The sequence below is a fragment of the Tachysurus fulvidraco genome, chromosome 17 (assembly GCF_022655615.1).
Source record: "Tachysurus fulvidraco isolate hzauxx_2018 chromosome 17, HZAU_PFXX_2.0, whole genome shotgun sequence".
In the NCBI taxonomy this organism is placed as follows: Eukaryota; Metazoa; Chordata; class Actinopteri; order Siluriformes; family Bagridae; genus Tachysurus; species Tachysurus fulvidraco.
In genome coordinates, this window is record NC_062534.1 from 6,480,348 (window position 1) to 6,552,436 (window position 72,089).

At 35.6% G+C, this 72,089-nt stretch overlaps 2 long non-coding RNA genes across 2 annotated transcripts; one reads left to right on the plus strand and one right to left on the minus strand.

Annotated features, from left to right (window-relative positions):
• Positions 1–32,404: 32,404 nt before the first annotated feature.
• Positions 32,405–34,949, minus strand: LOC113647680. The gene is made up of 3 exons (XR_003441723.2): positions 34,840–34,949; positions 34,696–34,739; positions 32,405–32,461 (listed from the first exon to the last, which is right to left on the minus strand). It is a non-coding gene; the product is annotated as an uncharacterized LOC113647680 (long non-coding RNA).
• A 23-nt stretch (positions 34,950–34,972) lies between these two features.
• Positions 34,973–47,767, plus strand: LOC113647679. The gene is made up of 3 exons (XR_003441721.2): positions 34,973–35,178; positions 47,045–47,213; positions 47,707–47,767. It is a non-coding gene; the product is annotated as an uncharacterized LOC113647679 (long non-coding RNA).
• Positions 47,768–72,089: the final 24,322 nt, after the last annotated feature.

Below are 72,089 nucleotides of genomic sequence, written 5' to 3' on the forward strand. Positions count from 1 at the left end.
GTAGTAGTAGTAGTAGTAGTAGTAGTAGTAGTAGTAGTAGTTATAATTGTAGTAGTAGTAGTAGTGGTAGTAATAGTAATAGTTGTAGTAATAGTAGTAGTAATAGCAGTAGTAGTAGTAGTAGTTATAATTGTAGTAGTAGTAGTAGTAGTAGTGGTAGTAATAGTAATAGTTGTAGTAATAGTAGTAGTAATAGCAGTAGTAGTAGTAGTAGTGGTAGTAATAGTAATAGTTGTAGTAATAGTAGTAGTAATAGCAGTAGTAGTAGTAGTAGTAGTAGTGGTAGTAGTAGTAGTAGTAGTAGTAGTAGTAGTAGTAGTAGTAGTAGTAGTAGTAGTTATAATTGTAGTAGTAGTAGTAGTGGTAGTAATAGTAATAGTTGTAGTAATAATAGTAGTAATAGCAGTAGTAGTAGTGGTAGTAGTAATAGTAGTAGTAGTTATAATTGTAGTAGTAGTAGTAGTAGTAGTGGTAGTAATAGTAATAGTAGTAGTAATAGCAGTAGTAGTAGTAGTAGTGGTAGTAGTAGTAGTAGTAGTAGTAGTAGTAGTAGTAATAGTAGTAGTAGTATGAGACAGATTAGTCCACACTATGTACTTGAGTTGCATAGACATTACTAAAGGGAACACAATAAAAGCACTATAAGGACAATATTAAATTGAAAATAGAAATATCAGAAGATCAAAGTCAAAATGCAGAGAGACTAAGATAGGGTATACAAAACTACTTCAAATATGACAAATCCAACTTGTTTTTAGCTAATTGGACAGCCAAACTATGCCAGCATCGCACATGCTAGAAGCTATGCAAAGCGACTACTCCAGTATAGCACTCCTTTCATTATAATCACAAGCCCATCAAACTCCACAATAAGTCCATGGTGACTCATTGAGCAATACAAATACCATACTCATTTTTAACAGAATTTCTTTTCTTTTTTAATGCGTCTTATCAGTGAAGTTTTGTCACTGCTGATAACTTCTTCCTTAACGGTCATGTCCTGTGAGTCACCGTGAGCAAGTACAATGGAGTGTGATGCATAATGCACACTTTTTTCTGTCTTCGCTTCAATCATTGTAAAAAATGCTGGTGCTCGCCTAGCACTAATTCTCGTGTAAAAATATCCAGAGGGGCAGTCATTAGAAAGTGTAGCGAGAAGCGTTAGTAGTGAGTAAGTTACTGTGAAAACCTTGATTAACTGTGAGTAACTTACTGTGAATGTTGTGCAAAACAAAAGACATAAGCAGAGTTAAAAATAACAGCTGAGGAAAAAGAAATCATCTCTTTTTATAGGAAATATGTGGGTCTTTCACCCACATATTATACAATCCAAGAAGAAAGAAATAAACAAAAAAAAATCTATTCTATTCTATAAAACTATTCTCAGTATTCTGTACATATTGTGAAATGTACAATATACATGAAATATATTGTATATAGATAATTAGTGCATGTACTAAACTTGTATAAATTCTGTACATAATATGCATCTTTTGTATTTTTGTTGATCTAAAAGCAGCAATTATACTATTTAAGTCTTGATACTTTGAGAGAAGGATGAGTGGAAGAATTACTCTGCTGTATTGTCTGATCAACGCTCCATTTTGCAAATAATTGTCATTCAAAGCATTTAGCAGATTGCATTACTCCTTCTACAGCAACTTATAGTGTATCTCATTTTATACACCTGAACAATGTAGAGCCTTGTTCAGGGGCCAAGTGGATGTAGCTTGATTGACCTGGGATTTGAACTCACGACTGTGCCATGTTCTTGCCAGTGCGACTGTCATGAACTTTGTATTCAGTTTGCTTGACAGTGTGGTATGTGTTGGGGTGTTTGTGGAGTTACATAAAATCACTTGTCAGATTGATCTTCCATGTGTTTACTTTCAGGAAAAATGTGTTCACAGTGTCAGCTCAGGTACTTTATTTATGAATACCTCAACTTGGTATGCACACTATGTAAAGTATTTGTGAGTGAATGTCTCTCTGAAATTTCAACTTTGAGTTTTATCTCTATATTTTTTCTGTGATGTGAAAGTGAAAAGAAAAAAAAAAAAACATTAACAGACCAGAGATTGCACCAGCACATCATTAAAACCAAAAACATTGCACCAAATTTAAAAAAAAAGGAAACAGAAAGGGTAGGTCTGTATTGTACATCATATGCTTGTTATTGCAAACAGCATGTAAAAGCAAAATGGAAAAAGAATTGCACTATTATAATTATTAGTTTAGTGTTAAATGTTACAATGCTCCTTGCATTTAATTAAATAGCATATCTAAAAATAAAACACTAACAAATAATAAACATTTTTTTTTTATGCTCGTTGATCTCTCAGACTGATGTGATCAGAAAACAATCAGCTTCCATAAGGACTTTCCCCTTCCATTTTAAGTTGAAGATGTTTTGTGATTTAGTAGTTAGATTTTCACATTTGTTGTATTTTTTTTTATACTTTTTATATTTTTTCCACAATAAAAATTATTATTAAAAAAAATTGCATATTACCTTTCAAAATATGTATGTACCGTAAAAGTAAAAGACATTTTACCCATACATGAAGTTTTCTTCACAACAACTTATGTGTATTTTTTCATAATGTAAAACTAGCACATTAAAAAGAAACTCTATAGCACTCTAAAAACAGCATTTATACCTCCCTCCGGGGCATTAAGCATTAGCATGCTTAAAAGCATCCTCACATTTTTTTTTTTTTTTTTTTGCATTAATGCATGAGCCCATTAAACAAGTCATGCTACCGACATACTTTACTATGACTCATCCATTATAGGTTATGAAAAATTTTCATTTTAGTCCCACAGCAAATATTTAAAACTGTTACTTGAACACTTTCACCCCTAAGGAATAAATGACATATTCAACAGCAAACTAATATCGGGATATAATTTCTCATTAATATTTATGTTTTGTTTATTGGTAAAGTAAACTAATAACATTATCATCAGTATTACATCACACATTGTCAGAGATCTAACATAATACAGACTGGAAGAGCTCTAAAGGCACTTTGTTGCACATCATGATTTAATTTGCGACATTTATGGAGCTCTGAGAGCTTGAAGTTGTCAATTAGATCTTGTAGCCAGCTGTTTCAGACAATCTCAAAACCTTTAAATGACATTAATAAAATAATCACATTGTTTAGAACAATGCTAATAAAGTTAAATTGTCACCAATCACCTGGGTTGTCTTGGTTTTAGATGTTTTTAAACAGACTAAAAGAACTCTGCATATTACTCCTCCTCCTCCTCCTCCTCCTACTACTACTACTACTACTACTACTACTACTACTACTACTACTACTACTACTAATAATAATAATAATAATAATAATAATACATTATATAGCATCTTTCATATAAATAAATAAATAAATAAATAAATAAATAAATAAATAAATAAATAATATTCAAATAGAATAAAAAAAGAAAATAAACAAATTACTTTGCTACAATAAATGATAGTAAGGAAGAAAGAAAATAATCTTATAACATTATTTTACATTCAAACAGAATACAAAATACATCTTTTGTAAAAGCTTGGAAAAACAGACTAAATGATAATACAAATAAATGAGTGTGGATTAAACTAAAATAATCATTCTAATGAAAGTAAGAGAAGTAATAAAATATAATTAAATGCCAAGTTAATAAAAATACGTTCATGTGTATGTGTATGTTTTCCCTATACGATTTTTAATATTAAATGAATGTAAAATCCATGTGGCAATAAAACTTTTGAAAATAATGAAAGCAAGTTTAAATGCTAAAATGTAAAGTGATATATATTTTAAGGAGCATAAAAGTGATATTTGTTTTGCTGCAAATGTTTGATTTATCATAATAATACAACGTTGAAATGGCATTTGAAGGCAATAGGTGGCATAACATGAATAATATGAATCATTCGGAGCCTTTCTAACCTTAAGTTTCTTCTGCGTGGTATTTAAATAACATCCAGATTGTGGTAAGCTATTAATTGATTGAAAAAATATATATTTCCAAATGCTGTATGTCACGGTGAAATCTTGCTTTCCAGCGCTTTGCGTTTAAGGAAAAAATAAAGTTTTCTTGCAGCGGCGTTTCAGCACCACGTCTGTTGTGGACAGCAGGAGAGCACATGGCAGAGGGGCGGGACGACAAAGGCGAGCCATGAAGTCGGCAGCCAATCAGAGTAGCGCTCCAATCCAAGCTCTTCACCCACCTGGAAATTCTGCCCCTTGCAGCCTGAGCTGCCATATGAACGAAGAAAAACCTTAAATAAATATAAATTATTTATTAATATCCATTGAAATAATATTAAATTATTTTAATGTGGAACATAAAGTTATTGACCAAAGCAGTATTGTTGTCTGGTAATGTTGGCTTTCCCAGGCTCCATCTCATGTATCATTTATTTTAAGAAAGATTTACTGACAGTTTTTTACAAACTACAGAATATAATCATTATTGTTAATATTATTTTTTTTAATGGTATTTTAATTGCTAATTTTAATTGACCTAATTTTTCTTCTGAAAAGGATAACGGAATTCTAAAATATAAACCATCACAAGCATAGTCATAGAAAATTAAGGAGCAGTAAAGACAGTCAACAGTTTTTAATGTACTGTATGCAGTTAATAGTATATTTACAGTCTAATAGCCATGAGTTAGTGAGAGTTTCGCCATGACTTAATGGACCCTCTAATTAATGCCTAAGCCCACTAGCATTTTATTACTCGTTTTATAACCCTCCTGAAATGTGTGCAAATCATTTATTTTATTTGTACTGCCTTCTCCACACAAATGCAGACCATCCTCCAGGATTATTCATGAATTATATGTTTAAACCATTTTTTTATAGGCAGGTGCAACAACAAGGGCAAGATGGTTTTTTGTTGTTGTTGTTGTTGTTTTGTTTATTTTTTTTTTTTTAAACAGAGGTTTTATCTATTGAGTAAATCAGCATGTACGACCCAATGGACTCAGGCAACTAATCCAAGTATTTGATTCCTCAGATCAGTGATCAGTGATCCCAAGTGACGTGACTGTATATCTGTGCAATCCTCTGGTGGCCTATTATGAGTGCAATATTTTCCTTGCTCTCCTTGACAAGACCACAGTGAGGAAGCATCCCTCATGCTGCTTTGGCTTGCCTCTTATTTACACTGGTATCGATTATGGTTATGGACACATGCCAGGAAGGCTTCCATACTCATTGGATCGAGCTCTATATGATAACAGAGAGGCTTGGACTAAAATATTCTAATTCAATTACACAAAGGCTCCATCACAACATGAGATCCTGTGTGGGGGTGTATTGTTTTTCCCCATGGATTTTCAGTGTTTTGCAAAGACCTGATGACTAAATTTGGTTACTTTTGTTAGTTAGTTGTTTATTTTACGTGGCTGCATTAAATAGGATTTTATACTAACAGTGCACATATCGATATTCATGCAGTACAGATGTAAACAGTGATATGCTGAGTTTTGTTATTCTGAGTCATTGCAGTCGCATTTTCTCACCTTTTTTTAATGAATAAAATGATGTACTAGACCTTTATGCTAGTCTTTGTGGTTACATCATATTACACTTACAGTAAAGATAAAAAGAAACAAATATGCCAATTTCTTCTCCAGTTTATCTCATATGGTTTCAATATTAAAGGCAAGTAGTTCTATATACAGTAAAGGTTGTGGTTTAGTAAAACTGTACAAATTGGCAACTCTGTTCGATACCGCGCAGAGAAAACGAATCTTATACTTAGACATTGCTGAATTTTTATGAAAGCAGCCTATTGTGAATTCTAAAATGCTTTTCTGATCCCTAATGGTGTAAAGTGTGGTTATTTGCCAGTTTCCTCTGACCACTCTTATTAACATTTTTACTCATGTTTTTTTTTTTTTTTTCACTTTTCTGTGTAAAGTGCTATGTCTGATATTCCAAGGAGATTAGCGGATTCTGACTTACTCAAACTAGCCTCTCCGGTGCTACCAACTATGCCATGATCAAAGTGACAGATCCTTGCCCTCTCGTTTTTACCTGACTATTACCTGAATTTCTTGACCTACAGTATCTTACAGAAGTAAGAATGCCCTCACATTTTTGTAAATATTTTATTAGACCATTCCATGTGATAACAGTGAAGAAATGACACTTTGTGAGGTTTTTTGTGCATCATCTTTACAAAAGTCTTCCTTCTGGGACGACAGCCATGCAGACTGATGCAGTGTGCAGCGTCTGGTCTGAGTACTGACAGGCTGACCCCCACCCCTTTAACCTCTGCAGCAATTCAACTTCTTTGGTCGACCATGGCGAGGCCTGTTCTAAATGGAACTTGTCCTGTTAAACCACTGTATGGTCTTGGCTACCGTGCTGCCGCTTAGTTAATATTCTTATAGCCTACGCCATATTTATTTAGAGCAACAATTCTTTTTTTCAGATCCTTGGATAGTTCTTTGCCATGAGGTACCATGTAGAACTTCCAGTGACCAATATGAGAGCGTGAGAGTGATAACACCAAATTTAACAAACCTGCTCCCCATTCACACCTGAGACCTTGTAATACTAACGAGTCACATGAAACCGGGGAGAGAAAATGGCTAACTGAGCCCGATTTGGACATTTTCACTTGGGGTGTACTTACTTTTGTGGCCAGAGGTTTACACATTAATGGCTGTGTGTTGAGTTATTTTTGAGGGGACAGAAAATTTACACTGTTATACAAGCTGTACACTCACTACTTTACACTGTAGCACAGTGTCATTTCTTCAGTTGTGTCACCTAAAAATATATAATAAAATATTTACAAAAATGTAAGTGTAAATGTGTACTTACTTCTGTGAGATACTGTATATGTGCAGGTCTGTATGCTTTATTCTGATGCCACATAATTTCCCAGTCAGATAATTTCATAAATGTTCAGACCTACAGGTGTTCTTATGATAGTGTTCGGTGAGTGCATGTAGGTGGTGTGATGTATGTATGGATGTGGATGAAGTCAGATTTCTGCATATTCTATACACTCCATAATAAAGAGCATTTTTTTTTTTTCTGAAAAAAAAATGACACCTCTGAAACTTCTCCATGCTAATTTTAAACAAAAGTTATATAAGAGGGCACTCTCCCACCTGTTTCGCACCAATGAGTCAAAACAGCCCACCTCAGCATGTCCATCAAGACACTGAGTCGTGTTCACACCTCTTATGATGTTGCCTTTTTGCACAGAATTCTAAAGGCCATGATCCAATGACCAGACGCTTTCTTCTGTCTCCATACAGCCTTTACTAAGTGTACTGTTTGTTATCAAATGCAATTATTACCAAAAAAAACTGACAAGCCAATATGTTTTTCCCACATAAGTGAAAAGAAAGTCTGCACTTGAGTCTAAACCTGAGCAATGTTGGATGATGATAGTGATGAGGAAGGGCAGGTGCATGTGGGGTAAATTGGCATTCATTAGACTGTGCTGCCCTTCAGCCAATATTCAGTACAGGACGCAATTGACCCAGACAATTCCCAAGCTAAATTCCCTTGATTGTACAGTGCTAGGGTTTGAATTGAGATAAGGATCTAAATTTGGGGGGCTGAAAGCTACCAGCTTGCTCTCCTGAGACCAAGACTTCAAACATGCCCTTTCGTGCCAGCCCATTGACTGACAACAGACCAGGCAGTGTTTAGGGAATGTGCTTGCTGTCTCAGCCATGAAATATTTTAGATGTTTTGATGCTGTCTGCATGTTATCAATATACTCCCATATGACTTCCCTCTAAAAGAAAAAAAAAAGTAAGAAATTACAGCAATCAATTCATGTCAGAGCTTTATAGATATATTCTTGTGTGTGTGTGTGTGTGTGTGTGTGTGTGTGTGTGTGTGTGTGTGTGTGTGTGTGTGTGTGTGTGTGTGTGTGACTTCATATACAGTATATTTGTGCCAATGGTTAGCAGTATTCTGCAAATTTCATTTCAAATACAAGCCTCGATACTGTGTGTGATTTAAGCACTTTATCATCAATTAGATTATCTCATTTTTATAATTAATTATTTTTTTTAACTGCACTGTACATTGTGATCTTTTAAATATGAATTTGTTTCAGAATGTATTACGCTATTTAAAACAAAGAAACAAACAATTATAACCATTTTTAAACTATCACAATTTAGATACGTACCATACTGTCGCTATAGTGTCTGTATTTGCTACTTTTACTATATTATTTATATATTTCATTACAGAATCAAGTCATTTCTAGAACAAGGCTTTTACAGACATATTCTAAACAATAGATTCATTTACTGTATTTGCTACCGCTTGTCCAAACTATTCTCGGGTCACGAGGAGCCTGTGCCTATCTCAGGCGTCATCAGGCATCAAGGCAGGATACACCCTGGACGGAATGGCAACCCATCGCAGGGCACACACACACTCTCATTCACTCACACACTACGGAGAAACCCCCATGGCATGGGGAGAACATGCAAACTCCACACACACAAGGCGGAGCCGGGAATCGAACCCCCAACCCCTCAGTTCTACAATTTATAATGGTATTAAGACCTGGTAACTCCAGTCAGTATATGCTATAAATAGACAAGGAAAAATTAAAAATGTCTAATAGCCACAAGAGGCAGTTCATTAATTAAAGCTTGGTTAGGTTTGGTACATCGCCTGCATGGTAATTTAAATTAGTTCCTTGCCTACAAGAGAACAAAGGCCCTTTTATATCTTCACAAATATTGTTATGAGGTGTTAGTATTAAAACTGTAGCCTAAGCTCTGGATTAGAACTACAGACTTTTCTGAACTGGATTGGTGTCATACAAGGATATTAAGTATACAATTTTAGCAAATCCAAGTTTAGTTTAATCCCAAAATTAAATAGCGTCATAAAGAGGAAGATTGTGGAGGAAGAATGTGCTAGCCATCACGCTCTCCACTTGGTAGATTCACTATTGGATAGATCCCATCTTCACTAGGTCATGTGATCAGGCAGAGATTACTGATAGGTGGGAGCTGATTGTGTATTGTGAAAAATTAAATGTGTTAAAATGTTGTCTAATGAAAAATATTTCCTCTTCAGTTTGGTAAAATATATCCCAGATAATCAAGAAGTCAAAGTAAATAGGCAGAAAATAATCACTGTGACTGTTTTCCAGATTGTAACCATGGCAACATCCAAAGATTTTACCAGACCAACACAAATAGTGTGTAAACATGTTACTCAACATGTTTTTTTTCCTGCTACAAACCTAACTTGTCAGATCATAAAAAGTTACAATACCACAGCTGCTAGCTAGAAAGAATACTGATTATTTATCTTGCTAGTTAGCATGCAGCTAATCCCAATTAATTTAAGCTGCATGAATATTAAATACGTACTGCGTGTTGCATTTAACCACAATAACATGCTTTTATGTTTAGTAATAAAAAGGCAAATATGCAAATAAATAAATACATTATTATTATTATTATTATTATTATTATTATTATTATTATTATTATTATTATTATTATTATTATTCATTCATTCATTCATTTTCTACCACTTATCCGAACTACCTCTGGTCACGGGGTAGTCTCAGGCATCATCAGGCATCAAGGCAGGATACACCCTGGACGGAGTGCCAACCCATCACAGGGCACACACACACTCTCATTCACTCACACACACACACACACATTACGGACAATTTTCCAGAGATGCCAATCAACCTACCATGCATGTCTTTGGACCGGGGGAGGAAACCGGAGTACCCGGAGGAAACCCCCGAGGCACGGGGAGAACATGCAAACTCCACACACACAAGGTGGAGGCAGGAATCGAACCCCCGACCCTGGAGGTGTGAGGCGAACGTGCTAACCACTGAGCCACTGTGACCCCCTATTATTATTATTATTATTATTATTATTATTATTATTATTATTATTATTATTATTATCACATATACATATAGCTGTAAAACATTAGCTGGCCAATTTTAAAACCTTCTTAGCCAGATTAACTATGCCATGTTTCTCCAAAATGTGCTAACAATTTCCCTGTTGTTTTGGTAAAATACATTAGCAGGAAAATACAAAACATCCTGTAGAGATTAATATTCTCCACATTAGTATAATTCCTATTATTCACTTGATGTTGATAACTCATTTCTATTTTTCAAGATGTCATTTGTCACACAAACAGTTATTTTCAGTATACAACAAGCAACGTAATGAAAACCTGACCACTCCTGTTAAACTTTGCATATAAATATACAACATTTAATACAGTATCTGTTTTTCAAGATTTGTCTATTGTACAATTGCAGCTAAATTGGAACATACCGAGTGATTAAAACATAGAGTGCAAACATATATCACAGGCCCCAGAGCAATTATTACCACTAATGGGCTTTGAAGTCATCTTGATTTCCCTAAAGATTTTTCGATAGATTGTGTTTTTCTCTGACTATCACTGTCTTTCACAGCAAACTGTGCTGTTTGTGGTGCGTTCAAGTCCTTGGCTGTTTAAATGGTAACAGAATTTGACTGATGCTCTCAGGTAGACAACCAATCGACAAACTGTCTTCTCAATTTACCATGAGGTAAAAAAGTCTGTCTTGCAACAAAATTTGCTTGATCAGTGAGCAGATTTATTGGGATCATTTCACGATTGGCTTGAGATATTGCACCTGTCATTCAAGAGTCAAACCTTAAAATGCTTATACTGTAGGTTGCTTTTCTAAATACATCAGTGTATATATATGTCTATTGTATTGAATTAGCTCTACACAAGAGATTGCATTAAAGTATACCTGCTCGCTGGGGTGGCGTGTCATGATACTGAATGAAAGGTAAAAAAAAAACATTTTTCTATTAATAATTTGACATGAGGAGGGCACGGTGGCTTAGTGGTTAGCATGTTTGCCGCACACCTCCGGGGTTGGGGGTTCGATTACCACCTCCGCCTTGTGTGTGTGGAGTTTGCATGTTCTCCCCGTGCCTCAGGGGTTTTCTCCGGGTACTCCGGTTTCCTTCCCCGGTCCAAAGACATGCATGGTAGGTTGATTGGCATCTCTGGAAAATTGTCCGTAGTGAATGAGAGTGTGTGAGTGAATGAGAGTGTGTGTGTGTGCCCTGCGATGGGTTGGCACTCCATCCAGGGTGTATCCTGCCTTGATGCCTGATGAAGCCTGAGATAGGCACAGACTCCCTGTGACCTGAGGTAGTTCGGATAAGCGGTAGAAACTGAATGAATGAATTTGACATGACAATTATTAGACCATTATAGTTAAGTCTTATAACACAAGGTCATGTCATAGGCATGAAACACGCTCACTAAACGGCATATAGGCGGCACCATCGGTGATGTGATTGCTATTGCTAAACCAAATACTTAAGTTTGTAATTACACCTTGTCTCTTAGGGCAAGTGAGCATGTTAAAAACAGAAAAGCTGTACTTAAGTTAGCTAGCACTTACATTCCAACTAAAGAACACTGAAATTAGTCATTAGTCTGTCATTTCTGTAATTAATATTTTGATTGAATAATATTTGCTTATTATATTTAGTTCTAGTTTCTCCTCATAAGTCATAAAAATATTAGTGTGTGTGTTCTCACTTACAACTCTGCCAGTGACAAGGTATGGATGCATCTGAGATAGGGAATTAGCCTATTTAAGTACAGATTTAAGACTCTTGATTTGACTGGCTTTGTGAATGTACAGTCTGGGCAAAAAAAAAAAAAAGAAAGAAAATCAGCCCCATGCCTCTACTTCATATCATTATTTATATTGTTTATGTGACTGATGGTGCTGTTGAACAAGTAATCGCAAACTATGTATATTTTTGTTAGCTCTAATAAGCTAACCTGGATGCTAAAAACCCGAATCTTAGTTTTAGGTATTTATAGGCCTTTCCGGCTTGCTCTAAAAGTTGTCATAGCTTGACTTTTGGTAATTATGATTCTTATCTTCAGGTGAAATCATGAACTATACCATAACTGTAATGCCCTGCAGGTGACTTTATCTCCAATCGATCGGTATCATTATGGGTCAGTGCACACAATTCTATCTTTTGTCTAAAGTATACATTGAAATCAAAGACTGTACATTGATGGCACCCGTGGACTTGAGTGATGCCACCCAAGTGTGTCTGATAAGATCAAAGTTCATGTTCTCTTAACTTTCTTTTATAAAACTGTCAAGAAGCAGCTGCTAACATGGCACTTGCATTGATGTAAAACTCTGAATTCTTTCATCCACCCCTGCCTTGAGGTGCACATGATATTTGCGAAGCAAATTGCCACTTTATAGAAAAGGTGAAATAAGACTTTATGACGATGTAACTGCGGTTTCAATCATAATACTTCAGCTAGGTTCTACGCTGAATAGCATACTTTTAGTTGCTAGACAAATAATAACAACATTTATAACAAATAAATGATAAAGCCTTTGCAATACCGTGTGCAAATCACAAACCATTAAATAAATGTTTATTTTTTTTCTATTTAATATTTTTTTTTTAGTTTCAAGACTGAGAAGATTATAAGAAACATTTTTTCGCATACCTGCTATAACACATGAAGGCTTAGTAATTATCTAATGCAATGTGGTAGAATGCTAAACTGCAGTGCAGTGGCCTCAAGGAACGGTGTCAAGTGTTTGTCAGTTTGTGTAATCTGACAACACAGCCTTCTTCATTATGTAGCACAAGATGTGATAGTACAAGTTGTCCCAGTGATCAGATGCTCAGTTGCATTCAAACTTTCTTGTACAGGCTAAAATCTCTGGTGTCACTTGAAAATGTTCCTTATCTTACATTTACTTTTAGGAAGGTCCAGGATTCAACATTGTTACCCGTTCAACATATGTGTTAAATACACAAATTCAGTACTGGACTGGTTTATTAAGTGCCCTGCATAGGTATTCACCCCCGTAAAGAAACCATATCCATCTAATCTGATAGACATTGGGCATTATTTTAAAGATGAATTGGAACAGAAATGAAAGAGAGAGCGAAAAAAAACTAAATAGACAAGAAGATGCGAAGAATTAATTACAGCCAAACATGGCATTTATTTATTTTGTTTATTATTTGTTTGTTTGTTTGTTTTATTTATTTATTTATTTATTTATTTCTCAATCTTTGTATCACAATGAAACAACACATTTTCACTTTTAAATATTCAGCATATAATACAAATTTCAGTGAAGTCTATTTCAATACAGTGTAAGAGTACAAACCGAAAAAAGGTTTAAGGAGGGTTGAATACTTATGCAGCTGTACCCACTATGCAGGAAATCTTTTATGATGTGAAAGAGACTGGCAGGAACTGGAAGGAGAAAATCAGAGTACAGAACAGCATGAAAATCCCTTTCCATATCCTCCACAGCTTTGTGAAGCTTCAGTGTGCTCTAGCGCTTTCAAGGCCATCTTGTCGTTAATAACACGGTGCTATATTTGCACAGAGCAAGGCTTCAAGTACAGTAGCTGCACCATTGTAAAGTTTTATTGGTTCACTGCAGAAGCTAGTTTGAAAAGAGCGTATTATTGGTGATTGAAATTCCTCATTGCTTTAACTCCACCACAATTATTCTGCTGGCATTGAAAACATCTTGCAGTTGCTTATGAAATTTAGTCTGTCACAAATATTGCCCTGCTTGTGCAATTCTGTGCAGACATAATAGGTTCGGTCAACACACCCTCTATTTCTGAGTGGATTGACTCTGTATCATTACAGTCTTAGAGGAAATTACATTGCATTGTAAATTGAATAGACATAATCCTTGCCGGTCTTTCAGCGTTTGGCGATTTTAACAGACAAACAGGGAAATTCATAGCTGTCCACTTAGACTCTGTTTACATTTCCAGAACTTTCTGTGACAGTAAAGACCAAGAGCGAGAACATTAGTGCGTCTAACCCACTGAAGAATGTCTAACCCACTGAATGCTTTCTTTTTTTTTGCACCTTTCTACAGCCAAACTCTAAGAACTGATACATAGTGGAATTAGTGTATAAGAAGCCAACAGTTAAACATGCCATATCTTTTTTTTTGTTTGTTTGTTTTCTCCCTCTCTCTCTCTGTGTGTGTGTGTGTGTGTGTGTGTGTGTGTGTGTGTGTGTGTGTGTGTGTGTGTGTGTGTGTGTGTGTGTGTGTGTGTGTGTGTGTGTGTGTTGGTGGGTGTGTGTGTGTTGGTGTGTGTGTGTGTGTGTGTGTTGGTGGGTTTGCAAAGACTAAGAATGAATTCATTGTTCTAAATGGTCAGAATACTGTAGGAATATTTTCTTTCTTTCTTTCTTTCTTTCTTTCTTTCTTTCTTTCTTTCTTTCTTTCTTTCTTTCTTTCTTTCTTTCTTTCTTTCTTTCTTTCTTTCTTTCTTTCTTTCTTTCTTTCTTTCGGCTGCCACTGCTGGGCCTTTGAGCAAGGCCCTCAACCCTCCCTGCTCCAGGGGCGCTGTATCATAGCTGCCCCTGCACTCTGGCCCCAACCTCCTTAGTTGGGGTATGTAAAGAAAATAATTCCACTGTGCTGCAATGTATATGTGGCTATAATAAAGGCTTCTATGCCCCGTTCTATTCTATTCTATGCCCTGTTCTATTCTTTTTTTCTTTCTTTCTTTCTTTCTTTCTTTCTTTCTTTCTTTCTTTCTTTCTTTCTTTCTTTCTTTCTTTCTTTCTTTACCTTAGTGCATTGCTTCATGCAGTTACTGTGTTCATTCCTTCCTCCTTATAACCTTCCTGTACAGGGTCACTGTGGTTTTAAGTTAGGCTACTAGTTTGCATATATTTTATACCGGTAGGAAAATGTCATTGGTAAATAAAAAACAAAAATAATAACTTTCCCATTCATCTGTTGATTTAGGTCAGGAAGTATAAATACAGATATTAAGATTTAAAGCCAGACACAGGTTTTGCATTACACTCCTAGTGTAATGTGTAGACTTAGTCACCATATAGCTGTTATGCTGGAGTTTTAATTCAATGTTTAAATTCTATTTTTCCAGCAGCATTATTTTTCCTGGCTTTGATCTTCCATAGCCAATCTATGACTTCTGGCTATGAGACAAATGCAGTGTCTACTCACTTTCGGTGCCTGTACTGTATGTCTGTTCACAGCTCTGTATTTCAGATTGTGCATTGATCGTGACAAGGAGTTTTTCTCTGCCGTGGCATTTGGCTATCAGTTTCTGCCACCTTTCTCTCACATCTGAGCTTCTTCAAAACCCCTCTGTCACTGAGGGTATCTGTGTTCACTGTGAGGAGCTTCATGTAGCTTTGCGGCACGTTCGTGACTTTGCTTAGAAGTGGCTTATGAATTGTGAATGCCATTAAAGAGTTGTGACCATGTCAGTATGATTAGTTATACTTGGTGATTTTAGCATTATTTTCTATTCATTCTTCACTCAAATAAAAATGTATAACAATAAGGTTACACTCTAGGGTCCGCTGATCAATCCTAAACTCAGGTCACTGTAACTGTGGTATGTTTACTTGTGGGTTTCCTTCATGTCCTCTTCTCTAATTCCATCTCCCAAAAAATTGGCAATTGTTCCATGAAGTTCCATAGATTGTGTATTCCCATCTCACACCCGGTATTCCCAGGATCTCCACCTCAACCAGGAAAAAGCCTTACTTAAGATGAAGGAATGATGAACAAGAACAACAGTAATGTTCTTTTATTCTTATAGTTATCCATCTATCCTTTACACTAATGCAGTATATACAGTATAAACACAAGCACTTAGAAAACTCCCTCAGGCATCTTTCACTTGCAGATTAAAGATGTTGAATTCATTTAAGTAACCATCCTGTGATTCTTCATGGTACCAGATGGATGTGTTTTACTCAAGCTTTCCCAAATCACTTATCAAACTTGTATGGAGCAACATATGGACATGTTCATAGTTTTCTAAACAGATATGTCAAATTCTAGATTTAAGACACTTTACTTTTACTTACTTACTTTTACTTCCCTTCACCGTTTGATAAATGTTGAAAGATTACACTTGGGATTTGAATTAATACTGTAACAGACTGCATCTATTTAGATTAGATTAGATTAGATTAGATTAGATTAGATTAGATTAGATTAGATTCAGCTTTATTGTCATTACACATGTACAAGTACAAGGCAACGAAATGCAGTTTAGGTCTAACCAGAGTACAATAGCAGTAAGTGCAAGATATACAGTTTTTACAAGATTTAAATGAGTTAAATAAAATGGTAATATAGAAGTAATCTACAGATGTGTGTGTGTACTATGAACATAATATACAGATGGCTATAATTATAACTGAAATTTACAAAAGGATGTAACAAAATATATGGCTTTTACTATAAACAGTAATTTACAGATGTGTATGTACTAAGAATATAATATTCAGATGAATATATATGTACTATGAATATAATATGCAGATGGCTATTAGTATAAACGGAAATTTACAGAATGGTATGTGCTATAAACAAAATATATGGCTATTAATATAATATATTGCTGTTACTATAAACAGAAATCAGGTGGATATACAGTATATAATGGTAAGGCAATGGTGAGCAGCAATGCAAAATAAAGAACAAGTGTCCAAGTGAGCATAGTTTGTGTAATAGTCCATTAGTGCAATAACGTCCATTTTGTAAACAGTCCATTAGCGCAATAACAAAGTGTGAGGGGGAGATGTAACAATGTATGAAGGACATTGACAGTATGATCAGCGAGGGGCAGAGTTCAATAAAGAGACAGCTCTAGGAAAAAAGCTGTTCTTTAGTCGTCTGGTCCTGGTCCGGATGCACCTGAAACACCTGCCGGCATTACTGTCTTATTTCATGTTATGTTCTTTGAATAACATAAAAAAATAAGTAATAAAGTAATAAAGTCATTGTTTACACAACAATTTAATGTCTTGACTAGCTTTTTTGTGACTACCGGATTCCTTTTCTTTCCAGAGTGGTACTGTAAATAATAACCAGAGCGTCTCTATTATCAGAACCATTTAACCATACAGAAGTCAGCTAATCTTTTTTTACAAATTGGTCCTGGATGTTAAGGTTTAGTTGTCCCAAAAGATTTAGACTCTGTGGAGAAAATACAAGTAGACAGGTTGACATTTTCACTTGGCAAAGAAGCCAGCAGCCATTTTGTGGACTAACTGTGAAGAAAAATATGTCTCTACAAATATGGGAATTAGATCTAAAAGATATTAGAAACAAATATAAAGCCTTGTATACTAACATGTACATGTTCTTATTAATTCACCTCTTATATAAAGCACCTCGTTTAGGGAACATGTAGCATGGACACACCACATAAATGCATAATGTATGTTGTTTATGGATATGGGTTTAATTTTGGAAGGAGAATCATTTTTAGAAAAAACAGCTGAATACTAGTTGTCTTGGTGAAGCTACATATTTCCTTAAAAATGCATTGCAAACTAGGATTTCTCCCCCCTGCTAAAGTGAAGGGTCATTACAGCTATTGTGGCATCTATATTTCCAATAACAATGGAGGAAATGGGGAAGTTCTTTTTTCCTTCCCTAGTGGCTACTAGTAGTTTATATTTGAATGTGTTGGTAAGATTCAGGGAATCTCCATCCGTAGACTGCTGTTTCATGGATGATTATTTTTCCCTCAGAAACTGCTACAGTAACTCCGCCTATGCTGCGATCCCAAGCCTGGATATGAAAGAAAGAGGGTTGGGCGCGAGGGTAGCTCTCCCAACGCATAAATCCTTATAGTCTGCAGAAACATCAATAGCTGGTGATTTTAGACTTTGGGTTGGTTTTTGATTTTATTTCCTGATGCGTTGGTAAGCTACGGTAAGGGAGTTACCATCTGCAGATTGTTGTTTTATGCATGATAAGGCTGCCATATGAAGCGTTCCTTCAGTGTAGTGTGTGAGTATTAAAAGACAGGAATTGTTTCAGTATCTGAAATGTCACACCTGCTTGTCAAATTTTCTGCAATGCTTTGAGTTGGAAAAGTAAAGAATATTTAGCGATTCTTTTGTAAGTATTTTTTATAGTTTTATTTTTGTCTTTAATAATTTGTTAGGATCAATTGGATTTTATGTGTTTGTGTGAGTGAATGAGAGTGTGTGTGCCCTCCAATGGGTTGGCACTCCGTCCAGGGTGTATCCTGCCTCGATGCCCGATGACGCCTGAGATAGGCACAGGCTCCCTGTGACCCGAGAAGTTCGGATAAGCGGTAGAAAATGAGTGAGAGAGAGTGAGTGAGAATTGGATTTTATATGGATAAGAGAAAACCCGTATTTATAATAATGGCTAAACTAAGTGTGGCAAAGTGGGGTAGGAAACAATCACAACTACAGTCCGTCTCTTATCAGGGGAAATATTACTCAACAAGAAAGAAAGAAAGAAAGAAAGAAAGAAAGAAAGAAAGAAAGAAAGAAAGATCTATCTATCTATCTATCTATCTATCTATCTATCTATCTATCTATCTATCTATCTATCTATCTATCTATCTATCTATCTATCTATACATTAATAAGGGCCAAGGTCTACCTATGACAGGTAAACCAGATCAATATCTCACAGCCAGTGCACACATCTCACACAGCACACAGGTGGAATCATGCACAATCACAGTGACAGAATCACCAGCACCAGAAAGAAGGAACAGCTCATGGCCTGCCCTGGGGACTCAACTCCAGGAACACACAAAAAACAAAGACAAAAACAATAATCAAAAGCACAGGAATATCAGTAAGAAATATAACATCCTGTTAGCAGAAAAAAAACACCCCACTATATCAACAACCTTTCCATGAAAGCAGTGAGCAACAGCGAGCAATAGCGGAAGTGGGAGGTTCTCAGGCTGTGACGCACTCCAGGCAGTGTACTAACATGCTTTTGGAAAGACAACCGGACAGAAGAAGACTGAGCAGCTTCATCACCTGCATCATTGACTGGTTCAGGATTTGCACCATGCATAGTGAGGACAGTTGAGAAGCTCATAAGAGTCCCTTCTCTCCATCAAAGACATTTACAACAGCCTACAGTCTTATTGATAACCCCATGAAACCCTCAAACACAATCTTCACCAACCTGCCAGCTGGGAAAAATGTTACAAAGCATTCATGCTCTCAGAACTAGACTGTGTAACTACTGTAGCAATCAAACTCCAGAATCCCCAGACACTGGACTAACACACACATATACTTAACTGTACATCTCTGTACTTCATTGCAATTCTTGCACATACTTTTTTATGCTTCTTCAATTTTACTTATATGGTGCTGCAATATGCTGCTAACTTTGCTTTAAGTTTACATGATTAGCATTTTTGTGCATTGAACTGTGTACTGGTTGGCGCTGCTTTGTGTAGACTGTTGTATTGTATTGTTTTGTATTGTATTGTAATGTCTTCTGTTTAACACTCTTAGCACACATTTTCTTACATGCACTTTATGTACTACTATGTTAATGTACTTAGTTGTTAGTTCTGTGTTGTTTTATGTAGCTCTGTGTTTTATGTAGCACCATGGTACTGGATAAATGTCGTTTCATTTCACTGTGTAAAGCACCAGCTATAGATGGTTGAAATGACAATAAAAGCTTCTTGACTTGACTTGGAAATCTTTAACTTTCCAACTGTCCATCACGGTCCTTTTCTGGGCGTATAGGTCTGACGCTTTATGTGGTTCTTTGCTGTTGTGGTTCATCAGTTGCAAGATTTAACACATGCTGTTCATTCTGATATGCTTTGCTCCTCAACATGCAAGTAAAGAGTGGTTGTTTGAGTTACAGTAGGCTTTCTGACAGCTCAAATCGTTCTATCCGTTCTCCTTCGATCTTTTGCATTAATAAGGTTTCCAATTGCAAAACCGCCATTTATATTGTGTAAACTCTAGAGACATTTTTGTGTGAAAATTGCAAAGGATTCTCATGTTTGACATGTGCTTTAACTAACGCTCTTGACCTAGAACTGAATAAAATTATGCACTGAATGTCTGTCACCCGATTGGCTGATTGGATAATTGCATGAATGATTATGAGTAAGGGTAAAGGTTCTCCTAGTGAAGTGGATTGTGAGTGTATATACTAGCGTCACCTCCTACAGCTTCAGAAGCACTTTGCTTGCACAGCTAAAGAAGGGTTTTTGAGGTGTATATGAGGAATACACCATGCAATCAATGGACATCAGTATACTGTATCTCAAAGCACCATGCACTCACACATTCACACAGTCATTCACACCTAGGGCCAATGTTACAGAAGCCCGGCCACTTAACAGCACGTTTTATGAGGTGGAGTAAAAATTGCAGTACAGTGTTCAACAAATCTTAGATGGTTTTGACCATCTGAAGTTTCTTACAGTATGTTGTATTGGAGTTTAATCACTAGGCATGGCCAGAGATCAAACAGAATACTAATTAAATAACTAAAATCTTTGTGCAACTGATATCTCTCAGATCCTAATGGGAGTCTTGGCAACACTTGGAGGGAAAATCTGTTAATCAAAATAGATTAAAGGATTATAGAGAATGTTAGTATTAAATGTAACATCTATCCGTTTTTTGTAACTGCTTAGTGTATCTGACACAGGGTCACAGGGAGCCCAGAGCCTTTCCCAGTGGGCTTAGGGGCAGAAAAGTGGGGACTCTCTCTCTCTCTCTCTCTCTCTCTCTCTCTCTCTCTCTCTCTCTCTCTCTCTCTCTCTCTCTCACACCCACCCACCCACACACACACACACACACACACAAATTAAAGATGTCAATCAGACTACTACACATCATCTTGGAACTTGGGAATGAAATATTTCTATGCTAATGAAATGGTCTCTTCCAAAATTATTCCTCCCCTTTTCACAGGTTATAAATGCTCACTTAATGAAAATGATGGCCTATAAGAGATTTTTAGCGACGTGTTACTTAGCACTCTCTACTACCATCAGTCAAAAACACTAACAGAGGGAATAACCTTAAAAAAATGGTGTACAGTAGTTCTCTCCAGTGGTGTAGTCATCTCTCTAATAGGGTTCCAGAGACTTTGGTGGTTTATTGGTTTGTCATTGATATGTAAAGTGCTAGAAAAGTAAAGCATGTCTCTGTGTGTATTCCATTAACATCCCATATATCCCATTATCCTCTGAGTGAATACCATTCAGTCATGTGTGTGCTCAAGTACAAAGCAGTTTGTGAGTTTTCTGTGATGCTTTTTTTCCATTCATTTCATGCATGAGCTGGTTAGACTCTGATTATGTAGCATCTGAAAAGAAAACATGAAAAGCAATCAGAAATTTTAAATGGAAATGAGGCATTTTCACAATAGTTCCATAGGACTGAAAAAATCTGTAATCTGCTTTTTGTCAGTTAAGTTTTCTAAGCATTTACTTCTCTGCAAGTTCAAGTTAAGTTTGGCCTTGATGTCCTTTCAAATACAGAGCAGAATATTAAATTGCAATAATGTTCTTAAAGACATAATTAGTTAAGACTGACAATATAATACACCCGCTTCATCTGGTAAATTATATTGCAGATATAATGCAAGTAGAACATTTGACTGTCAGTTTCTGCTTGACTGTATACAAGAAATCACCCCTGAACTTTCATTATAATATTGATTACACATGATGAAAAACACATGATTAAACACAGCCTTGTTAAATGTTGGATTGTCAGCATCAATCACATCACATATTTAATGTTCTTATATTCTTTACAGATTATGAGCTTGAGGTAATTGCAAATCAGACTGACTAGTAAACTCTGAGTTTAGATATATTTTTGTACTATTCAAACATCCACGTCAATCTCATGAAAATCCGCACAAGGACAGGTTAAGGGAAGCTTTGTCTAACTTTAGTGCATAGTGCATTCGGTGTTTTTGTCAGTGCTGAGTACATTCAGTTTGTTCAAATACTGTATTATGGAGGATTTTTTGCAATGCATATACCCAAAAGCTTTATACAGCCACAACAAATGCTTGCCATGTATTTTTTTTGTTATTGTGCAGAAGCCCTTTATAATTTTCAGCCATCTTTTGTAGTTTAGGCTCAAAAAATTGGATGATCCTGGGTTGCCTAGGAAATCTAAAATGAAGCTGAATATCAGTGTCAACAAATCATGGATAACTAACTAACTAACTAACTAACTCACTCACTCACTCACTCACTCACTCACTCACTCACTCACTCACTCACTCACTCACTAACTAACTAACTCACTAACTAACTAACTAAAATAAATAAATAAATAAATAAATAAATAAATAAATAAATAAATAAATAAATATCCCCTACCCCAGGTAATCATTGTAAATGATATTCTTATAGTATATTAGAATATTTATTACATTACATACTATTGATTTGTTTAAAATAATAATAATAATAATAATAATAATAATAATAATAATAATAATAATAATAATAATAATAATAATAATAATATTAATAATAATATTAATCATGCTAGACAAAGTCAATGTTCTACAAATATTTACTGTAGATCCAAATCTAACGCACGTTTGACACATGTCATTATTCATCATTATGATGTTATGAAATGGATGGTTCATGAACCCTTCTGAATCCCCTGTTCACTTCATCTCCAGTGATATCAATGATATCATATCAACTATTTAGATTCAGCTCAAGCTTCTAGGGAATATTCCCATATTGTGAACCGTGTTCTATTTCTGTCAGATAAAGCAGATTAATATGTACAGTGCTACACATATAATAAGCTATTGGACTATTATTATGACAGAAAGGGGTTCAGGGAATTCATGGAACTGATTATCGGTGTACAGATGGATGGCTTGATGGCATAAACTGCCACCTGTTATTACTTTCTGATTGACAAACAGCTTTTCCTTTAAAGTTCTTATCAGTGAGGTTGTTTTGGAGTGGTGTAGAATTGAGTGGAGTGGAGAGCTATTTATTTAGAGTGTTACAATCTGTAGTTTGGGAACAGAAAGAGGGTATTTTTATTTCTTTTTATTTCCTCAAACAGCAAATTAATGCGGCGCTAAGGCTAAATGTCCGTTTGGACAAGAGGTGATCATGAACCAATATAAAATCTGCCAGCCATAATTATCTGCTACACTACTTATTAAAGTGTTTCTGGATAGGTAAGGGTTCTTAGCCTAATAAATGATTCTTGTTAGAATTCAAGTGAGTATTTGAGATATTTTTTACCAGAGGCTAAAAAAATTTTTATTTCCTCCTGCTTTGACCATGTTAAGCATCGAATTTCTTTGCCATTTCACACTACACAGTGCTTCTTAATGGCTCATATAAAAGTAGACACCACATAATTTGAAAAAATTTACTTTTTCATAAGTAACGTTAAGGGGCACGATGGTTTTGTGGTTAGCACGTTCGCCTCACTCCTCCAGGGTTGGGGGTTCGATTACCGCCTCTGCCTTGTGTGTGTGGAGTTTGCATGTTCTCCCCGTGCCTCGGGGGTTTCCTCTGGGTACTCCGGTTTCCTCCCCCGGTCCAAAGGCATGCATGGTAGGTTGATTGGCATCTCTGGAAAATTGTCCGTAGTGTGTGAGTGAATGAGAGTGTGTGTGCCCTACGATGGGTTGGCACTCCATCCAGGGTGTATCCTGCCTTGATGCCCGATGACGCCTGAGATACGCACAGGCTCCCTGTGACCCGAGAAGTTCAGAAAAAGCGGTACAAAATGAATGAATGAATGAATATATGTTTGTATACAGCTTACTAAGGGCTACATTTTCATAGAAAACATATGTAGAACAAAATTTTATAGCTTCAGAGTAAATCCGTCCAATCCAATGCAAATCAAAGATGCCCCAATTGCTTATTCATGAGCATCTAAAATTTGATGACGTAAAATCTTCAACCTCTAAACAAACATCTCACATTGAAATCCAACAGTTTCCTGATTCATTTTATATCAGACTTGAAGTAATAAAATAATTCATTTGTTTACACTGATTGAAATGTCTATTAAGTCAAAATCTTATTTCATTCTGCAGAATACAACAGCAGTGTACTGGGCAAAAAAGGGTTAAGGATGTTTCATGAAGATGACATGCGATTTTGAAATTAAATTAAGTAAATTAAGCAGAAAAACTAGGATAAAGTACAAAATCTGGGAAAAGTTCAAGGTCAAAGTGGATTAGTTGTTACACAAACCAGATTTGATACAATTAGAAAGTGAGTATATACTTTGCAAAGAATGAAGAAACAGGATATAATTATGCAAACTCATTATGGGGCAAAGTGAAAACAGGTGAAACACGAGTGAGCCAACCAGCAACAATACCGAAAAAAGGCAGAGAGTGGACATGAACCAAAACAAAGCACATGTATTAAAGGAAATAGTAGGCATGACTAGACCAAGGTGTTCAACATGACACTGCGAGCTGTTATAAGCATTAAGCACCTGCGCAAACGGAAAACACGTGACACTCTGAACCTGCTAGATTTTTTCCTGTCTGAGAAAGAAGTCTAAAGCACTTCCTATAAACACAAACATTATTACTGAATATAGACTGAAGAATGAAATTTTATCTTTCTGACAGCTTTAACAGAATGTAATGTAAAAACAAAAGAAAATTAGAAAGAAATTGGGGCGTAGAAGCCTTTATTATCACCAGATATATATGTACATTACAGCACAGTGGAATTTTTTTCTTCGCATATCCCAACTGAGGAGGTTGAGGTCTGTGCCCCTGGAGTAGGGAGAGTCAGTGATGTGGAGATAAAAGCAGACACAAATGCAGGATATCTAAAATAAATTGATTTATTAATTAAAACAACTCCTAAACTGGAACACAGACACGACAAAAGACAACAAAGACTTGAGAAGAGACGTGACAAACGATGAGGATTCCGTGCCGCCATAGGCAACACGGCATAGCCATATACTAAAGACAATTAGACAAATAAGGGACAGGTGTGGAGAGGCGGGAAGGAATAGACAAGGGCGGGAAAGACACGTGATCACGAATGTAAACAAAAGGCACAATGTCCAAAGTCTGGGCTAGACAGGGAGGTTAAGGACCTTGCTTAAGGGCCCAACAGTGGCAGCACCGATCCTCAGATCAACAACCCAAAGCCTTAACTACTTGAGCTACCACTGCCCCAGATATAAAATGTGATCTATGACAGTTATACTGTTTTCAGCAACTTCTGACTCTGCACATGTCCAAGTATCACATATGTCAGAGGTCTGAACATTAATGTTGGTAATTTTACTTAGAACATGGCTCGGTGTGACATTCTCTGTATAACTATATGTTAAGTGTTGTAATTTCATGAGGCTATTTATTATGACTCATTTCAGTAGGGCTCTTTACATGACTTGTAATGATGAGAAAAGTGAAAAGTAACTGTTTGCTTGTAGAAATAATGCCTGAGAAACCTGGTGTGTTAAGTTTTGCTGTATTCCCTTTTCTCCTAATTTTTCACAGTGACCACAGATCAGTAGATGAAGTAGAGAAGTTCCAAATGCACTTATTCCGATTGCATTATTTTTCTTTACAGATGTCACTACAATACAGATTCCTTTCACTTAAAGCAGTTTTGATTAATAAGATATAATTTAGAGTGGCACGATGGTGCACCAGCTATCGTTGTTTCCTCACAGCCCCAGGGTCCCTGAGTCATGTATTTCTCCCTCATGCTGTGCACTGCAAGCAGAGGTGCTCGGCATGCATAACGTCTCACAGCACTACGGCACACACTTCCCTGTTGTCATGCCACATGTGTTTTGTTTTGGTTTATGTCCTGCCTCCATTCTTGTATTGTCATCGGTTGTCTCCCTCATGCAGCCCGATTACTCTCACCTGTTTTCAATTTGGCGCTTGATTAGATGTGTATTTCAAACCTCGTCTCTCTGTGTTCAGTGGAAAGTATTGTTCTATGCCTGCCATTACTAAGCCATTCATTCTATGTGTTGTGATGTTCCATGGAGCTATTTCCAGTATACTTACTGTTGTTTACTGTGCTAGATTCCTCTTCACGGATTTGATCTGATTCGTATTTTGGGTTTATTTGCCTGCTCTACAAGGCTTAACTGCACTTGCATCCAACTCAGCCTGCCTAAACAAGACACCTTGTCATGGACCAGGACATATTCCTACCTCATTCCAAGTTTTCATTATAAACAGGTAATATCCTGGGACAGGCCCTAGATCCGGCATTCACTAAATTCCAGGGGTTTCGTTACCACGAAGTAAAGTGGGCGTGTTTCTGGAGGTCTTGGAAAAATGCCCTCTTTAAAAAGAGCACACCTACGATGGATAATGAAGGACAAAACAGTCATATGGGTAGATTTTATATTTTATAGCTATTATGCTTTATTATCTTACAGTTAAGCTATTTTTGAAAACGAATAAATAACCAAAAACTACGGTTAGGGATAGGGTTAGGGTTAGATTATCAAATAGGCCACGCCTACCCGATGACATAATATCTGTTACGCTGTTCTGAAATATCCTCTAGATCCACCATGACCCTGACCAGGATAAAATGTTTAATAAAGATCAAATTATATACGAATAAATTAATTAACTGATTTAAACATACCATTTTTTCAAACCGGAAATATTTTAGTTGACTGAATGGAATTGACTAGGTTTCCTGGGAAACCCACTACTCACACCGGGTAGTTCAACTCCCAGGCGTGTCAGTACACAGCAAAACTAATCAGCTGCTTTCCCAGGGAGAAAGAGATATTCAACAACACAGGTCACTCCTTTATGCTATTTACCTTAGTGGAGTCATGTACTGGTTCAGGCAAGGGCACTATGCAACAAATCAAGAGAGCGAATAGAGATAATTGGCATGGCTCGTGGCTCAAGAAGAAACAGATGTACATATCAGCCGTTGTCCTGTCCTTGTGGACATTAGCCTAACACAAAGTGTGAGCAAAAAATGTATACACAATCTGACTAAAGCATTTGGAAAGAAAGAAAGAAAGAAAGAAAGAAAGAAAGAAAGAAAGAAAGAAAGAAAGAAAGAAAGAAAGAAAGAAAGAAAGAAAGAAAGAAAGAAAGAAAGGACATATTGTGCTATTCTAGAACAATATGGCGGTGTGATGCCTTTGTCACCCTGAAGTTATTTTTCAGTAACATTGCATGGTATTTAATTTATCTTTGTTACACAGCAATTAAAGAATGACATTGTAACGCCCATTTATAGTTTGATTTAATTTCGTGGAAGGAGAAACACAGTTCTTCTGCTTATCACTTGCAGTACAGCAAGTCTAAAGCGTTCCCTCAACAGCCTTTTTTTTCTCTTGTAAATTTAATCAAATAAAAATTACAGCTGTTTTATTGGTGTTGAGAAAGAGCAAAGCCTTCCATATACTTTACCTCTGACTGTTACAGTTAAGTGTTTACACTGGAGTCTCCTTCCAAATAAAAAAGAACCTCACCATATCGCATCACGTTTTTAAGATCAGTTCCCGAGTGGTGCAACAGAAAAGCATTCGTCCTACCATCCGGGGATCAGGAGATTCGTATACGAATATTTACGTATATGTATACAGTATATTTGCCTTTGGATGGGAGACTCTCTGTTCTTGTCTCCACTCATTTGCTCTCAATCACAACAACATTATCCAATCATGCACATCTGTGAGATCATGTATGCTTTCCACTACATATATTACCGCTACACAGCAATTTGATAAGATGCATATGGCTAGCTTTATGTGTTTTGTAGGAAGCAGGTGTTAGCCCTAATACTCCCCAGTTGGTAGCTGTTTCATGGAAGAGGACAGCTAGAAGAGAAGGCTGGGAAATCGGAAGTAGTAAAGTCAAAATTAGGGGATAAACTGGCATGGAAATAAAAAATAATGAAATAAATAAATCTTGCAGGAAGAAATGCTGTCAAAGCTGCTGTTAAAGAAAATTAATCAATACCTTTTGACCAATGATAGTGATGAATTCAACAGTGCTGTGGTATGAGAACTGGTAGACAATCAAAAATATAATTATGCTTGAGATAATTAAAGGGTGTAAGGCTGCAGGTCATTTTCTTCCATGGTGAGTGCCTGAAATTGTTCTCAGCTATTTGACTACAATGTGTTATAATTACACCCATAGGAGACTGGAGTGACATGCTTTCTTTTCTTTTCCTTATCTTCCTCCTACTGTTTGGCACTAACCATAATCATGGACATGTTTATAAACAGCAAAATGGCATTACCAGGCAGCCCTCTCCATTTACTACCCATAAATAAGGGCACACACAAGAGTTTGTATCTTTGTCTATCACTGTGGGGATAAGTACAGAAATAATTTAGTGAGTTCTCTTGTAAACTGAACAATGATTTATCCATCTGAAGTCGGGTTGGCGTGCTTTACAAGATGGTTTGACGGTACACTAAAGTGTCATTGTGATGATGTAGTAAAAATAAAGAATGCAAATATAATGAACATTAATCCCCCCACGTGACATCTTTGCTTACAGAAATATCACTACAGTAAAATCATATTAGGTTGATGTGTAGTCTACAGGATGCCAAAAAGCTTGGAATATGTCCTTTTTATATAACAAAACAAAACAAAAAAAACATTAGCTGAACTAGTCAGAATAGATGTACCTGTGTTATACTTTGATAGAAAATCCCATTATCCAAAGAGCTGTTTGAGAGAGTGAGGGCAGCTGAAGACAGCCCCAAGGTACAATTTCTCCGGTCAACCGTTTCTTTAGCTCAGGCCACCAGTTTCATTTCACTTCCCTTGGTAATTTTCACAATGGTGTCTCAGCATATGTCTGTTCACCACCCAGACTATTATTTTTATTGAATTTTGCATGACCACAGTGTCTTCCAAGAAAAATAACCCTATGTATGAATGAACAAAAAGAATAAAACATGACAGGGATTGTCAATGATAGTGTGATGTGGCCCTATGTGAAGCGGAGTTACTGTCACTATTCCAAAGTCGATTTTTTCCAACAGCCAAAATGTTCAATCCCTCATAGACCACAACACTGACCTTTATGTTATTTAAGGAAAGACACATACCTCCACACATACTCTGAGACTTTTATAGTTTTATGTTTTCTTTCTTTCTTTCTTTCTTTCTTTCTTTCTTTCTTTCTTTCTTTCTTTCTTTCTTTCTTTCTTTCTATAGCACACATTATACAACAGACATTTCCCAAGGTGGTTCACACAACAGTCGTATAAAACACTTAATTTAAGAGTTACATACAACCACAATACAGTATAAGAAAAATAAAAGATAAATGAAAGATACCCTATCACTAGCAAAAACACGAAGGTCAAGCCCCCTCAGACTGCCCCCATGCTACTAATAAATAAACAGGTTTTTAACAAGGACTTAAACACAACCAGCGACTTTGCCGATCTGACGGAGTGCGGAAGGTCAGTTTTCTTTCTTTCTTATGTTCTTCAGACAACTTACAGTACATTATAACAGCTATAAACACTCGTTTTTCTCTATTTGAAGATAATAAAAACCAAAAATGCATGTGGTCATGTTACAGAGAAACTGTAGTCATCTATTCTGAGACGGTGTTAGAAAACCTACGAACCTTGAAAAAAATATCAACAATTAAATGTTATTCTTGGTTCAATAATAATGTTTTTTTTAGCCCATGAACACCTTCTAACCAATTCGATAAAGAATCTGTAGTATGATGCATTTAAATAAATAGGGATTACAGTTTTATTTAAAATTCTATCAACTATATCCCACACATGTTCATAACCCAATTTATAGAATGACTCTTTGACATACACTGCAGTTAATCCATGTATTCTGCTTCATAGATTTGTTCCAAAAATGATCAAGGCTTTCTATACAAAATCATTCCACCAATAAGCACTACCAGCACTGCCTGTACTCCAAACGCTGGAGTATAGTCTTTCAGACAGCATTCTTATCCTAAACGTCAGCTTGCCTGTACAGACAAATGGTTTTGAGAAGGCCGTTGAAATGGACACTCTATGTAGCTCAGCCATGAGATAAGGGATTGAATTATGCTTTGATAACCAAGGACTCTATTAAAAGCCATGCACTGTGTGGAATGATGGACAGATCTTTATTCTATTAGATGCAGCCTGACATGTAACTATTTGACATAAAGACCGCAACGATTGAAGTATTTCCTTGAGGTTGTTTACCAATGCTGACTTGAATTGTAAGAAATAAGACAGAGAATACTATAATAAATAAATAAATAATAAATAAATAAATAAATAAATAAATAAATAAATAAATAAATAAATAAATAACCATTGAATACTGTCCATAAGCTGACTGTGTGTTACCAGTAACAGCATGTCTCAAAGTTATGAAATAGTCATCAAATATCACATAATGCTTTAATTAATTAATTAATAGTCATGAATAATCATTTATTGCTATTGCGATATGTCTATTTGAGTCAAGTTCATATCACCAGTTACATTATAACTTATTTATCTCAGTAGTCTTTCTTTTTTGTAGGTCAGGTTTTAAGACCCTGCTGTGATAAGCATGTCCGTACAGAAAAGTTCACCACATCAAAGATAAGCCAAAACAAATTCCTCTGTATGAGTTGTTACTATACAGTTTCAGGGTCTTGGCAATTTTCTTATAGCCTATCTTTATGTAGAGCAACAATTCTTTTTTCAGATCCTTGGAGAGTTCTTCGCCATGAGGAGCAATGTTGAACTTCCAGTGACCAGTATGAGAGAGTGAGAGTTTAACAAACCTGCTCCCCATTCACACCTGAGACCTTGTAACACTAACGAGTCACATGACACCGGGGAGAGAAAATGGCTAATTGGGCCCAATTTGGACATTTTCACTTAGGGGTGTACTTACTTTTGTGGCCAGCGGTTTATAAATTAATGGCTGTGTGTTGAGTTATTTTGAGGGGACAGCAAATTTACACTGTTATACAAGCTGTACACTCACTATTTTAAACTATAGAAAAGTGTCATTTCTTCAGTGTTGTCACTTGAAAAGATATAATAAAATATTTACAGAAATGTGTGGAGTGTACTTACTTCTGTGAGATACTGTATATACGAAGCGTTTATGGAAATAGAACTCTAAACTTTGAAGACATTTGTTATTGGAATTTTAGTCAGGATTTAATACTGAAACTGAACATTTGTGTTCAAATTGGGTTACTGTTGACATTTCTGTGGGATTCAATCATGCAGGACAGAGTTAGTGCACTAGATACAGCTTAGAAACCCTATCCCCTAAAAAAAAATCAAGAAAGAATTGGATAACCTTGATGGTCAGAATGGGGAGGAACTTAAACAGTAGCCAATTGCTGAATACAACTAACTTTCCCTGCATAAATACTGATGTAACATTTAGACTTGACTGACTTGTAGAAGTCACCAACTCTGAGTCATTTTGAACCAAATAAAGCATAAAGGTAAATGCTGAACCAAAATAGTTTACAGTGATGTATGTCTGTCAGCTCGACAGACCCACAGTGCATCTTTGCTGAATGACATGACTGAGGTATTCATCTAACCCCAGTATTTTTAAACCCCATGAGTCATTTCAGTGGCAATAGTTTTACCATACACCTGAGTACATTAGCATCAAAACAAAAACACGTGCCATGGCTCAGGAGAATTCAGTGTGAGTCTATGTTTCTATCCATGACTGACCCAGAGTAACTTCTTTGCATATTTAAATGCGACACAATCCTCCTGAGCTGATTTACATTCAACACAGAGCTGGCATTCATCATTGTCTTGTTGGATCGACTCAAAATGCAACACGGCGAGTCATCAGCAATAACATAAAGAAATTGCTTTCATTGTCCTAATATAAATTGGACAAATAGATGGCCAAGGCGAAGGCCGTCTTATTCGATGGTGTTAATGCCAAAGCTTTGAGCAGTATAAAATGCGGCCTAAAATTAATCAATTTCATTTGTAAAATAAAGCAATTTCCTATTGTTGCCAGTAATGATTTCCAGGGAGTGTACTGTACTTCAGCGTAGGCACAATTACTCTTACTGGCTTACTAGTTTGTTTGTACTAATTTTTAATGATTAACTAAAATTACACAAAAGAAAAGAAGAAAATGAAATAAAAGAAAGCTCAATAGTAGCTCAAAAGCTCAAACGAGGCATTGTGCTAGGGCAAATGGATTTAATAATTGGTTTATTTATACAATAGATGACAACAATTGGTGGGGGGCACAGTGGCTTAGTGCTTAGCACGTTTGCTTCACACCTCCAGGGTTGGGGGTCAATCCCCACCTCTGCCTTGTGTGTGTGGAGTTTGCATGTTCTCCCCATGCCTCGGGGGTTTCCTCCAGGTACTCTGGTTTCCTCCCCCGGTCCAAAGACATGTACAGTATGGTAGGTTGATTGGCATCTCTGGAAAATTGCCCGTAGTGTGTGAGTGTGTGAGTGAATGAGAGTGTGTGTGTGCCATGCGTTTGGTTGGCACTCTGTCCAGGGTGTATCCTGCTTTGATGCCCGATGACGCCTGAGACACAGGCTCCCCGTGACCTGGGTAGTTCGGATAAGCAGTAGAAACTGAATGAATGAATGAACAACAATTGGTCAGTGTTGTATGTCGATTAAAGTACAACGTTTTATGGTTTTGACACAGCATGTAACTAGTTAATGTATAGCAAATGTTTACATACTTTGTGAATCTTCTGAATCAGAAAGATAGAAACCAATCCAACCACAAGTCCTGAAGTAGTACAGCATGCATAAATTAATTTTTGGCTTTGAATTACCAAAGTCTTTGGATCCAGCATGATACTGATAAAGAGCTTACTGAAGAATTAACAAATGATTAAAAATGGTTGCAAATTTGCAGTGGTATAAAAAGTCAAATAATAAAACACCTCAGGATGCGTGGTAAATGGAAAATAATCAACTTTGTGGTGGTACCAGTAATGCTGCTTCATCACACTGGGCCACGTCGCACCAACAGACTGTTGATTATTTTCCTATAACAGCATGTCAGGTCATGTTTTATTTACATACTTACATACAGTATTTACATATTTAGTTGGTAATATCACATGTAATTTGATAATTTGAAGTTAGATACTAGTGGCTTTTATTCATCTTTTAAGACACATCAATGATTCTTTAAAAAGCAATGCTAGTGCACACAATATTTTTTTTCTATATTTTCTATTCTCCTTGTTTTTTTAATATACATTAGACCAGTTACATGCTGTAATCACACATTGCCTGCCTTCTCAGGCCAAAAGCACTAGCGTTTAATGATGTTGTGTCATGTCTTCATGACATTCTTGGGGCTCTGACACCAGTTTCCATGTACAGTCCTCTTGGGTTGCAGGTCAGCAGTGTACACTAAACCCCACGTGACACACCAAGACCGACTCAGATAGCATGCAACGATACTGTCGGCTATTTTTACTTCTTAGAAGAGATCGATTTCAGATCAAATCCAGAGCTACGCTCTCTGAATTGGAAAGTGTCGAGGCATACAGCAAATCAGGAAGGAAGTGACATTCTAGAATGTTCTTGAATAGAAGCTTGATTAAATTGCAATGCACGAGCTCCTGGCCTGAAGCCAAATACACGGTGTATATTACTTACAGTGTTTAAAATCCCTCTCTGCCAATTTGTTAATGTGTTAAGAAGGATTCAGATGAAGTGGAGCAGGACAACATGTAACCCGGGTTGTAATCTAGGCAGATCCCATGGTTTGATTACAAATCAAGATTACCCTACGGCACAGGATGTCATTTATTTGTAATCATATCAACTTAACACCATCCCTTGATGCGTCTTAAAGCATTTATAGTGGCATAATTATAAAGGCATATATTAGAAAATTATTCTGAAATATATACAAAATAAACAATTAATGCCAAGTATATACATCAGAATACATGTGTATAAAAGTGTTTGGGGTCAACCATACAGTGGGATGGGGAGTGTGGAAAAGAAATGAAGAGGCGAGTACAGGCAGGTTGGAGTGGGTGGAGAAAAGAGTCAGGAGTTTTGTGTGACAGAAGAGTGTCAGCAAGACTCAAAGAAAAGGTGAACAAGACAGAAGTAAGACCAGATATGCTGTATGGGTTACAGACTGTAGCAGTGATGAAAAGACATGAGGCAAAGATGGAGGTAGCAGAGATGAGGATGTTGAGGTTCTCTTTAGGAGTGACGAGGATGGACAGGATTAGGAACGAGCACATCAGAGGGACAGCTCAGGTTGGCTCAGGTTTTGGGGGCAAGGTCAGAGAGGATAGATTGAGATGGTTTGGACATGTACAGAGGAGAGAGATAGTTATATTGGTAGAAGGATGTTGGAGATGGAGCTGCCAGGTAAGAGGTCAAGAGGAAGGCAAAAGAGGAGATATAGGGATGTGTTAAATGAGGATATGAAGGTAACTGTTGTGAGAGTAGAAGATGCAGAGGATAGAGTTAGGTTGAAACAGATGATTTGATATGGAGACCCCTAACAGAAAAAGCCAAAAGAAGAAGAAGAATACTAAGTATATATATATATATACACTTTTTACACCTTTATACATTCATGCAGTTTTCCAGTCAGACATTTACAGTATGTGAAAGCAACACAATAAATCATGCAGTTACAAGTCAAAAACAGTTACTGTAAAGTTCGCAACAAACATAAAATTGGGCAAAAGCGTGGAACAGTTGTTGGTGCCAGATGGGCTGGTTTGAGTATTTTAGAAACTACTGATTTCCTGGGATTTTCACACACTAGAATTTCTCTAGAGTTTACACAGAATGGTAAAAAAAAATAAATACATTACGTGAGTGATTGTCCTGCTGCAGGAAATGTCTAATGCCTTGTTGTCTGAGAAATGTCACATTTCTAATGTAAATACTTCTGAGAACAAATAAATTCATCTGTATCCAGTTTATTAAATTCAGTTATTGTCTTTTTTAAAACTCACCTGCTCCTGAGCTTCAGCAAAACAAATGGCCTGGAAAATTTTCATGTAAAATTCACTGCTACAACCCGGAATCGATATTCCGGCATTCTGCCGAATCATTCTGTTCCCGTGGCAACAAAACAGCCCTGAACCATGATTTCTCCACCACATTTTCATGGTTTCAATGTAAAATTCTCCTTGCTATCAGGCTATTCTTGTTAGTTTCTGCCTGATGGTGAACCCTGGCATTAAAAAGTACAAACGTGACACACAGATCTTTGATCTCATCCTGGAGGTTGTGATCTACTGGAATATTATTCATTTTGCTTTTGGGGTGTTTTTGTTGGATGTCCACTCATGGTAAGAGAAAATACAGCATTCAATTCCTTTCGAACAGCTTACTCTACAATAACAGGCCATTAAATTGATAACTTGCTAAGTGCATGCCATTACATTAACGTTATTAAAGGCTTTCACCCATACAATGTTGAAGAGTAATTATATATGCACAAGGCATTTACAATATGATACTAGTGTGGTTGTATTTTTTATACATTACAATGGGCAGCATTTACCTATGTTATGAGAGCATTTACTCTTGTACCATTTACCGACTTGCTTGCGATTTCATCATTTTAAATGCTGTTTATTTTTAAGGTTCTATTAAATAACTCTTGAAAATAAACAAACAAAAAAATAAAACGTAATAAGCTTGGCAGTGGAAGACATTTTGAGCCAATCAACTGAGTGTTAAAAAAAAATCTTCCTGGGAAGTTCGATTTACAAACTGGGAAGTCGTAATTATGACATCAAGTGCATTCACGTCACTTTATTGGTTGGAGCAAGATGGAGATGTTCCATCACTTAATTGAGTACAAATTATTTTTGTTCTCTACTTTTAGAAAATAATGATCAAACATTGATCATTAGGTGTGGTTTGCTTTTTTTTTTTTGCATAATTGTACAATGCTATCATATTTTATACAGACAATTTGCTTGCTTATTGTAAATAAAAATACCTGATGAAGACATGTCACTGTTAAACCCCCCTAAGTGGTGTGGTGTTGGTGTATATTTTATTTTAATTATCTCTGTTTCTTTCTCCATTTTCCTTTGAAATGTTTCCGAGTCATGCAAGTTTCGCGGAACTCAAAGAAGATCATGAGTTTCCCACTTGTATTTACGACTTTGTGATGCCGTTCATGTGCTTTCAACTCGTAAATACATTCTTTATGACTTGATAATGCATCAGATGTCATTATAATCATACACTCAGAAAATTTGTGATAAAGACTGCGATTACGTGTACACATTTATCTGTCACACATATAGTTTAAGCAATGATCCACCCATGTAGCAGCAGGAACATGCAGATCATCACGCAGCTACAAGTCATGAGCTTCATTGAATGCTTACATCAAACATGGTAAAAAAAAGTGTTGTCACTTTGACACTGGTATGTTTGTTGGCGCCAGATGGGCAGTTTTGAGAATCTTTAGAAAATATTGATTTTCTAGTATCTCTTGGACTCGCATTCGTTCTCTAAATTATGCTTAGAATGCATGTGGAAATACATTGTTGATGAAAGATGTCAAAATAGAATGGTCAGACTAGACTGAGCCAAAAAGCATCTCAGAATACAAAACATGATAAACCTTGAGGTCTACAGCGGCTGAAAAACACATCAGCTACCACTCCTGTCAGCCAAGAACAGGGATCTGAGGCTACAGAATGGATCATTTCACAGTCAGTGGTTCATGCTAAACTCTTCAGTTCTACTAGCAGAATTTAAATGTAATATGTGATGTCTGCATAAGAGGAAAAGCAAATATTTGAAGATGAATGCCCATCTGTAAGGATGCACAGCTGTGGTTTACCTGCCTGATCCACTGGAGACTCTAAATATCCACCATGTGGCTGGATTGCAACTGCTAAACTTCAATGTTAATCAAATTTAATTGGTGTCATGGGTACCCTCAACTTGCAGCCACAGTGTATTTATTTTTTTCTCCTCTACACAGTTATCTTATAAAAGACTACAGAGTTAAATAAATTTATTTGTTCTCTCAGCCCAGGTTAATGAATACAGTAGGTGTATTGATACTAATAACTGTGTCACTTTTATGAACATTATTGATAACTGCTATAAATTGAATACTATTTTCCCTGTATTTCAGTGTAGGCTATGCTCAGAATTGTGTATTTCCTTATTTTATATTACCTCACATACTTTTGAAGCCAACATTCATACCTATCGGCACTATCAGATTATGGTCAAATCAAGTAAAAATAATCCACACATGAAAAAAGTTAGTATTTTGTGATAATAAGGCAGCTAATCATAAAATAAATCTTATTGGCCAACTTAATACCGAGCTAATTATTAAATATTGTCACAGAGCAATGGTATTGTTAATAAACTTCTGCTAAGAAAAACATGCGTAAATTAATTGATGAATTTATCTTCAGTAACTTCTTAATGTTGGTCATTGTAGATCTGAAGGATAACCCATAAAACTGAACCTGAAGGAGGATTACACCCTGGATGTGAAGCTACACACATTCACATAGTGGCAATTCGGGGTAGTCAAAACATTTTTTTTTAGAAAGTGGCTTAATGAAAAAGTATAATTATTTATATGGCTTCATCAGAAACAGAGATAGAGAGATCAGGACTGTTAATAAGTAAATTATTATCAGCATAAACCAGATTATCAGCATTAATGTGGATACATTTCATATATTTTTGTACCCTGAGGTTGAGGTTTCAGTAAAGATTTTGTTAAATCAATGATTTAATCATTGGGGGAATGATTCAGTGATAGACATCAATTGAACTGGGATGTAGATTTATTTATTTTTTTTAAATTTATTAATTTATTTATTGTATTTATTTTCAAAATTAGGTCCAAATTTTGAATTCGCTCAAAAACATGCTCTGGAGAGGAGCATGGCTTTGTTCCATGAGACACGTTAACCCAGCAAAAAGGACAAGCTTCAGTGTACATATTCTGTGTTATGTAATATCTCTATGGGGAATATCAGACTTCAAATCAAAATGAAATTATCTCTTATTTGGCAGGAAAATACAGATTATTCTACCTTTTGTTCAAGAGTTTTTGCTGAGTATTCCTTGCAAAATCCCCATGACCAGAACCTTCTATTATGTCACACTTGTCCTCTTTGATATTCCTTTTTCGTTAAGTTAATAAAAATCTCAAATGCTTTGATTTTGTGTATTTTTCAAACTCTTACTGTAAGTAAGAGAGCACTGATGTATACGCTAGCTGATTTCCAAACGTATTTCTAATATTCAACTCATTTCTATTTTCACTGCGATCATTTTAGTTGGTGTGGAGTAGCATTGATGCTATGGATGAAGACTCGATATTCTTAAAATTTAAGTCTTAAAATTATATCTATCTTGTGAAAATGTTTCAGTACGACAGCTTCCACAAATATCTGTGTATTTCATGTCAGGACAGGGAATTGTATGTTTTGCTAATTAACTAGAGGAATATTGAAGCTTACATATGTACCTACATTATGATTCAATGGCTAGGTAAAAATCCCCCTAGCTGTCTTCACCTTGTCACTGAACCACACATTAGTGTGAAAATACATTATACGGACCCTGGTCTTTTATGATAATCTCTACTATTCAGGGAAGTTGTTACACTAGATTTGAAGCATGACTAGGAGGATATGTGTTATTCAGTTATAAGAGCATTAGCAAGATCAGGCACTGATGCCAGATGAAAAGGTCTGGCACATGGTTACCATTACAGATGTACAGTATATAATATATACGTGTGTGTGTGTGTGTGTGTGCGTGTGTGCGTGTGTGTGTGTGTGTGTGGAGAGAGAGAGAGAGAGAGAGAGAGAGAGAGAGAGAGAGAGAGAGAGAGAGAGAGAGAGAGAGAGAGAATGCAAGAATGTGTGTGTAATGAAAATGGTACTATTCTGTTAGAATAGTATGACTATTCTGTTCTGTCATTTTTTCTTTCCATCTTTTTAATAGCAAAATGTTTTTCAGTCTATTGTCAGTCCATAAACAAATTCAATTAAAACCCACAAACCAAGCATTAAATCCCACAAACATTTTAAGTAAATTGCTGAAAAATATTTTATAGCTGCTAAGATTTAATAATCAAAAAATTAGGTAACTAGTCTAATTCACAAATGAGTATTATTCATTCAAACAACTATCTTTACATTATGAGGTATTTTATCAACCAAGTTTATTGTGTAGATGTAACACAATATCAAATTTAAGGCCTGAAATAATCACAAATGAAAACATTTATAGTCTGCAAATAAAACTGAAAAGGACACTATATTGATGTCAACAGATATTTTGATTAAAAGAACTGATGAAGTGAATTGATGATAATAGAAAACTGATGAAGTGAAATGAATCTACATTTGGAATCTTACCTCCGAATGAAGGTTTTAGAGGTGAGACATGTGTCTACTTAACTGACTCAGAGTACAGGCTGTGTAGTAAAGATCAAATAATAAATTTCCTCATTGTAAATCTATTTTAAGTTCCCCAGTTATAAAATATCATCTTAACCAATGCCTTAGCATGGTGTATTTTATTTCCAATTTTATGTATTGTGCACTCAGTTATTCTATTCACAATGCATAAATAAATAACAAATTAGTTCATGTTCAGAATCCTACAGTAAATGACAGATTTTCTTTCTCTGCTGGTGCGCACAAGAGCCATGCTGATAAGGGTAATATTTAATTTACTGTATACTGTACTTGTGTATTCAGATTGTGTAGTCCATCAAGCATTCCTGATTAAAATATTTTACGATGAATACGTAAATTTCAGTAATATATAGTCCAAATAAAAACTCCTCTTGTTGTTATTTACAGTATTTCTGTTTTTTATTTATTTATTTATTTATTTTTTTTTTTTGATAATTTAATGTCTTTAAACCACATTTAAACTGTGGTATATAAAACCAACATTTTGTATAGTAAATTATCTGTCTGAGTAACGTATTACTGTATATAATTCACATACCCATAGAGTCTGCAAGAACTAATTTGAAATGTGGACTACAGACAAGACACTTTGCCAGCATATTTATCATGTTTATACAAGTTGATAGTTTGTTTAGAGATCAGCTAAATTTCAGAAGATTAGATTGAAAGTGTGCATCTCATCTAACAAGATCTTTGAGCCTTGCCTTCTATAAATAATTCTTAGCAAATGGTACTGTAGCAACAGTTGAGATCAGGTTTAGTTGAAGCCACGTAGTGCTTTGGGGTCACGCAAATGAGGATGGGGTTCCCTTTTGAGTCTGGTTTCTCTTAAGGTTTTTTCCTCTTCCATCTAAGGAAGTTTTTCCTTGCCACAGTCATCTCAGTCACCTCAGGCTTCATTGTGGATAAATACAAACACATTTTTACTAAATTATCTTGAATTTTAGTGTTATATCAATCTAATCAATCTCATATAATTATTTTTTTTTTGTATTATGTTTCTGTTATGCTTATGTTCTGTAAAGCTGCTTTGAGACAATTTCCACTATACAAATAAATTAGAATTGAATTGAAATAAATACATTAGAATTTAATTGAATCATGTACCCCCAACTCCCCCCCCCCACCTTTTTTTTAAAGCATTGTGGCTAACACACATTCATTTCTGTATTCATTGCACTGGATAAGTATATGGTTAAGCATAATATGACATGCAGATCACACACATGTTATGTATGAGTGTATCCTATGTATGAATGTATCCTATGAGTTTTTTTTATTATTATTGTATACTTTCTAAAAATATTTGGATTTCAGCTGGCATCAGAATTTCTGCTGATGTATTATGTAACACTTAAAATGTCACCCATGTGAAGTTTAGCTCTGCATGCACTGCAAATTATGGAAGACATATAATATTTTTTAGTGTCTGCAGCTCAATACCTTGGTTTCAAAAAACTGCACTTATTATTCTTGTGAAATTTATTCAATGTGCCTTAATTATGGTAGTATCTGATGTAAAAGCTTTGATTACTATGACAACCTGCTTGACATGACCTCACTGCGTTCTGGTATAAAATAGGATCACGGTCTCCAAATGAGTTAGGGTTAATTACATTTTAATAATAATGTTTACCAGGTCTAACCTATAGTTTGCCAGGTCTAACCTATATTTAAATATTCCAAAAGTCAAGCTTATATATTTAAAATTACACTGTAAATAATGTTTGGCAAAAATCTTTCACAACCCCATCCACATCTCCAACACTCCCACATGAACTCACGACCCTGAGGTTGAGAGTTTATGGTTTAAATACACTGCTGACAGTTTGTAGATATTATGGTGATTATTTCAAGTGTCCACATTGTACTATTCAAATAATAGTGTTGCTAAATTAAACATCCCTCTATGAATGCTATTTTTTAACCTATAGTTTCAATACACATATTCATTAACAAGTACATTTTAACACATTCATGCAAATCCGATGCCATTGCCATCTTTATATTGCATAGAAAAAACACTGTTATTACTACAATCAGTGAAAGTAAAAGTCAAAGTAAATGAGTAAATGTTTCAGCTCAAAAAAAAAAAAAAAACACAGCATGACACATATGATTCCCCGTGCAGATGTCCTTTGATACCTGTTAGTACCCAGCAGTTTCTTAAGTTGTACTTATTAGGATAGGAAGTAGAACTTTCACATTGCAACTGAATGTACGATTTAGTACATATCGCACTGAATACTCTTTTTATAGAATCATGTAAAAACAAAAAGATAGGAGGGGGATCAATTAAAAAAAATTCTAATCCTAATATTAGAGCTTATGGACTAAAATTCTGCTCTGTATATGTCAAAGCTTATTCGGTTGCAGGGTAGGAAAATAATTTACTCGTGTTGTCTAGCAACAGACATGTGGTAGGACAGAGAAATCTCAGATTTAGCATTCAGATACTTTCCTCTACAGCATATTTACACAATGATCTCCAGGATGATTCACAACCTGCATGACAAAAAAGTTAATCTAGACGAAGAGTTAACATAGAAGTTATATAATGAAGCTAATATAGAAGAAGAAGAAGAAGAAGAAGAAGAAGAAGAAGAAGAAATTCAATAAGTGATATTTGAGCTCATATTATATTCATATGCTGTTAGTAAGGCTTGGTGAAATTTGGGTAATTCTTGGTTCACACTCCCATGCAGAACATTTTTAAGCGTGTTTATATTGTTTGTATGTATGAACATGAACTTTTCTCAGTTGAAACAACTAGGTTGAAATTAGCAGTCTGAGATTGTACATTCTGGTCCATAGGTATTTGAACATAATTTAGGTCTTTACACAACCACAAATGGATTTAAAACTAAGCGTGATTGAAGATGTGATTGATGTGTAGACTTTCAGTTTTAATTCAAGGAGATTAACAACATTATTATATATTTATTTCTTTTTATCTCTCTTCTGTTTTTATAATTAAGTAAAGCTGCTTTGAGACTTTGGGAAATTGTTAAACGCACTATACAAATAAATTGAATTGAATCGGATTGAATTGAAAAAAAACATTATATAGGGCCTCTATTTTCAGTCTCAAAGATAATTGAAAAAGTAAAACAACTCGGAATATGAGGGATATTTTTAATACTTGGATGAATTTCTTGAGTTCTTGAAGCCAAGGACATCACTGCTGAGTTTTCTTCCTTAAGATGCTTTGCCAGACATTTACTGTAGCCACCTTAAATTGCTGCTTTCTTCTGGGACTTTCTACCTTCAGGTGTGTGTTTTAAGTGAAAAGCATGCTCACTTGTGAAAATGCCCAATGCATCTGCAATACAAACAACTGTAAATGGTAAACAATAAATGTATGTTGACCCTGTTATTGAATTCTCAAATCCGATTGGTTGAGTAGATCCGATCTGGTCTTAGCTGTATTTAAAATAAATTAGACAATAGAAATATATTAATGTGCTTTTGGTTGATAATGCCTCTTCACATGGGACTCATCAAACCAAGCCTGATTATTTTCCAATAAAATAAATACATCATTGTATTTATATTCTTATTTATTCAGTTGGATCTGACCAACAAAATGTATATGCCAGATGGAATTTTTTTTTAATTCAACAGACATAGTTCAAAAGGATATATAACATCATAAAGCATTTAAAACTGAAGTCAGAGAAACCATGTGAGCTCTGACCGTTATCAAGCAATAATTATATCCTCACATATACTGTATCAAAGGAATTGATTAAAGGGGTTGAATCTCCTAAGTTCTACCGGATAATAAGTCTGGTAGATTATTATTCAAGTGCACAGACTCTGCTGCTCTACTTAGGTGAGAGTTTGTTCACTAGAATCACACTACTCTATAATTTTATTGGCAGGTGAGATATTATTCTCCTGAGATGAGGGAGCTATGCTGATTAGATGTGTGGATATCATACTGCAGAGGTAATAGAATTGTGTGCCAGTTAGATAAATAAATAAATAAATAAATAAATAAATAAATAAATAAATAAATAAATAAATAGCATTAGTATAAGTGCCTACTTCCTGGCAAGATGACTGCTGAAAGAACAGGGTTCAGCTTCACAATATTTCCCATGTCAAAGTGTACACTCTTATGTTTCATAGTGGACTATATTTGGAATTGCTGTTTATACTGTGTGTCTTTTTTGCAGTATGGAGTGAGACATTGTACCTCTCTAATTGCCTTACTGCCAGTCAGCTAAAAGCACACTGAGACTCTTATTTACGGCAGTGTCTGGCAGTGGTCCACCACGTTTGCATGCATAACAGAAATAGGAGGACATGTGGGTGTAATCCCCAGCCTGCAGGAGTACTGCCTGCTAAAGCAGAGAGAGTAAAAAAAAAGAATGGAGAGATAGAGAGAGCATTTCAGAGCTACTAAGTAGGCAAATGGAATCTTCTGATAACTGGGTGCTTGAAATATCTCCTGTGGAGTTAATAAATTTGAGCTCTAAGGGATCCTAGACAAAACACAGGAGCTGTAGTCATTACAACGTGTTTGATGAGTCTCTTTATTTTGGCTGAGCCAAGATTTTTAGTAAATTTTCATAACAGAACTAAGGTAAACAGTTAGCAGTGAGCTGACATAAAGCTTGACTTTACACAGCAAAACATAGGAGAACAGAGTATATAATAGACTGTTTTTTATGAAAATCTTTTGTTTAATTGATTCACTGGCATGAATCTTGAATCATGAATATACTTATGCCTTTGGATATAGTCGTTTGGTAATGACACCCACAGAGTTCAGTTATATTAAAAAAAGGGAATAATATATATATATATATATATATATATATATATATATATATATATATATATATATATATATATTATACACATAAAACTCTTTAAAGGAGAATTACGGCTCAGTGTCGACACAATGCCAACTGCTTTCAGAGTAGCTGCGCTTAAAATATATTTTATGGAGTTAATCAATTTTAGTGTTATAAGAGTTTAAGCAAAGCCCGGGTGCAATAGTCATTAGGATGTACTCAGTGAGTCTCTTTTTGGCTAGTAATAAGCAGTAAAGTTTAATAGCATAGAAAATCAGGAAAAGCAGATACATCAGATGTGAGACAAACCTGTAAGCAGGTTACTGGCCAGTTGAGGCCTGTTTTCTCATTATTTCATAAAAAATTAACAAGATAATAGTCTTTTGCATCAACATCTCTATGAACCGCCTAGTGAGAGTTCAGACTTTTATCTCCTTAATTTGTTGTCAAAACTAATGAGGAAACAGGTTACACCTGACTTATCAGTCAATTCTCCAATTACTATTGAGCTTGTAAAAACAGCAGGACTAACTATGTAAGGAACTACATAGAAACTGCTCTAATCCCTAAACGGTTAATGCAATAATTTCCAGATTGTCAAAATTGTGTCATTGTCCTTATATTGATGGGGACAACTATATAATATACATAAGCACTAAGTTAGTCCAAATTGTGGTACAAAATGGTCCAGTTATATTGGGATAGTATTAAAATACAAATTGAGAAACAAAAACAAGATATTATAAATATATGAAACAAACCACTTGTGTATTTATATATTATTTCCTTTTAGCTTGATTTAGATTGTAAACATTGCAAATGTGGGAAATGTATCATGTATTTATTTGATTAATGCCAAGAACATGGAGAGATGGTGAAAAATCAAAAACTGTCACAATATATCTTAATTTATTCTACAAACAAGACAAAACAAGACTAATTTCTGTATGAAACACAGACACAAACAGTAATCAGAGGAAGTGTTCATGGCAGAGCTGAAATAAATGGAAACCCAGAAAGAGGCAGTGTTTCCCATTACTCTAATAGATGCTTCCTTGACTCTGCTGTCTTATGTCTTTCAGCTTGTAACCCAGAAATCAATGAAAATCTGTCCACATTAAGGATGTATCAATTCTTTAAATGCACTCAGAATGAGTGGAAAATCATGGAAAAGAGTAGCGATGAGGTGTCCAGAGTAAGGGTACACACACATCCTAACTGTGTGTAATGGACTATAAGCTTAAAGTATCGAAGCTTTACGTATCTCTCTCAAAATAGAATGGTAAACACAGTGTATAGGCGTTTGTGTAGATTTGATGCCAGAATTTTCATTGAGTAAGCGCATATAATCGATAAATATGTCAATGTCAAGACACAGATAAACCTATTCTTTTAGCATGTATGCTGAATGAATGATTGATTAGAAGTATTTATGAGTACATACTATATATTTATTAGCCAGTAATGGTTAATACTCATGCTTGGCATTTTTTAATTTAAAAAATGTTGACTACAACATGATAAAGACAGCTACGTGGTATTTCCAACATGTCCTGAATGCACTGCAAGCAGTCCGATTTCTGTATGTAAATTACAGTGGTGTCTTAAATTAATGTGGTCTGAGTCTTATATGAGTAAGCTCAGATCAGAAAAGCATCGGACTTCGGCATGCCGAACTTAATAATTTCCATTGCATGATTATACGGAATATCACAGCATAATTATTGTCCAATTATTTTTTAAATCTAAGCGCTCCAAGTTAGAACCATCATGAATAAATTCTAAAATCTTTCTAATATGTTTCCCAGAGGAGGGAATTAAAACAGAAGGAAGACAATTATTTACTCAGAACAGTTTGATGTGATTTTTTCTTTTTCTTTTCAGCATTAAAAAGAATTTTACCTGGTAAGATTTTATTTGACAATTTGACTTGTCAATTACTCCATAAACACAGAGTAAAATCAAACAGATTAGACAGGTACAGGAAAAAATACCAAAAATTATACAGAAATTAAAATGTGTATTGTATATATTAGGGATTACAAATACTAGTCGATATGTCAACTAATACATTAACTAATTGCTGCCGCAGGGATCTCTACTTAGATGCGAGGCACTAAAAAGTGCAAGATTGGTGATGTCAGTGGGTCTCTAGCTTGATGAATCTATTGCAAGTAAGGGATATGAAATGAGATAATAACTATTTTTACCAATACACTCACATTACTTTCCACCAACGAACTGGAAATAAACTTATTACACATTTTCAATCAGTATAAACAAAGTATTTATTTAATAAGTTTTATAAGTTGAGAAAGCATCGACCATTTAATTTGAAGATTTAGATTAGGGTTATTTTTTTGGCCTCTGGTAAAAAAGTTAAGTTTAGGGACCATAGAAATTACGGTTGTATGTTCCATTTTGTTTATCATTTTAGACATGCAAGGTACACATGAGCAGTATGTAAGAATAGTGTAAATGTGACAATGTGCAAAATTGTATGATTATAGGACTGACGAATTTGCATTACTATGTTGGATCCAGTATAGTATTCCATTCCCTTATTAGATCTCATACAAAATTTATATGACACATGGTAGACTAGATACACTTGAAATCATAAGATAATAAAAATCATTAACATCCCCAATAGCCTAACCTTAATTCCCAGAAAGTCTCATAAAAAGTCATGCTGTGTCTTGTGTGGTAGTGGGCTTCACTAAGGCCACTATTCTCCCAAAGCTTTTTCAGTGACTTGCCTGTGTGAGTAAATAAATGCCCCCTCTTTCCCGCTCAGTGATCAGTGATTACACACGTTTTGCTGACTGCACTTCTGGAGAGCAGATATTCCTGCTGGGGATTTTGAATGCCATACATTCTGCAGATGACATTTTCAATGAATATATATTGTCACTCTCTAGATTTTAACATCAATTGTAACCTTACCCGTGGTCAAGTGGCAGTCTCGTCAATCATTTGATCCCTTACCACCTGCTGAGGATTGAGACAGACCTGCCATTCTGAGACGGCACAACACTTTAGCAGCATTAACTGCTAGCAGCCATCTCTGTAAACAGACAGGTATATCAGGTATATCCACATTGGACATACAATACAATGATAATGCTACCAGAACATGCAGTCATTTTTAGTTAGTCATGACAAGTGTTTTATTTAGAAAATTATTTTTAAATGTTTAGATGAAGGAAACTAGATAGATTTCCCTAAAGTTCCGTTTATCTGTGATATGAAAGATGAAAATAAACCCTACTTGATTGGCCAAAACATTAATACAGCCTCCAGCATTTGTTTATGGTATTTATCTATTGAGTTATTTTAATCCTAATTATTGGTGCAGAAAATGCCCATGGAAACGAATGTAGCAAATAACTAACTATGGTATGAACCTGATTGTATTTAATGAATACCCCTGTGATGTAGTCCTACTGTTTATCCTTTCTCTTGAGAAATATATACCTTGAAAAAATCTTACACCTGTAGTTTCTCTTTAAAGAAATCTTTACAATGGTTTTATTTTTTCATTCATTCATTCATTTTCTACCACTTGTCTGAACTACCTCAGGCCACGGGGAGCCTGTGCCTGTCTCAGGCGTCTTCAGGCATCAAGGCAGGATACACCCTGGACGGAGTGCCAACCCATCGCAGGGCACACACACTCTCATTCACTCACGCAATCACACACAATTTTTCAGAGATGCCAATCAACCTACCATGCATGTCTTTGGACCGGGGGAGGAAACCAGAGTACCCAGAGGAAACCCCTGAGGCACTGGGAGAACACGCAAACTTTACACACACAAGGCGGAGGTGGGAATCAAACCCCCAACCCTGGAGCTGGAGCAGAAATGAACCTCAGTCCTGTCTTAAAGAAAGTTCTGCTCTTCCTCTTGAGTATTTTTCCTCAGGCATCAGCAGGTGCTGATCATTTTACTTATAAAATTATTATACTTTTTTTTTATAATAAACTCTAGATAACTGAAGTAGCTAAACAAGGTCACTGTCAATGCACGATAAGAAATAAAGAAATAAAGAAGTGCTTAAAAATAACTGAAGCTAGGTACAGCCATGAAGGTAACTCAGAATGCAAGAGCTTGTATGCTTCCAAGGTTAAACTAAGCCATGTGAAAGAATACATCCAGTGCTGGTCTCATGAAAAGGGTCAAGAAAAACAGAGTGTGAAGCAGCAAACAAAATTACAACATTATGCTTTATGGCCTATGGTTCAATAAATCTGTGTTGCTAAAGGTAGACTTGAGAGGGAGAGGTTTCTATAGTCTAACATAATATAGATGCAATATATATATATAAGATATATATATATATATATATATATATATATATATATCTTACAACAAAATAGTGGGGAGTCATTTATTTTCCATATTTTAAATTCAGTGATATCAGCAAGTGACACATGAGGACAGTAAAATAAGCCTAAACAATCAGATCAAATGATTTTTTGGACCAACAAAGTGGCACAAGTGGATTGACATTTCTTCAATTCCTCGCTCACAGATTAAGTTCTTCACTGCAATTGGTTTGCATTTTCTTTCTGAATAATAATCATAAAAGAAAAACCTATAACAATGATACATTATGAAGAAAAATAAGGCTTGGAAGTAGGTAGGAGATCATTGTTGTTTCTCTTAAGTGAACCTAGATACATTTAGCTTGGATGCTAAACTGCTAAAACAAATCTTAGCATGTTACATGTTAATCATGTGATTTCACACTAATTATAATTAGTTAGATTAGGAAGCGATTGTATAGATAGCTACTACAATTTCTCAGAAAATCAGAAATAAATACAACTCCATCTCAAGGCCTTGTAGTTTACAGCTAGCTACATGGAAGTCCAGACAACACCACAGCATGTATTGTTTAAGCTATTGATTTAATATAAAAATTCATTCACCTCACACTGCTTTACCTTATATTAACAATCAGTGTTCACTTCCTATTAAACACTAATAACAAGATGGTCATGGATCACAGACCTCACAGATGATACACTGCACTTCTCCCAAAGACAGTGGAATTTACAGGGTTTTTCACTTTAGTATTAATATCAAAACCTTGGTGTTATTTTTTTAACACAATAGATACAAAACTCACAACCTGTGATCAAAATTGAAAGAAAAAAGACAGTAAGACAAAGAAAGAAAGAAAGAAAGAAAGAAAGAAAGAAAGAAAGAAAGAAAGAAAGACAGACTGCAGGGAGGAAAGATATCATCACATTTCCTCAAGAGAGCTTACATATCTCAAGCTGCCATCTTTCCATTCAGTTTAATATGTTGCTCTAGTGAGGTGCTGTGAACTCAAATGCCTGTGTGGGAAAATTCAAGCCCTTCTCTGAAGATTAAGTGTATTAGTATTCGTTGCATCAGAAGGAGCTGAAGGGCAGGAGGCCACAGATGGCCGAGTTTAAATGCCAGGGGCCGCAGTAATAAAGCCATAATGGACAACATCTGTACCTGGAGAGCTAATCTGGTCAGACAAAAGCAGCGTCTTATTTTAACTTTGCTGACATACTTGAACATATAATTACTAAAGTACACAAATAACTGAACAATGGGCGTTTGTCGTTTTTTGTTTTGTTTTCTAAATCCAGCACATTAACATAAATCAAAACCTGTGAGGTTAAAAGTCAATCTGTATGTACAAAAGACCATCTGTAAAATGTGTTAGTTGGCAAAATCCATCCTTCTCATATGTTGTCCGCATGCTTGTCAATACCTTTCTCCACAAGACCCATTACCGATGAAGCCAATAATATTAATGACAGTAAATGTACTCTACTTAGAATATGAGGTATACTTTTTCTCTAGCTAGAAGGGTGCATAATACATCTAGTTAAGACTAGAGATGAAGACTAAAGGTAAACTAGGACTGTGTTTCTGTGAGACACAACAAAGAAATTTAAAGAAGTGAGATATTTTGTCTTCCCTTGGAGGCGAGCTAGTGGCCTGAATCAGCATGAAGCTTATGGGATAACACAAAGAATAAAATTTATTACCATAAATATGTGCCATACAGTATATTTATTTCCTTAGTAACTGCTGGGTCAGAGTTGTGGCAGTTTAAATGATACTATTAGTCTGGATATATGTTTCAATTTCAATGGTCAGGGCAAGAATTGACAGACGATTTGTACACTGTTTCAAATGTCATCTTCAAAAATAAGAAAAAAGGCAAGCATCTTTATATATACACCCTCAATCAGGCCTTTGACGTAGATTGGTAACTCCTGAGTAGTCAGTTGATAGGCACTTACAGTAATAAACTCTGAAAGTATGAGGGAAATGATCTCATCTGATATGACAAAAAAATGAACTTTTTGACCTGAGACCCAAGCTCACATCTGGCACAAACAGGTACTGTTATTATCTGGCATATCACTCTATGGTGAAGTATAGTAGTGCTGGCATCTTGCTACACAGGTGGTTCTGAGAATCAGAGACAGAAAGACAGGTTAGAATTGACCCGCAGACAAATAGAGAGATGTGTTTGACATACAAACAACTAGAATACAAACAACAGCAGACAGGTGTGAAGATTCACTTCAGAATTCAGTAAAGTCAAAACAGTCAATAATTCGAAAATCAACTATCATGGTTGAGTTATTACAACAACAAAAAAAAATCATCATTTTATCTCTATATTCATTTGTTGATCATTACATCACTTCACTGGAAGATAATCTTCAGCTAGCCTCTACATAAGACTTTTTTGAGATGTGTTGAGATGTGACTTATTCAAGAATTTTCAAGTACTCTTCTGACAATCCAACTCCCACCTTGTTGTTTGTTATTACTGAGTTCTTAGCTCTTAACACTGCACAGTTGACCTACCCCTTTACTTAAGCACATACTTATCTGACATATTTTTAAATTTATCACAAGTACTTCTCAAGAAGAACACCAGCATGTGAACCTCCACCACTACAGTATTTATTTATTTATTTATTTATTTATTTATTTTGTGCTCTGCTGTGCTTGCCTCATTTCATTCTCTGGTTATTGCTGTCATGCGTTATATGAATTTCACACACTTAATGGCCAGGCCACTTTCTTCCATTGCTACATGGTCCATTTCTGATGTTTACATGCCAATTGTAAGTGTTCAGAAGTTACACAATCACATACAAGCAGGTTTTGATGCACTGTCTGACACCATCTTATGATATACAGCATTAACATTGTGCTACAGTATATAATAGCTCTTCTATCGGATTAAAGTACTTGTGAACCCATGACCCTGTCTTCTGGTTCATGGGTTGTCCGTCCTTGGACAACTTTTGGTAGCATTCTGCTACACACCACAACTGTTGCTTACTGGGTACACTCTGGTAAAGTATATTATTTTTAGAAAAAATAATAAAGCCTTAATTTTTATTTATCAATTATTGTCTGTTTGCCAGAATTCAGTTAACATCCAAAGGTTTTTCCCAGACGCACAGACGTCAATCCTAACTAGCGCTCTCCTTAGCACTCTGCTTAGTAATAATAAACTCCACTTGACAAATGTTAATTAATGTGACACGCCACTTCAATAAATACGCAATTAAATCTCACTAAAATTCACATGGATATGGATGCAACAATCCAGCACAATCAACCTTTAACCTGATTATTATCCAAGAAACACATTGCATTAATAGGCAAAAAATCCAAGAACAAAATTCATCTTTTATACAGTTTAATACAGATCAGGTGGTAATAAATCTCTCAAAATCAACAATATTATATTGTGTAAATTGCTGGCACGATCCAAATGAAAGTAAGTTTCAGTTCCAGGTTGGAAAATGTAGAAAAGTCAGTCACTTTCATACCTACATATGTAACTGTCTACATATGTATCTCTTATACTTTAACCCTTATCATTATACATTCAAAAATATTTATTAATCTAAGAAAATTTAGGAGGCTGTTACTTAAGCAGAACCTTCCGAAGATCACCGGAGTTTATTAAATTCAAATGTTAACTGTATCAGGACAAAAACATTAGTGATCATTTAAAAAAAATGTATAGAATAGCACATCAGTATGCAATTCAACACACATAAAGCTAGTTTGTTTATTCAATCAATCAATCAATCAATCAAATTTTATTTATAGAGCACCTTACAACAGCCAAAAGGAGCACAAGGTGCTTTCCAGTAAAACAACAATAAAAAACAAAATAAATAGAATCAATAAGAACACAATGAAACATAAAATAGCAGTTGAAACCGGGTCTACGTGTTAAAAGCTTGTATGAATAAATATGTCTTCAACTGCGATTTAAAACTGCAAGATTCCACTGCAAGCACATTGTCCCATGGTGCTACAGTGCCCTTCCTATTTTTACGCTGTTAGTGAACCACGCTGACACGTCACATATATATCTGAGGAGCACAAAATGACTAAAGGATACACTTGGTGGCTATCTTGTATATGCAGATTTATAGTTAACAGCAAGTATAAATCAACCTATATAATTTTAAGAGACAGAAAAAAAGGCTGGTGTGGTTACAGCTGTTAGTTTACAGCTGATATAACGTAAGTGGATTTTGTGCACCGTTAAATGCTACTATAAATGGATTCAACATACAATGTGTCATTCTTTGACTGAAAAATTGTTGTAGTACAATTAATCATTTCCATCTGCATTTTCAGTACATGCTGTTACCACTGTCAGAGTGGTACAATTATGCTTGTTTATTAGATCTATCAACTGTGCAGGGAGTACAGAAAACCCATGAATGTGCAGAGGATGGGAAATTCAGGTTCACAAAAACTTGAAAAAAGAAGCAGGACATACAGAGAGTTTACATAATAACGATTCAAAATCCGTTACACTGGCTATTTCTAACAGACATAGCGGAGTCATATATAGTATATCTTCCAAAGCCATCTCAGATATCTGGGAGTAAGTATGTGATTATTGATGCTTATTAGTTGTAGATTTTATAATGCAGCTGCAACAGCAACAAATGATGACAGGAACCTTGTGAGAACGGTGAAGAAAACCTCAAAACAACAGTCAGAGACATCACCAGCAAACTCAATAGTTGATCAAATCAAATCATCAGCATATGTTTTTAATTAGATTATCTTCTATTCATTAATTCAACATGCGCTTTTAAGCCTAAACCATCTACTCAGAATTCTTCTCAGGGGTTTAAATGAGTTCATCTCTATCACACATGAAAAATTACAACACAGTAAAACATTCAGAACAGAAGAAAAAATAAGACCTCAGCCTCCTGCTGGTGCCTGAGGAAAAATACTTAAGAGGAAGAGCAGAACTTTCTTTAAAAAAAAAAAAATAAATAAATAAATAATAAATCACAGTAAAGAAAATATATAAAGATTTCTTTAAAGAGAAACTACAGGTGTAGGATATGTCAAGCTGTATATTTTTCAAGAGAAAGGATAAACAGTAGGACTACATCACAGGGGTATTTATTTAAATACAATCAGGTTCAAACCATACTTAGTTATTTGCTACATTCTTTTCCATGGGCATTTTCTGCACCGATGATCAGGATTCACATAACTTAACAGATAAATAAATTAATCAAATGCTAGAGGCTGTATAAATATATCTATCTATTATATATATATATATATATATATATATATATATATATATATATATATATATATATATATATATATATATATATATATATATATATGCAAATGCTGGAGGCTGTTTTGGCAAATCAAGTAGGGTTTATTTTCATCCCTCATATCACATGGAACGTTAGGGATATGGTTGTTGGTGGTTTGAATATTTCAGAGACTGTCGTTTTATGTACAACAGTCCCTAGAGTTCATACAGGATGGTGTGAGAAACTAAAAAATATCCAGGGAGCAGCAGTTTAGTGGTCAGACTACCAAGAAGGATACAATAACTCAATTATCGATTCTGTACAAATGTGATCAGCAGAAAAACATCTCAGAATACATGGCATGTCAAACCATTAAGCAAACACTGTTTACCAATTGTTTTCCTATCTATCTATCTATCTATCTATCTATCTATCTATCTATCTATCTATCTATCTATCTATCTATCTATCTATCTATCTATCTATCTATCTAGCTGAACATTTGTATGTAATGTATGTATGTGTATTATGTGGTTACTGAATGTAATTTAGTGTCATTCCTTATATGCTAATTTATTATTTGTTAATATAATTAGTTTGTAATTGACACAGTTGGGTCAAATATAACACAAAATAAATTATTGACTTAACTACTGTACCTGTTTGTGATGAATATACAACATTTAATTGACACCTATTTAACTTTATCCTGAGTTGCATGGCTGCTAATTGCTAAACTTCAATGTTCTCTAATGAATCCAATTAAACATTAAAGATGGAACAGTTCGATAATTTCCTCATTTTATGGGCTTGAAATCATTTCACCAATAATATTCACCTGGTCTGTTTTGTAATTTATTTCCTTGTGGATTATTCCATACAGGCAAGTACTTCCTGTGCTTACTTTAACTAGTTGCAAGATTTGTAGCTCTTGTATATAATTATGTTGATAATGGTACGCTAAATAAATTGTGTGAAAACAAGTCTTACAAACCCTTTCTTGAATTACATGTGGAAACCAGGCTAGGTTTCACCAATCAGAAACAAGCTACTAGTCACATAATCCGCTGTACACATCCTTACTTTAGTCCAATTTCGACATATGGTATAGCAACGGCAAACCCAGCTACGTTAATAAGCAAAAGATTTTTTGAGCCAGGTGTCATGTATTCTTCTTCTCAGAATATGCTAGACTTATCAGAGCATGCCGTCTCTCTCAGCATGTGACACAGCTCACAGTGTTAAAGTTGCACAATTTGTTTTGTTTTATGTGTTGTCTCCACCCATGTTTTGTCATTGGTTGGCTTCCTAATGTGTCATGATTACTTTCACCTGTTTTTGTTCCTCCATTAAACAATCCTCTTGCCTGACGTTACCAAGCCTAACATCTCATCTGATTTGTGTCTTATATTTTTGTTTGTTTCTTGTCTTGCCTGATGTTTGTACATCACTTGACCTTTGCCAATTTGGTGACTCAGAGCTTGCTTAACATTTAAGATTTGTTTGCCGTGTTCATTTTATTTTTTTTCAGCAGCACTCTAACCTTCAGCTGCCACTATTTATGCCACCTGACAACAAGAAAGTAATTATTTTGTATGTAATACTTGTATGATAGTGTTGCCTATTGCTTTGTTCTGTCTACTGTTTTGTATCCTTTGTGTGCACAGTCTTATGTCTCACACTGTTAGCACTAGGTCGCACAGATGGATTTTATGTGGCTTGGACTAACTTACTGAAGGTTTTAGTACTGTGTTGTTCTAAATAGAACCATGGTACTGGAAAAACGTTGTCTCATTTCACTATATACTGCGTCAGCTATATATGGCTGAAATGACAATAAAAGCTTCTTGAATTGATTTGACTTCACTTGTCCAACATTGACATAAAATTAATCAGGTTGAACTCATGTAAATATCTTTTAGGTTGTAACAAGCACTATTGTTACATTATTAGATGTGAGGCAAGCTTGTTCATGGCCAGCTTAGTCTGGGTTAGTACATGTAACAATATTTCAGAAAAAGATTACAACCTAGTGAACACTGTAAATATATATATATATATAGTGTTAATATTAATAGATCAATTTTTCAGTTGCCGTAACAACCATGGAACTCAGGATAAAATGAAATCTGTTCACTTAAATGTTTCATATTCATCACAAACAGGTAGTTGGTTCAATAATATATTTTGTGTTATATTTGACCCAACTGTGTCAATTACAAACAAATTATATAGCATATAAGTAATGATACTAAATTACTTTTAGTAACCACATTATATGCATACATACATAGACTGTTGTACATCAAAATCCCACAACAGTTTCTGAAATATTCAATCCACCAGCAACCATGTCCTTAATGTTCCATTTGTCTGTGACAAGAGAGATGAAAATAAACCCTATTTGATTAGCCACAACATAAGTACAGCCTCCAGCATTTTGGTTCCACCTTTACCAGACACCAGAGCATATTTACAATCACTAACAGATGCCGAAACAGCTTTTTCCCCTGAGGAAACCAAAATACCCAACGCACTTCTGCCTCCCGAGACTCATCTGGACTAGCCACCGTTCCACATGCACTTTATAATTCCTAGTCAATAGTTTACAGACATTTGTTTGGAATAATTTTCATTAGTGCTTCAATAATAATAATAATAATAATAATAATAATAATAATAATAATAATAATAATAAACACAAAAACAAGTATGTACAGCAATGTGTACATGATTTCACCCAAACTCACAGTTGCAAGATAAACTTCGAAATAGTAACCTGCAATTGCAGGAGACAAAATTGCAACTGTGTGTGATATAAACCTGTAACTACATGATGAAAAGTTGCAATGGAATAATGTTAACACACAACTAATAGTTCATACTAAAAAATCAATTGCATGATAAATCTGTGTCATATTGTCTTATAGAGCGAAATAATTTTGCCTAACATACACTGATGGCTAAGAAAATAAGAAACAGATAAATAAATAAATAAATAAATAAATAAATAAATAAATAAATAAATAAATAAACAAACAAAAGAGCCAGACAACCCGTGGTAGGAGCAGAAAAGCAGAACATATGGGAGATGGGTATGAGTATTATTTCATAGCTATAACAATTCAGTGATCCTTACAAACTGTCAGATGTTCAGTACTCTGTAATAACAAGATTCCACTTCATAACAACTCCAAATAATGCAATTTATGTGACTTTGTTGACTTTATGTGCAGTGAAGACAACTGCTTGATGTGTGCACGTATTTAAGTATACATTAAGAACAGAAGGGTTTACATAAAGCATTTCTACACTTGAAATAGTTAACCCTTGGGTAAATGAAATCCTGGGTTATCTTGTTTCACATTGCTTATACTTTACACATTAATACAGGAGCGTGAGGGGTTTAAATATCACACTTTTGCATCAGTGAGAAAAAACGTCACCATCATAATCCTCCTTGGATTTTTTAAAGGTAAGAAATTAAAGAAAGAAAGGTAAAATAAAAAATAAAAAAAATAAACCATAAATTAAAGTACAAAGTAAGGATTAAAATTTCTGATTGATCGAGCTGTAACATTGCATCATTTCTGTAAATGCTTGACAGTAAAATGTTAGGTCAACTCTGCAAAAGTCTTGCTAACCTTGCTAACGCTGAGTAAAAAGCAGAGCTAACACAGCATCTAAGTCAAGTGAGTATTTCTCTACATGGGGTTAAAAGTGAACATAAGTAATCCAGGTTTAAACACAGTGTAAATGACTTAGAGTACGATGACATAGAGTACGATGCTGGTGTTCAGGACTACAGTGACTTGTCCTCATGGCCCATATGACAGCTGTTACTGCAGATTAATCAGCAGAGACAACCCTGAGTAAACAGAGATAAACAGCCATGCTGAATGAAGAGCACTCTGAAAGCATCTGTGTGACTGTTTTTTCTCTACACACAGCATGTAAGAAAGACGCAGATCTAGAGGCAGTTAATATTTGTCTCAGGCATCAGGTGGAAAGCTGCAGAGATTCTACATCAGCATTCTTGCTTTCTTTCAAACGCTAAATTTGGTCCAATGAGATTTGTCTTGCTGTAGTCTGCAGGACAGCGGGCTATGTTTGAAAGTTCAGATGTAATATGGTTAAAACCAAGCAACATTGATTTGCAAGTTATGGTTTTCATGAAGATTCCAATAATGTTCCACAGTTTTACAACTTCAGGTGTGGTCATTAGGTGGAACAAATTCAGAGAGTATTGCCTGAATAACACAGTGTATGAGACTATCAATATAGAAAATGAAGTGGCTTTTGTAGCCAGCCTAGTCTCTCTACTAAGAATTATCTTCACTTGGACTGCTTCACCTTCAAAACCCCTGAAATTGTAGCTTGTTTTCTGAGTCACCAATCACCCACACAGTTGTAAAAGTAAACTGATTAAAATAAGGATTAACCCTGATTCCTAAACACACTCCACCATTTTTTTTCTCAGAACTAATTTCATTTAAATGCACTTCGAATTTTCTATTCCGGTGCCCTAATTCTAATAGTTACATCATGCGTTCATGAGATACTTGACTGAAAGCTTTACCTCTATACCGCTCTTCAGTCCAAAACAAATCCGTATTAGAACTAAAACTTTTGTAATTGGTTGCCATGATTTTTAGTGTTTAACATTTGCACAGTTTAGATTAAATTGCGCTTGAAGTTGAGGTCTGAGAGCCAAGAGCTTCCTGTTACATTGATTCATGTAGCCTCTGAAATCATATTGCAACATAATGTCTACTGAACAACATTAAGTCTAACTAGTGTAGTAATCTAGAATTCCTACTTCCTACAAATTACACCTCTCAGATTGTTTAAAGTCCGCTTCATATTCTGTTTTGGTATGACTGTGTGCTTTTGTATTGTCCTTGTCCTACATGATGTTTTGACTACCCTGAGGTGTTCACCTGTTACATATCCCATATTTTTTATGTTTTGGTACATCAGGTCTGATGTAGTAGTTGTTTATCATTGCCTGCTGTTCGTTCAGCTGCTTCCAGTTTGGGGTCTCCACAGCAGATCATCTGATCTGGATATTTCATTTGGAACAGGTTTTAGCCTGATGCCCTTCCTTCCTTGGTTTCAGTTCCTCGTTGCATGTTATATGCTCTGTAACATAAGTCTGTGACTTTACTAACCAATTGTTTATTTTTGATGATTATCGGGTTGATTTATGCTGTTTGGATACCCGATTTTGCCTCTGACTTACACTGATATTCCAGTTTATACCTGTTTAAACTTGATGTTTTTGCATTCTTTCCTGTGCCTGTTTTTGCCTGTCCAGATACTTTTGCCTTGTTCCAATTTTTGTTATTAAAAATGCCCTGAAACTGTGACACGATGAACATTTAATTTCTATTATAAAAGTTATCACCTACTACAACATTTAGTTGAATAGAGTGTGTTAGCTTTTCTTATTCATAGAGAAATTTAATTAATAGATTAGGTAATTGATAGAATAGACAATAATATATTAAAATGAATAGTTTTAGTTTACAGCCATTTAAATTGTCACAAAAATCCTGATCTAAGATTGACACTCCTTGTATACATAAATACAAACAACCTCAATTTATATTTGTTTGTTCTTTTTTGGTTATTTAGGCATTGCTACCCACACACACACCCACATACACACACACACACTTACACTTACTCAGGATAAAACTCAGCTGAATTAATGACAATCCCACTCAATGGGATTGGTGATATACCTTACAGAGCTAATAGCCTGCAGACGGCAGTTGGTTATACCTCACGTTCAGCAGGACATGTCCTTTAAAAGAGGATCTAATGTGAACCTTAGCTCATCTGTCTCTGCCTGGTATGCCATTACCAGGCTGCATTTTGTGCTTTGCATCCCGCTGCCTCCATTATTCTCCATCCATGCTAAAAGCATTAAGATTTCTACGGTCCCTTATTGGACTCTTCTTTTATCATGTTCGCATGGGCTTCATAGCAGAAGAGAAGTGGAAAGACATTTCCATTTGCATTGGTATGCAGTAGTGGTACTCTTACGAATGCATGACACAATGACTGACAGAATATTTAGCTCGTGATGATGTTCACATGATGTTCTTCCGAACAATCCACATCTTTTTTTTTTTCTTCTTCTTCTTCTCTGGAACAATGGGTACTATATATCATTTATCCATTTTTGCTGTCAGAAAGTGAGTGCTGTTATATTCATAGATGGTGTGTGGTCTGGGCTGGTGAATGGGAACTGCTCGACTCGCTATTACAATTAGATCACTGTTGACCGAATCCTGCAGATGTGTATGTGTGCTTAAGGTAAACAGCCAGGTGCACCACTCCCATTTAAATATGTAGACATTCTCCTCTTAACACACAGATCTTTAACTTGTTGCAATGTAATACCGATGTCACAATTCCTTGCCATGTTAAATAACAACAAAAACAAACATCGATTAATCCAGTCTTAAACAATCCCTTCATGAGGTGAATCACATGTTGTAACAGAGCTTTTTTCAATCTTCATAGGATTCTAGCTTCTCAGTTAAGAACTAAATCAAATCTAAGCTGAAAAAAAAAGGGATTTCGTGGCCTTGCGTTTGTCATCTCCTTTCCATGCCGTTCTGATTCACAGCTCTGTTTTGCAGTAGTGTCTCAAAGATCTTATATATTTAGATATACATTATGCGTCTTCATTCTGTTGTCAGTGACCAGATGGCTTAATTTTTGAAAGCAACTGCAAATATAAACCTAATATAAAATGATATAATGTGATAATGCCTAACATTATATATGTAAGATTCAGTGGATTAAATAAAAATAAGAATGACATTTAGATTAGAATCAATTAAATTCCTGCACCCAAAGCATGTATCTATTTATTTATTTGTTTGTTTGTTTATTTGTTTATTTATTTAGTGATGAAACATTCCTAATCTTTTCACCTTAATGATTTTGGACTAATTTTGCTTGAAATAGAAAGCATTGTAATGTTAATAGAAAGCATGTAATGTTATCAGAGTGTCTGCTGAAGTCCCATTGCAACCAAAGACATTCCAAATTCTGACAGTGTGATCATGCTACGATGCTAAAGTGGTATAAAAATACACAAACCTCAGTAACCACAGTAGTAGTATTTGAATGTTTCACTTTATTAATATAAAACATTTGCATGATTTAATATAAAGACGTCAATGAGTTTTATTGTGGGGCATGCTGGCTTAGTTGTTCAGCACGGTTGCCTCACACCTCCAGGGTCAGGGTTTGATCCCCGCCTCCGCCTTCTGTGTGTGGAGTTTGCATGTTCTCCCCGTGCCTCTGGGGTTTCCTCCGGATACTCCGGTTTCCTCCCCTGGTCCAAAGACATGCATGGTAGGTTGAATGGCATGTCAGGAAAATATCGCGTAGTGTGTGAGTGTGTGAGTGAATGAGAGTGTGTTTGTGCCCTGCGATGGGTTGGCACTCCATCCAGGGTGTATCCTGCCTTGATGCCCGATGACGCCTGAGATAGGCACAGGCTCCCCGTGACCCAATAAGTTCGGATAAGCGTTAGAACATAAATGAATGAATGAGTAAGTGTTCAGGTATAATAATATTGTTCTCTTGATGGAATAGATTGTTTCTGTTTAGAAACTCAATGCTATGCATGATCCCAGATCCCACTAAAAGATGGTGGAAGCTAAAAAAAAATATAATAAGTCACAAGTCTATTATTAGAACTTCACTGTAAACTTTTAAATGGAGAATTACTCACTCATTCTCTCACTCATTTTCTACCGCTTATCCGAACTACCTCGGGTCACAGGGAGACTGTGCCTATCTCAGGCGTCATCAGGCATCAAGGCAGGATACACCCTGGACGGAGTGCCAACCCATCACAGGGCACACACACAATCTCATTCACTCATGCAACCACACACGCAACCACACACTACGGACAATTTTCCAGAGATGCCAATCAACCTACCATGCATGTCTTTGGACTGGGGGAGGAAACCAGAGTACCCGGAGGAAACTCTTCCCCCAATGTAGAATTAGTTATCATACATTCTATAACTGAATTCAGCCAAGATTTTCTTAGGATCATTCCATACAATGTTGCACCTCTGCTGTATTCACACAGTCTAAATTCATCTTAAGATACTGGTGTCAGTGTTTCTCTACAAAAAATGTCTGTTAATTCTTGTACGTTCTCTCTGTTTCCCTTTTGACTTAATGAACAGTTTTTGGAGGCTGTCTCCAAGTGTCTAATACTGACATCCATATTTTGACTTCTAAATCAGAGTCAATTGATTTTAGTTTGTAAGTCAAGTGGATTGGAAACTGATTAGTTCCAAAAAGCATGACTGACCAGGAGTAACCAAAACCATCATTGATTGCTGGTGTTAAAATCAGCTTAACACAGAAACATGTTCCTTCCTTGGGTAACAGGGCTGTTAAAATGTCCATTTTAAATAAATGAATAAACAAGCAAACTGAAGCATCTCTTAATTGTCTATAGTGTGTGAATAGGTGTGTAAGTGTGTGATTGTGCCCTGTGATGCGTTGGCACCCTGTCCAGGGTGTCCACTGACTTGCACCCTGAGGCTCCCTGCCACTCTGTGTATGGTAAGCAGTACAGAATATAGGTGTTTAAATAAACAAACAAACAAACAAACAAACAAACAAACAAACAAACAAATAAATAAATAAATAAATAAATAAATAAATAAATAATAAATATTGCTGTCTGTTCCACACAATGTCTTTTTTTTACCAGTAAATAAATGAGCACACAGAATGATCTAAATGTACTAAATTACCAACATGTGATCTATCCAGTTCTTTTGAAGGTACACCATCTGTCACATCACCCACATGCCACCACACTCATCTCACTGTCGGAATTCAGGGGAAAGCAGCTCCATAATTCCACAAGAACAGCATGCATTAGCCATATACACATAGATGGCCAGACTGCATGACCCTGGCAAGCTCCGCCTCGCCGTCTCAGGTTCTGAAAATGCACGAAGGAAAGATGAATAATCCCCGGGCGTATAATAACCACCCTTGCAGACAAGAGTGTTGATGCAAGGTCTGGTTTATAATTATCATCCTTTGAACAAGAGCATAGGTGTCAGGGATCAGTGCACTAAAAAAAATGCTGGCTCGGTAGGAAATGTGTTTTCTGTCTCCTAATTGGAAATGGTTGTTGTCTGGGAATATTTTCCCATACCAATGTCTCGACAGATAGCAGATTTTTAGCAGAGAATGAAAAAAAAACAAAAAAACAACAACAATAAAACAAAGTAAAAACAACCCGATTATGCGTACAAAGTTCCACTTCCTAGTAGAATTATTGTGGGGGTTTTTTAAATGTAGCATGCCACCTTGTATTTGCATCTTATTAAAGAGACAACTCTGTGATTCATGATAAATTCTATATATTGTAATACACCATTGTGCTGTTATATTACCTGTTTTACTCTTTATAAGCACATTCCCAAGCTCCTAAACATTAATTGAATGTTATCGCCGGAGTGCATTGTGACTATAGATTTTGGCGGTGCAGGCTGACATTAAACAATAAGATAATATCAATGTTGAGAGTCTACTATCTTGTGTATCCCCAAAATACAGTAATTATCCTCCATAGACACATGAACAACCTAGCCAATTGCATTCTTTGTACTCTGGCCTTAAAACTATAGCTTTTTTTAGATTGATCATTATCAAAACTTGCATATATTTAATTATTATTATTTTTTTAAATAATTTTTTGAAAACAGCAAGAATGGTTAATTTTAAAGTAAGGCTTAGAATCAAGCTGACACTTGTGTCAGAAACTAGAGACTCTCTTCTTTCCAATGAGACCAAGCTCACCTCTGTGTGTCAAAGTATATGGGAGCTGTACCACTTTTTAAGTGGGTATGTCATCTAGGCGAAAATCATGAAAATGGGGGGGAAACAGGTAAGAGGTTAAACCATAAAGAGGTAATGTCATTGAAAAGGGTGCATCTCAGGGTAAAAAGCCAGGCCCGAACATAGGGATAGCAAATGGACACGAACTCAAAGACGAGGATTCTGTGCTGCAAAATACAACATGGCAGGGATACAACAAGTAGGAGAAACAATTATAACCACACAAAGAGTGAAGAGGTGTGAAGAGGAGGAGGATTAGAGGCTATGGTGAGGCAAGGACACATGAACATGAAACTGTCAAGAATAGCAGGTGAGGACCCAAATGCGTGACACAAATCGGATCGGATTTCAAATTAAATTAGGCTGCCGACCCGGAAGTGATGTCATTGGAATTGTGTGTTGTGACGCATTGAACGCACTGACAGAAACATAAACAACAGCACAAATAAACAATACACTGCTGGAATACCCCCTAGAGTACTGGCAGCAAATGTCCAAACATAAACCTGACAGGTATTAACTATCCTGTTTGCGTCCGCTTCCATGGTTATAAATTAAACATCAAAAAATATTCATACATTAACAATTAAGTGATATATAAATAACCATTAATAATTGGTAGGAGTTAGTATTAACATCTTGCTAACTTAGTCTGTCAAAACCATGACTTAACAGAGTCTGACTCCTAACCCTAAGGTTTTGGGATCGAGTCTCTGGCCGGCCACGACTGAGGTGCCCTTGAGCAAAGCACCGATCCCCCCAACTGCTCCCCGGGCACCGCAGCATAAACGGCTGCCCACTGCTCAGGCTGTGTGTTCACTGCTGTGTGTGCACTTTGGATGGGTTAAATGCAGAGAATGAATTCTGAGTACGGGTCACCATACTTAGCTTAGCTGTATGTCACATCAACTTTGTTTTTTAAACAATGGCTTTGTTTAGTAAAGTAAAGAAAAAATTGTGACAAATGTAGAGATTTTCTATTTGTAGTAGTGGTACATTCATTATATTACATTATATTATATATATATATATATATATATATATATATATATATATATATATATATATATATATATATATATAGCACTCTTTAAAATCTGATTTTTTTATGAGTTCATTAATTTATTAGCAAAATAAAATAACTGTTCAAAGAAAGAATATGTTCAATATTTTAAATATTTAATATTCACGGTTCTGCACTATTTTTCTAGGTCACTATTTAAATGTTAGCAAATGTGCAATATTGTCTGTCTTAACTGCTTTATAAGAAATTTATCATGTCTATACCTTTCTTTTTGCAGTTTTTATATATAACTCTTATGAATGAATGGGTCTAGAATGGATCATAAGTTTTCTTGTCCACGATCATGTGGAGTCTATGCCAGCTCCAGTGCACACTGTCATTAAAGCAAAAAAGTGGACATACCAAATACTAATAAACTACATACATTTAAATGTTTAAAATATTCTACTTTTCACTCAAGTTGATGCCAATAATATCGTTTATAATGAAATTTGTTGTATTAAATTAGAAAAGAATACAAAACAGAAGCATTTTCACTAGTGCCCTCAGACTTTTAGACCCCCATAAATTCCCTGTCAATAAACTAAATGATTTTTTTCTTCTATCTTTCTTGATGGTTTTTTTCTTTTTCATTTAATTTGGTTTGTTTGTCATTTTTTTTCAATCTTTTTTCTTTTATTCTTGCCTGTACTTTTTCATTTTTTCGTGATCTGACAGAGCTCAGCCTAGCAGCAAGTCCTCTTGTCATTTGTGATGTGCAAAACAACTGCCTTAAAAAGCCAGTCTATTTCACACCAGATGAATTCCATCCAAGCAGTCGAACTCAGTTTGGAGTCTGACCACCAGGGTGGCTTCATTCCCTTCAGGGTACAACAACCATCTGGCAGGTCTTAGCTGTTTTTTTGCACTAGCACAAAAGTTCAGCTGAATGAAATCCAAATCCGAAAATATATGGATCCCTTTTTTCTAAATATAAAGCAAATATAATTAAACAATATTGCAATGAATATCAGCATAACAACATCATCCTTTCAATCATGCGTATATGAAGATATATGAGTATACTCTGAGGATATTTGGCTTTTTTTTTTTTTTTTTGCCAGTCAGTGAGAAATCTAGGCCTGGGAGCTACAAAAGGTGAGATGGGCTGTCTCTCTATTTTGGGAAATGTGCTGGTGGCAACGACAGTCTATCATTTTCTAGCTGTAGGCTTTCCCTGTATTTGTTCTCCAGATATATGAGGATACATTCTGAGAGATACCTGGCTGCAGAAGGTAAAATACGATTTATTGCCTTTTAGGTCAGCTATGGGAGTAGATATCTTCTCACAACAGGAAAAAGCATTGAGACTTTTATTTGTGTTTAAGAAGAGTGCCTTTTAATACAGAGATTTTTTTTCTTTAGCACAGTATTTATTTCTCTAGTCAAACAATTACATAGTTAGGATCTATGCAGAACCCCATCACCTTGTTTCTCTTTCAAAAATGTTCCAAATAAAACACGTACAAAAAGTTAAAAATCAATAAAAATTGAATTAACCCTTGGGAACATATAGGGGTTGGACAACAATGTGAATGGCACTAACCATGATTCTTTTACTAGGTGGAAAGAAATACAGCGAACCCATAGGAAAACTGTTCAGACTTGGAAAGACTCCAAGCAGACAGCAACTCAAGCTCAGGATCAAACAACGGACCCTGAAGCTGTGAGACATCGCACGACTCACAACACGTGTTAGTGTTTCGCAGAAACTTATGAAATACCAACTAGTGCAACTGAGAAATATACAGAATTTTCAGTTTGCTTCAAAATTATGGAAATCACGAACACAGCCTATGTTTTCAACAGAAATAAAAAACAAGCAAACAATAAATAAATGTAATAATTTTTACATTTATAATTATAATAATATTATAATTATAAATAATAAATTAATTATATATATATAATAATATATATAATAATTAATTTACAATTAATAATAATAATAATAATAATAATAATAATAATAATAATAATAATAATAATAATAATACACCAAGATAGGCAAAGACACGTTTACTAGGCTAGTGTGAGAAACTGTCTCTGGAAACCAGTTGACAAGATCACTGAGAAACACTTGAAGCAAGGGACCATTGCTAAGTACGTCAAAAGCCAGCTCAAAAGCAGAGAGCAAAAATAATATAACGGCTTTGTATAGCCTTGTAAGAGCAGCCCAGGACCAAGCTCTCAGCACTAGATATCACCAGAAGAACATACTGAAGCACCCATTAGAAAGGTTCTAGAGTGAATCACTCGACTGACCAGATAAATTCCAAGAAAGTGAGGTGAGAGGAAAGCAATGATAAAGCTATAGTAGTAGAGGTAGTAATAATAATAATAAGAAGAAGAAGAAGAATAACCATTATGGATTTAGACAAACTATGTGTCTTCATTCATTATAATGATCTTATGCAATAATCATAACATTTTAGACTACAAACAATTATCTGATAAATACGTAATACACAATAAATACACTTAAATATGTTTAACTACAAACTCCTTCAAAGTCCTTCAAAGTCCTTCAAAGTCCTTCAGATATTCTAAGTACAAAAACGTATCATTGCTCACGTATATCTTTGTTTCTGAACGTTTCCAAAGAGCTTACAGATGGCCTTAGAAACATGGCCATTGTAAAATAAAAACCCACAAATGAAGAAGCGAGTTTGAGATTTCTTTCTATCCCAGTGTGTGGATTCTATCCAGTGGCAGTGACTGACAAGGGACAAGGTACATGTGCTAAACAATCACTAGTATAATGATTGCGAACAAGATGAATAATTTAACTTTATTCTCTTTAGGATGAGAAACTAATCGTAGATAGCGAGTACTAAAGTACCAAGAATGTTTTTTACACAAAAGGAAAGATGAACCATAAGCTTAGGGTTATTAAATAGCTACAACTTTTCTGTTTACTATGTTTGGTATGCAGAGGAAACGCTGCATGAACCCAGCAGGGCATTACAGGCTTCAAAAACTGGAAAAAAGAAAAGAAAAGAATCACAAATGCAGTTGCCTGTCTGACTTTCAATTGTTGTGTGTCTGTGTGTTCATATATGTGTGTGTGTGTGAGAGAGAGAGGGGGAGAGAGAGAGAGAGAGAGAGAGAGAGAGAGAGAGAGAGAGAGAGAGAGAGAGAGAGGTGATAGCTAGTGGTTAAGGTGTTGCTACCAATCCGAAGGTTGTGAGTTTTGATTCCTCTGTAAACCAGGGCCCTGTGCAAGGCCTCAATTGCTCAGTTGTATAAAAATGAGATAAAAATGTAAGTTGCTCTGGATAAGAGCGTCTGCTACATGCTATAAATGTAGAAACAGAGACTTCCCCCAAATAATTCTTTTTATGCTACTGATGAGACATTGTGATATAATACATTGACAACCATTATTGATTTATTTTCAAACTATGGACAAATATTAAATGATTGATTTTATCTCAAACAGCTATCACTTTCCTTAACTGACAATATTCATATAGATCTGAATAGAATTACCTTTATTCTTCTAATCATCCTGAACATTTCAGCAGAGTTCGGCTTCATAAACAATAGTATAAATGTATTTTCTGCCACAGCTATATTTTTATTCCAGGTTGCAACCTCAGAAAATCCCTAAAGCCTGCTCAGGTTTTTTTTAGCATTTATTCTTGTGACGTTTCCAAAATAAATTCTTGTTTGCTGGATATAAAATGACCTTTACAAAGTTCCGTTCTCACAGATGTGGAGTGCAGGACCAAATTCAGAGAAGACGGTGAGCTCTTTATCCAAAACTATTTCTAGGCTTCTTTCTCATGCTGGTGCAGAACAGCAGAGAGTTATAGGCTTTGTCTGAGAAATTGTCTCTAATACTAATCCCATTTCATGCCAGCTCATTCCTGCTCAATATGAATATCAGAAACTTGCACAAGAAAAGAGGGCTTCTGAGGAAATGGCACAATTGAATTCTCTTTCTAGAAAGCCTATCAAAGTAAGAATTGGACATGGTAGACTCTACAGAGGCATTTTTTTTGTCATAGAGACTGTCAATAATCTATTTTTTACTAACTAACATGGCACTTGGATATGAATAGACCTTTACTTTTCCCAGCTCACTCTGCAATTCTGTATTCATAAAATGCTATACCATAGCTTAGAGTAGAAATCTTTGTTTAGAAAAAAAAAAAAAAGTGGCTATTACCATTTGGCAGTTGAACAACCATTTTAATAAGAAAACCCCGATCTATATGCATATTTAATTTCCTGCCGTGTAACTTTTCTCTACTGTGGCCTTTAGATTGTTTGGTAGCAATGTTATTAGTCTGATGAAGAATGATGGAAACAAATGGGTATAGAGGAACGCCCAGAGCAAGACTGTAGATGTTATTTCTCATTATCCATAGCAGAGCGAGTCTCTGGCTTAATTATACACAACCCATGCAGTGTTTGTTGGGCCTGCAGGCCAGGAAGGAGCTCTCTAAAATGCTGTTTGCCGAAAATAGCACAGAAAACATGTCGGAATGTAGAGCTTCATAGTTGTATCTGGTTAGGAGAGATAAAGTATGAGGAAGCTAAGCCAAGATCAAAATATCGTCTTTGTTTGCTTAATAATCTTAATAAATCTTGACTGGTGGCAGTAGTGAAATGTCCTTCACCTTATACTTCGTGTCTATGGTTAGGGGTGTTTAGATATAGTCATCAATAGCATTTAACTGAGTTTAAATCAAGGGTATCAGACTTCAGACCTGGAGGGGAAGTACATTCCAGAGTTGATCATTTTCCATAATTTAAATCCGAATTTAACTGCCATTCATTTATTCAGGGCCTCCGTGTGCTGATTTTAGTGTGGTATAAGATGGAAAACACTATTTCCCACTATAAATACACTTTATCTTAGCATATAGCCAATTAAATACTTCAAAAATCATATTATTTTCCACAAATTGCCCTACATATTATATGCTATGAAAAATATATTATACAGTAGTTAGTATACTATTTCAATGATGAGCCTCCTGGTGGTCCAGTGGTACTGTAGGATCCTGCGCTCTCATTGCCTTGACTCGGGTTCGATTCCCAGGCAGGGAGCTAATTCATCCACTGTTCCCAAGCCCGTTTAAAAATGGGAGGGTTGCGTCAGTTCGGGTATATAAAACCTGTGCTAAGTCTAATATGCCATGTTTCAACGATGTCACATAAATACATTCATGCCTAGGACATATTTGTAATATTCAACAAGGAAGATCACGGGAAGAAGAAAAGTCCCCCCCCCCCCATCACCACCCCAACCACACCCACCCGACCCCCCAATTTGTGCTATATATTGATAAGGTCACTTAAAAGTACAACTCTGTTACCAAAAGTATGGATTTAACTATGTAATGCAATTATTAAATTTAAAATAATATGCACTCCTCTACTCTACACTGATTTCTTTATCTATGACCCCTAACTGCTACTACATTTCTAGCATTCTGGAATTGTATTTGAATTTTTTATATTAATCTCTGCTCCTGGGTGCGTATTCTCGTATAACAGATAGATAATAAAATGCTAAACTCTGACAGCATTTTTGACAGGTGCCAAGCCTAGAGACATGGATGTGTTTTGATTGAAATACCTCTGGAGAATGATGGAAGTGAAATTCGAGTCTCGTTCTATTCACTGCACTCCGTGTGATTTACTTTTGACCGTCATCTTCATATCCACAGTCAACTGAAGAGGAGATCTCAGACAAACAGTGCTGACCTCATGCTAGCTGGGCAGCAGGATTCATTGTGATTGGGAATGTAATCCAGAGCAGCTTATGAACAGGGCTATGGAGTAAACAGTCTGTGTAGGGATTTTGGCAGGAAAGGCCAGAGTGCTCAGGCTGACAGACTTTTCGAAATATAAACAGTCTGCTGGCTGTAACAAAATGAAGTTAAACACCAGTGGCTTTAATACCGAAGCAAAGTTTACAGACAGTTCCTAACTAAATCATAAGAATACTCTTGGTAGACAGCTGGTTCAAATTAGCTAGCTACTGACTGAAGCTACCAATTTGGCTAGCAAAGCATTCAAGGTGGTTACAAGTGTGTTCAAAGCAATATTTGAGCTTTTTTTTTGTCATGAATGTGCATTTGTTTTGGTCTTGAACCTGCCTCTGCCTCTGCTTCTACCCTATCATTGGTCTGATACCCACTGTGCTCACCTGTTTGCTGTTACCCCAGAACAACTTCATTTATTTTTACCCTGCTGTTTCTTTGGCTCGGTACACCATCTTATTTTGCATGAACAACCTGGAGCTGTCATTTCAGCATTAGAACTGAATAACAAAGCAACAGCATTTCATTTGTCAGATAATATTTTCTCAGCTTTCTGTAAATTCTATATGATGCTGTAGATGAACAAAACAAATTATTTGCTAGAAAGGTTTTTTATGTTTACTTTTAGTATTTAACTGATTGATTTGAAAAGATAACCAAAAATATGATTTAATTTTATATCATTTTTGACCTCTCATAAATCAGTACAGAGGTATTGGAAAGAAAAATAAAGCCTGAAAGAAAATAGTTTATAGAGATTTACTTTTTCAGAAAAAAATAGCTGTTTATTCTTCGGTTAAATCTATGACCAAGTTAACAATTTACAGTACTAAGGGGCTGTTAATAAGTACGATTCAAGCACAAGAAGCAACATACCCATAGCACTCACACTTTAAAAGAGACTACACACTGCCTTTTGCTATTTTTGATTGCGATAGCTCTTCTATGCCAGTCCCGTTGCCTTACGGGATAGTGCAGTGTGCATTGTGTCCATACTTCAGAATCTTGACAGAAGCAGTAGGTCATCTGGGTATTTCTCACCTACTCTTCTATGAATACTGAGAATTCAGATATATTATTCCTTCAATGTTGTGCTTTTCTACTACTGTATAGTAGGACAGTGGGGATATTCAGACACAGCTAGACTACAAGTGAGTGACTTGTTGCTCACTACCATGAACACTGGGTAACTGATCTTTGGCCCATGCTACAGACATCACCTGTGATTTTTTGGATTGCCCTTTAACGAATATTTTGCTGAATTTAGACACTTGTGTCATGCCTCATCTAAAGTTGCATGTAGACATTGTTTCATGTTATACCCACATTGCCTCCAGTGTTTTCAGAACAAGCCTGGAATATTAGGGAATATCACAGAAGTGAGCCCTTTGGTGAATGTTTGACATTTCAGTATGCCAAAAATATACTTTCCATGAAGAAGTCAATAAAATAAGAGCTTTAGTTAATGACTTAATGAAACAAGATCTGGTTCCATCATTATTCTGTATGCTACTGACAAAATATTCAACATACAAATGCACGTACAGTATTTATTCATTAGTTTTGACTGCCAGGGTTTTTCTGCTTATTCGGTATGA